At 42.6% G+C, this 72089-nt stretch overlaps 3 protein-coding genes, 1 long non-coding RNA gene and 2 pseudogenes across 4 annotated transcripts in view; all 6 read right to left on the reverse strand.

Moving 5' to 3' along the window:
- Window positions 1-442: 442 nt before the first annotated feature.
- On the reverse strand, window positions 443-29831 carry LOC134453287 (zinc finger protein 135-like). Its single transcript, XM_063204163.1, has 3 exons — window positions 29808-29831; window positions 28241-28866; window positions 443-1016 (listed from the first exon to the last, which is right to left on the reverse strand). Exons 1-3 carry the CDS (start codon window positions 29829-29831, stop codon window positions 443-445), a joined length of 1224 nt encoding a protein of 407 aa, XP_063060233.1.
- Window positions 5269-8608, reverse strand: LOC134452342 (uncharacterized). Its single transcript, XR_010035442.1, has 3 exons — window positions 6178-8608; window positions 6033-6098; window positions 5269-5922 (listed from the first exon to the last, which is right to left on the reverse strand). It is a non-coding gene; the product is annotated as an uncharacterized LOC134452342 (long non-coding RNA).
- Window positions 29832-34631: 4800 nt separating the features above from the next.
- On the reverse strand, window positions 34632-37948 carry LOC134453288 (uncharacterized protein K02A2.6-like; annotated as a pseudogene).
- Window positions 37949-43058: 5110 nt separating this feature from the next.
- Window positions 43059-44730, reverse strand: LOC134452335 (zinc finger protein 239-like). The gene is made up of 2 exons (XM_063202687.1): window positions 44575-44730; window positions 43059-44092 (listed from the first exon to the last, which is right to left on the reverse strand). Exons 1-2 carry the CDS (start codon window positions 44651-44653, stop codon window positions 43059-43061), a joined length of 1113 nt encoding a protein of 370 aa, XP_063058757.1. The 5' UTR covers window positions 44654-44730.
- A 2530-nt stretch (window positions 44731-47260) lies between these two features.
- LOC134452340 (zinc finger protein 239-like) lies at window positions 47261-48865 on the reverse strand (annotated as a pseudogene).
- A 22943-nt stretch (window positions 48866-71808) lies between these two features.
- Window positions 71809-72089, reverse strand: part of LOC134452333 (zinc finger protein 239-like) — a 12294-nt gene continuing 12013 nt past the window's right edge. The window contains exon 2 of the mRNA XM_063202685.1: window positions 71809-72089. This exon is cut by the window's right edge and continues 872 nt beyond it. The gene's annotated coding sequence lies outside the window, so the exon portion shown is untranslated.

Here is a 72089-nt window from a genome sequence, read left to right on the forward strand (position 1 = left end):
CGGATGGACCAACGGGACAGACAAAGCCTCTTATAGAGATGCGTGGGACGCATCTAAGAATGTACATATTCTGTATGTGTGTGGAGATGCTCAGTTATCTAGCTTATTATGGGAGTCAAGTGTGTTAGACATTTGTATTTTTGTAGCTTCAATACTTCATTGTCCATGTCTGCAGCCATCAGCAGTATTCTCCACTTGATGCCTGGCAGGGGAGTCTATTAACTACACTACCCATGATGCCCTGCAGGGGAGTCTATTAACTACATTACCCATGGTGCACCTCTCCATGTCTGCAGTCATCACCAGTATTCTCCACATGGTATCCAGTCTCAACATGCAGATGTTACATAGTGCACCTTTAATACAGGTCTTGTTCCCCAGGCTCAACATGCAGATGTTCTGCTACTGTTATGAAGAGTAATGCAGGTCTTGCGCACTGGTGTTAGTTGGAGTCAATGTGGATTTTCTGATGCTGGTTGAGGTTAGCTTTCTTTGTGAAGCATTTACCACATGTAGTACATAGGTAAGGCCTTTCTCCCGTGTGGGTTCTCTGATGTCTGATGAGGCTGCCATTGTCTGTAAAGCATTTCCCACATGTAGTACACTGGTAAGGCCTTTCTCCAGTATGGATTCTCTGATGCCTGATGAGATCACCTTTCTGTGTAAAGCCTTTTCCACATGTAGCACACTGATAAGGTCTTTCTCCAGTATGGATTCTCTGATGGGTGATGAGTTTACATTTGTGTATAAAGCCTTTTCCACATGTTGTGCACTGATGAGACATTTCCCCAGTGTGAATTCTCTGGTGATCAGCTAAATTGGTAAGTTGTGAAAAGGCTGCTCCACATGTAGTACACTGGTAAGGTCTTTCTCCAGTATGCATTCTCTGATGCCTGATGAGTCTGCTATTGTGTATGAAGCATTTCCCACATGTAGTACATTGGTAAGGCCTTTCTCCAGTATGGATTCTCTGATGCCTGATGAGATCACTCTTTTGTGTAAATCCTTTCCCACATGTGGTACATTTGAAAGGTAACCCTTGTGCATAGTTTCTCTGGTGCTTTGATAACTGGCATTTTGTTTCAAAGCTCTTTTCACATGTGGTACACTGGTGTTGGTCTGTGCTAGTATGAGCTGTCTGGTGTTCATCTGAGGACACAAAAAAGAAAAAACATACAAATGAATGAGATGAATCACAGACTATACAATAATAATAATAATAATAATAATAACTAGATTGCATTCTCACAGAAAATGCTGGAAGCGGGCTTGCCTTTTGGGGCAGAGAAACAAAGTACTATTGAGAAAACAAAGTGTGAAAGTGTTGATGATTTTATGAACGAGAAAACCTCCTACACTCTAATCTCTAGAGTGGCGGAACCTTGGTTCATGAAGGTTCTACCATTTTTTTCAATGGGGACCCAAACTTGCACAAAATCACCAAAAACGGGAAAACGACAAGAGACACGGACGCGCTATATTAGTACAAATGATCTCTAAGCCGAGCCGGTCATTTTAGTGTTTGAACTGTGTCTCTATCTCGAAAGGCCTAGGAGGAGATCCATTTTCTATTTTTACTGACCGGCACAAGATAAGCAATAATAATTAGATTGCATTCTCACAGAAAATGCTGGAAGCGGGCTTTCCTTTTGGGGCAGGGATGAAACAAAGTACTATTGAGAAAACAAAGCTAAAAGAAATGTTGGAAAAAATCCATCCACCCAGTCAGAAGTTATGGGCCAAACAATTCAGCCATCTTGAAAGTGTTGTAGCTCCGCGTTGTGGGGATATACTAAATGACATACATGGTATTTTAAGTTGGCTAAGGAACACTGCATATGATATAATTTTGAAAATCAACATGGGTCCGAGTGGGATTCGAACTCACAACCTCCATATCTGTAATCCAGGACCTTTGCCATTGATACTAAATGACATACATGGTATTTTAAGTTGGCTAAGGAACACTGCATATGATATAATTTTGAAAATCGACATGGGTCTGAGTGGGATTCGAACTCCCAACCTCCATATCTGTAATCCAACCCCTTTGCCATTGATACTAAATGACATACAATACATGGTATTTGAAGTTGGCTAAGGAACACTGCATATGATATAATTTTGAAAATCAACATGGGTCCGAGTGGGATTCGAACTCCCAACCTCCATATCTGTAATCCAGCCCCTTTGCCATTGATACTAAATGACATACAATACATGGTATTTGAAGTTGGCTAAGGAACACTGCATATGATATAATTTTGAAAATCAACATGGGTTCGAGTGGGATTCGAACTCCCAACCTCCATATCTGTAATCCAGCACCTTTGTCATTGATACTAAATGACATACATGGTATTTTAAGTTGGCTAAGGAACACTGCATATGGTATAATTTTGAAAATCAACATGGGTCCGAGTGGGATTCGAACTCCCAACCTCCATATCTGTAATCCAACCCCTTTGCCATTGATACTAAATGACATACAATACATGGTATTTGAAGTTGGCTAAGGAACACTGCATATGATATAATTTTGAAAATCAACATGGGTTCGAGTGGGATTCGAACTCCCAACCTCCATATCTGTAATCCAGCACCATTGTCATTGATACTAAATGACATACATGGTATTTTTTTTAAGTTGGATAAGGAACACTGCATATGATATAATTTTGAAAATCAACATGAGTCCGAGTGGGATTCGAACCTCCTTATTGCTGGACTAATGGACTATTACCATTGGGCCAAGCAGCTGCCTATGAAAAGCATTACAGCAAGACAATATTACATTGCATTGAAGAGCTGAACAATAGACTTCTAGAACTACAGAGCAGCTGCTCGTTAATAATAGAATGTTGAGAGAAAGTGACAGTTGAGATGGAACCCTATATTGGCTTCACCTGTTCTGATTGACTGTATGGCAGTTAGTATGGTGCTCTAAGGCAGAGCGCAGAATCAGAAACAGATTTTTTTCTTTAGATTGATGTTGCTAAAAAACTAAAAGGAATTGGCACGTGTCCTGCTCATCGGAGTCCTGCTTATCTCTCTAACAGTCTTTGAATGAAGTTTATAGGTTAAACGGTTCAGTCACAAATGGACCTCTTGTGGGACATGCACTGACCTCTTGAAAAAGGCATTTCAAGCCTCAATGGGAAAACCAATGTAAAAGCCCTGCCGTTTTTACACACCTGTCATTTAAAAGGTAATGGGGGTTGGGAGATGAAACTTTGACAATTTGGAGACATCCCATAGAGATCGCTAAAAAACGCGTCAACTAAACTTCTAGGTGAAAGTGTTAAAGTGTGAAAGTGTTAAAGTGTGAAAGCTCGCTAACACCGCTTCAACTAAACATCTAGGTGAAAGTGTTAAAGTGTGAAAGTGTTAAAGTGTGAAAGTTCGCTAACAACTCGTCAACTAAACATCTAGGTGAAAGTGTTAAAGTGTGAAAGTGTTGATGTTTTATGAACGAAAAAAGCCTCCTACACTCTAGACCAGTGGTTCTTAACCTTTTTTTCTTCACGCACCCCCATACCTGTGCCCAAGACAAGCCGCGCACCCCCAATCTAAGCGTCTACGCATGTATACGCACTAAAAAATGATTTGAGTGATTAATTACAATAATTCTAGCTTTAGACATTAATCAATACTTTAATGACTTTATATGGGGACCAAAACACGTTTTAATTTGGTCTAGATTTGGACTAATTATAATGTTTGGAAGCAGAATTTAGGTCACAACCTCAACACAAACAAAATTCCGCGCACCCCCTAAAATCTCTGGCGCACCCCCAGGGGGTGCCCGCACCCCAGGTTAAGAACCACTGCTCTAATCTGTATAGCGGCAGAACCTTGGTTCACGAAGGTTCTACCATTGTTTTCAATGGGGACCCAAATTTGCCCAAAAACGAAAAAATGACAAGAGACACGGACACGCTATAGCAGAACAAATGATCTCCAAGTCGAACCAGTTGTTTTAGTGTTTGAACGGTGTCTCTATCTCGAAAGGCCTAGGAGGAGATCCATTTTCTATTTTTACTGCCCTGCACAAGAGAAGCAAGCAAGCATAAACTTTACTTAGAGATTACTAGAATCGGGCCTTGCTCTGCAAGCCCGCTTAATAATAACTGGAAGCACTCAGAGAGCGCAGCCCTCCGCCAAGGAAGCTGCTTGGTGGAACATTTGACTATGTTACACCCTAAGTATTTCTGCCTTCTTTTAGTTGAGTCCTTGCAATTCAATTTCTGGTCACTAGGGGTGTCTAGCTATATAAGCCAGCAGTGGTGAAGAATCTTTCCTGGTTCCGGTTCATGATCCGGATCACCACCAGAATTTAATTACTTGTTCCTTGGGTCATTACTAACAACTCCACAAAATTTTGGCCAAATCAATTGATTAGTTATCGAGTTATCCTGATGACAGAATATTTTAAAAAGTCCTGATTCCGGTTCGTGATCCGGATCACCACCAGAATTTAATGACTCCTTGGGTCCTTGGGTCATTATCAACAACTCCACAAAGTTTCGTCCCATTTACAGTTGGTTGATAGGCTATCAAATTCATGTAATAAACAATAGAATACTAGCTGTGCTCAGACCAAAACAATCCGTAACCCTAACCGATCAGTAAGAAATGTTTTTAGAGGATAATTAGTTCATAATGAGCCATAATGTTTACCAACTAATTGCAGCCTACTGTATGCACTGACATTTTCTGTTTAATACACTAGAACTACCAGGATTTTTCTGCCTACCTAGAAGTACCAGAGAGGGGTCATTTGACCCGGTGTCCTGTCTATATGAGCGACCCGTTGAGATGTGATCCTTTTCGCTACTGAGCATGCACACGCATGCGCACACCCTCGCGGCTTTTTTTCGCGGGTGATTGCCCATCGAACTGTGAGATCGCAGGTTACGATAGGATCCCCTGAGACTGTCAACTTTAGTGACTCAAACTGTAGCTTCTTTCTGAGGTTACCACCAGTCATCCATAGTCTAGTTAGCCTATATCCTGTCCACCGACTGTCATCGACTGAAAGTTACGATATATCCCCTGTGGGGGAAAACGAGAAATTGCGTGGATCATCCAGGAGATCATTGGAAAATCTGCGAAATAGCGTGGCCTCGAACATTTGCTACTTTGTTGCCTAACCGTAGGCTAATCGCTCACACACTCAGCCTCGAACATTGTGTAGTAAGGTGGACCTTTAGATGTTACTTTTCCTAAAATAATGATCATCGAACTGATACTTGTAATTGCACGACTACGCCACTGGGGGACTGCCACCCCAGAATATATTTTGATTTCAACCAATAAGGCACAACAGGTTCGGATAGAATGCACAAGAGACGTACCTTTGTTTAAAGGAATAACAATCTTTTCTTTATTAATACAATTTAAGTCAACAGTTAAAACCCTGCGCCGCTGGGATAAAAACAGTAATGCTCAAGAACGGGGTTGGCTGCCACAGGATAAAGGGTGTCACCGAGCCAGGCTAGCCGGGCAGGTTTACTAGTCGAGAATAAATTAGTTCACCACTCGTGCACGAAACCAAGGGCCTATGGTAAACACCAGTCACACACACACGCTCATAGGCTCACTACGCTATGTAAGTGATTAAATGCACAATCAGTGTGGATATCCACTACACACAGAATAAATCCGTATAATAATACACACTCAAACTACTAGTCTACTGTATGGCCCTGCCCCGACTAGAGCAGCATACAGGCCTAGAACTGTGACAGCCAAACCCCGTAAAATAACAATGTGACAAGCTGAAGCGGCGGACAGGTAAAAGAAAATCAAACAAACAAACAAAAACAGAAAGGCTAAAATATTTTGGCTATGGGCAAAACAGCGGTGAGCAGCTGCCGCAAGCAGTCTGCCCACAGAGACCCTCGACGTACTCTGAGGTGTCTGGAATCAGGCGAACATACACACACACGGATCAGTACATGTTACATACAATTAGTGGACAAATGTTTAACATGAGCTACGCCTATAACAAATGATATTTACAAGCTCACCTCCACAACACGGAGAGGGGGGGAAAGCCACAAGACTGGGATTAGACGCCACGGGGACTCTGGCTCCTGAGAATGAACAATATATGTTTAAATACACATCTCTAGATGGTTGCAGTCATCTAGACAAAACTGTGATCACACATACCTTGCTGCACCAGTAGCAAAGGCACCGGGCATCATCAGCGAATACCGGCACACCGGGAAGGCTCCAAAGAGCCGGTCTAATTCATTTGATTTTATAAAAACAATGGCATAGCCACCAATTACGGATTAGCCACTGAGCGGCTACCTGAGTCCCGTGACGTCATGGGGGTATGGGAACTGCTGAGGGACACACCTTACTTAACAGGCAGTGCGCCCTGTTACATTTTCCCCCAGCGTTCTTGTCGTCGTCCCGACGACACAAAAACACACACTAATAACTAACCCACCCCAATGCTAGTCAACCATCCCAGGGTATCGGGTCACAGGATCACCATTCCTTTCGCACGCACAGGCAGCTTTCACACGCAGACAGACACTTTCACACGGCGCACACATGCAGGCAGGCCAGCCAGAGAACGGTCTCACTCTGGACAAATCACACGGGTGGTTCCACAGCACATACACAGGGCAGACGCACCCATTCACACTGGTACGCACAAGCATGTGGGAAGGCAGGTGCATACACGCAGGCAGCATTCAGACAGGCAAACGCACGCACATGCATACACTCCCTGGCGTGCGCATATCCGTACGCACACCATCCTGGGTCACCACTCACACTGACACTCCATCTATGGAGTAGAAAACAGTTGGATCATCACCATCAAGGCAACGCACACACACATGCACACACATTGCAGGAGGACACAGTATGAACTTGAGGGAGTTGACATGGGCGGCCAGCTCCTCACGCCCGGCCACACCCCACCCGAACAGCGAGTCCTCTGCTCTGGAGACGGCCGTCCTCCCGTGGGTTGACGTGGAGAAGGCCGTCCATTGCCCCCCCGCTGTGCTGCCGGTGATGGCTGTGCTCGGGGTGGCGCTCGTACCCCATCACAGTCCCGTGCAAAATGTCCTGGTTCCTGGCACCGCCAGCATATGATGGGACTTGCCTGCGACCTTGGTGGAGACCGATGCAGAGCGTCCACCCACTGTGATATCTGTTGCAACTGCTCCTGTTGCCGCCTCATGGTGCTCTTTATCTCCAGCCACTCCTGGGAGTCATCTTCCATGTTGGTCAGGAAGGCCACGACAGTGCACAGGGAGATGGAGGAGATGGTCACAAAGCTCTGCTGCTCGGCACCCCACACTGGCCCACCGCTGTTTTGCCCCTAATTACAACCAGCCTTTCAAAAAAATAAAAATAAACTCAAAGCTAAAAAAAGGACACGTCTCTTTGATACATCTATCTCTGCCGACTATAGGCCAAAATGTAGTAAGGTGGACCTTTAGATGTTAGTTTTCCTAAAATAATGATCATCAAACTGATACTTGTAATTGCACGACTACGCCACTGGGGGACTGCCACCCCAGAATATATTTTGATTTCAACCAATAAGGCACAACAGGTTCGGATAGAATGCACAAGAGACGTACCTTTGTTTAAAGGAATAACAATCTTTTCTTTATTAATACAATTTAAGTCAACAGTTAAAACCCTGCGCCGCTGGGATAAAAACAGTAATGCTCAAGAACGGGGTTGGCTGCCACAGGATAAAGGGTGTCACCGAGCCAGGCTAGCCGGGCAGGTTTACTAGTCGAGAATAAATTAGTTCACCACTCGTGCACGAAACCAAGGGCCTATGGTAAACACCAGTCACACACACACGCTCATAGGCTCACTACGCTATGTAAGTGATTAAATGCACAATCAGTGTGGATATCCACTACACACAGAATAAATCCGTATAATAATACACACTCAAACTACTAGTCTACTGTATGGCCCTGCCCCGACTAGAGCAGCATACAGGCCTAGAACTGTGACAGCCAAACCCCGTAAAATAACAATGTGACAAGCTGAAGCGGCGGACAGGTAAAAGAAAATCAAACAAACAAACAAAAACAGAAAGGCTAAAATATTTTGGCTATGGGCAAAACAGCGGTGAGCAGCTGCCGCAAGCAGTCTGCCCACAGAGACCCTCGACGTACTCTGAGGTGTCTGGAATCAGGCGAACATACACACACACGGATCAGTACATGTTACATACAATTAGTGGACAAATGTTTAACATGAGCTACGCCTATAACAAATGATATTTACAAGCTCACCTCCACAACACGGAGAGGGGGGGGGGAAAGCCACAAGACTGGGATTAGACGCCACGGGGACTCTGGCTCCTGAGAATGAACAATATATGTTTAAATACACATCTCTAGATGGTTGCAGTCATCTAGACAAAACTGTGATCACACATACCTTGCTGCACCAGTAGCAAAGGCACCGGGCATCATCAGCGAATACCGGCACACCGGGAAGGCTCCAAAGAGCCGGTCTAATTCATCCGATTTTATAAAAACAATGGCATAGCCACCAATTACGGATTAGCCACTGAGCGGCTACCTGAGTCCCGTGACGTCATGGGGGTATGGGAACTGCTGAGGGACACACCTTACTTAACAGGCAGTGCGCCCTGTTACAATTGTAACATCAGAAAAGACTATGTATGTATATGTAGAGGAGGCGTTCTCATTACAAAATAGGAAAAATTGCCACCTCTGATTGAGCTGTCAAAATGCTCCCTCCACCCTTTTCACTCAAGAATTTGAATCGACTGCATTGTAAAATGCCTGAACATGTAAATAAAAAATGCACTGGTGGGGATGTTTTGAAAATATGATTCCGGTCATTAAAAGACAGACATCTGCCAAAACAAAGCCACAATACGCTATCTGCTATCTGGGAATCTCTAAACCGCGCTTGTTTATCTCCGTACTTCATCCATCATTTCATATGGCAATTTGCCTTGCGAGCCCACGTCGCATTGAAACCAAACCAACAGCAAATGACTGCATTAAACAACCCGTAGCCAGGCCCTGATCCCAAACACTTTCTCCAGTCCTGTATTTGCGCAAACTCAGCTCAGTCTCTTTCATATGGCACGTTCCTTAACTTGCTCAAACGAGAGGCTCATGTTTTTTTTTTACTGATCAGCAGCCGCACGTTCTTATTAAACTCCGCACGAACGATTGCACACCCCTGTCCGTGAAATAAATAAAGTAATGGTTAGGCCTATTAAAATAGTCCTACGTGGACCATGGCCGATTGAAACGTCTTCCACGGAAAATAAAGGTCGCTCATTTAGATGAGGCAGCGCAAATCGATAGAACACCACTATCGAGTAGGGCGACCGGTCGCTCATCTCGACGAGGCAACATATCTCGACAGAACACCGGCGGCTTTTACCGAATACACTAATCACTCATTTTGTTATGGTAATGAGGCTGTTAGGGGCCGTGTGTGGGGTGAGGGGTGAGGGGGACAGAGGACAGACAGCTTCTTCCCAAGGGCTGTCAGCCTCCAAAATCACCACAGGTAAATAGCAACTTGCATGAAGATATCAGCAGCAAAGACAGATAGCACAGTTTGGCGGACAGTGTGGCACAGTTTGGCGGACAGTGTGTTACAGTTTTTCTTCATTGGTTTGGCTCATTTCTTGAAACTGAGATGTCATTCTCAAAACATGGACAAATCCCAAAACTAATTTTCAGTTCCTCACAACAGAATGGCATTTATCATTGCTTTCATCAAATTTCAAATGCTTTTGTACATGTCTCAATCATTTAGTACATCCTTGCAAATGGCTATGTACAAGTATCCTACAGTTAACACAATCAGCTTACATTTAGTACAATTTTCAAATGAATGTACCTTGCTGATCTATCCCAATTGGTTGATTCTCAGTGTAATGGTTGTCCTGAAAACATGTCAGCACATTTTCTTCATATAAGTCATCATATGCAGAATAGTCTGCTCAATTTTCAAGATAGTGTTAGGGAATTGGGATAAAATATTTTGGAACGTTTTGGAAGATGTCATATCAAAATTATGATAATCAGGTTAGTATATAACAAGTAACATCATTTTTGCATAACACATGAGGAGAGTTCCACATTGCAGGTGACTAATCTATTTGACCAATCCAATCCAGAAACGAATCGCTATGAAACAAATATACAGAGTATCAGTTGATAGGAATACTGGCAGAGTAAGAGCTGTAGCACCAGTATGTGCAGGTAAGTCAATTATTCATTGTTTATCATTTTGTAACGTACAGTATAAGTTACCAACACTGTGCAGACTGGGTTTCCAATTCTGAGGGTCTCAGTATCCTCCTCTTTACATTTGTAATTCAGCTTTACAATACACTGTATGACCAAAGCATTTTGCTGAACAGGAACAGAACATAATCAACATTATGTGCCTGTTCTCTTTGTATCAAAAACTACCCCAACTACCCCTCTGTGACTCAAGTGACAGCTGTGAGCTGCTAACAGCCACATTTCCACAACAAAAGGAGTGTCCGCAGGGGGTCCAAAGGGTCAAATGACCCTCTTGTGGGTCTTTTAGGTAAAAAGGTCAATTGACCCCTCCGTGGTAGTTCTAGTGTTAAAAGAATGGGAGGCACACATGGCTTGTATACAGTTTTTCTCAATTTGTTTGGCTAATTTCTTGAAACCGAGATGACATTTCTATAAATTTTGGGTCATTTGGCTAAACATTCTTACACTTCTGCACAACAGTTCAGATAACTAGCAAAATGTCATATACCTCCCAAAACAGCTCATTCTTGCATCAGCACTAAACCTTCTCCCACATAAATAGTCAGTACCATAAAAATGGCATATATCCTTCTCAATTGGTTTGGCGCATTTGCATTCATTTAGTCATTCTGTCAAAATAAACTGGATGGTTCAGCATAACGCCATGGATCCTCATCACTTGCTCATATCACTCCAAAAACAGTTTACCCATGTGTCGAAACTAAATTCCTTCCACAGAATGCCGTTTGAAAAAATGTCAAGAAATTAGCCAAATAACAGAGGAAACTGTAGTATACACGGTTGTAAAATTATTTTCTACAAACTAGTAAAGTTACAATACCATCTGACCTGTTGAACACTGTCATGAATTTACTGTTTACAGTAAAGAAATTCTTAAAATATTATGTCCTTGACTGTTTTGACAATTGCGTAGACCACTTTGCATATGATGACTCACACAATGAAATCATGATGACATGTTTTGGAGAGGGCAACCATTAGACTGAGAATTGTCTAATTCGTTTAGATAAGACAGGTCAATTTATTTGGAAAATGTGCTAAATGTATGCTCAATGTGTCATCTGTAGGGTACTTGTATATAGCCATCTGCCGAGATGTACTAAACATTTGAGACATGTACAAAGCATTTGATATTTGACGATAGCAATGAAAAATGACATTCTGTTGTGGGAAATTGCAAGTTGGATTGGGGATTTGTCCGTGTTGTTTTGAGAATGTCATCTCAGTTTTGAGAAATTAGCCAAACCAATCGAGAAAAACTGTAATATAATGTATATTAAAGCTCGAAAATGTGACAAACATTCTGAGAACATAAACTGAAGCAACGGATGTTTTAGGCCTGGTTCATTTTTCAATAATATATATACGTATATATTGTATGACTGAAGACTTGTGCATGCCTTATTCTTTTATGTTTTAGTGGGCAGTATGTATTTATTTCTATTGATGCATACACAAATTAAGTAATTTGGGTCACTTCCTCACAGTGGTGTTTTATCCATACCCCTCAAGAATCTGATTGGTAGAGAGAATTCACTCGCAGAGAAGAAGCAGGCTTTGTGCTAACGTTGACATCGCGTAGAGAAAATTGACTATAAAACTTGAAAATAACAATAAACATTAATCAGTGTACTTGCATCACCTGTGCGTTCTAATTTCTCTTCTGAATTAGAGTGAGACCAAGATCTAAAGCAGGGAACTGCCTGGGGTAGCTGATCAGGTTCCTTCTGGTCACAAATACAAAGACAACGAAAAGGTGGTGGCCATTTAGTTCTCCAGTTACACAGCTTAATATTTGAAGAATGTTTAAAAACGTGTCTCCATGTTATTGAACTTACCTATTGGGGCCATGTCTCCATTGTATTCCATTTCAGAAGACTCTGTTTCCCTTTTCATGTCCATGGCTTGTTCTTTCATGTACGATGTGCCAGTTTCATTCTCTTCCTCCTTTGTTCTGTACAAATACTCTGGTAGGAAATCATACATGTCTTCTTCTTTAATCCGCTTCAGCGATGATGCCTGTTGTGATGGAGTTGATGGCTGGATTGTAGAAGTGATCTCATCACCATTAAACAGCACGACATGAGACTTCCCCCCTTCCTCAGTGTCATGTGACACACACGGTTCTTCTTTGCAAATTGGTGTCCAGGCAACATTATCTTTCGTGTCCATAGACAAATGCTTTGGTAGAAAGTCATAAATGTCCTCTTCCTTAATGTCATTCAAGTTCATCTTGAGTTGTGAAGATTGTCTCTGAAGATTCTCATTCGTCCAGGTTATTGTAGTCACAGGATCAGAGTTGTAAGTAGCAGAACTATAGTTCAGGACGATTCCTATTTTCAGCCAACTCTTCAGCAGTTCTGACCTGACGGTAGGAAGCCATGAGATTTATCCCTGGGCCTCTAGCAGAGGTGGAGCTGTAGACCACTCCCCTCATTAGTTGACAAAAGGGTTTCAGCCATCAAGGTGTAAATGGTAGAGCTTTAGACCACTCCCCTCGTTAGTTGACAAAACGGTCTCAGCCATCAAGGTGTAAATGGGGGTCGTTGTAGTTTCAGGATCCAGAGAGTGGTAACAACTCTCATTTACATTCCATGAACCCATATGAGAGTCTATGCAATTACCAAACAAGTAGGCCTAGTCTACTGCCAATTTCAATATGCTGCTTGATGAGTTTTGATCAGCAGAGTGCAGAGTGCCTTTCAGGATATTTATTCGACTGAACACAGAAATATGGCCATCTACCAGTTGGGTTGAGCCCGGACAAACTGAATGGAATACGACAATCATATAAATGCCAGATGCATGATCCTTCCAGCCATCTCGAGTTTGTAAACTGCTGTAGCACAATTCGATGGGCAATTACCCGCGAAAACCGCCGCAAGGGTGGTTCAGTAGGGTGGTTCATGTTCAGTAGCGAAAAGGATCCCATCTCGACGGGTAGCTCATATAGACAGGACACCGGTGTCGGTGCCCGTTACGTTCGGCACCAAAGTGCTTGTCTGCGAACCGCCCATGTTCATACCGTGCTCTGAACTTTTTCCGCACGTTGTCGTCACGGTTCGCAGAGAAAAACCTAGTATTTTGCGGTTCGCATTGCGAACCAACATTCCGGTTCGCGAACGGCAATATCTGTGCCGTGAACACGACGGCCGGTTCACAATTAGGTGCGGGAACAGGCTCCAGCACGGTTCTCAGTCGGCCTGAACACGCTACAAGAGCACCCTCATCCATTGGACCTCTGCAAAGGGTAGTTCTCTACTGCTAAAGTGCCTTCTACTGTGAGTGCTTTTGGACCTCTGCAAAGGGTAGTTCTATACTGCTAAAGTGTCTTCTGCTGTGAGTGCTTCTGTGTAGTAGAGTACAGACACTGAGGTCAGGCCTTTCTACAGCTTATATGGATTCCCTTTGGCATGTGGCTATATTTTATGACTTACTCTCATAAATGCCTTTCACATATCTAATTGTTTTCGTCGTAGGCTTTTTTCAAGACTTGATCACTCATTAAGGCCGGATCAAGAAGTTGTCCTGGGTGGGCTAAGCTCACCCAATACTTTCTGTAGCCCTCCCAAAGTCCATACTTATGTATTGTCTGCTTCTATAACCCACCATCACATATACTTATGTATGCCAGGGTTAGGTTGTCTTTCTTGTCTTTTCCTCTCTCTACGTAGCCTACAAGGCGATTTGAGTAATTGCAGTTATAGCACTTTTTAAGCTTCATCAAAAGAGTGTTACTAGGAGTGAAAAACAACCTGTATCAGAGCTTGGTTAGAAATATTTCCAAAGTCACATACCAGTAGGGTGACCAGCTGTCCGGACTTCGGCCGGACAACCCCGCCCCTTAACTTTCTAACCTTGCGTCCTCGCGCCGTACCCATTGCTTTGAGTTGCCGCCTCACCGCCTCCGTGGAGAAAACAGTGAAGTCGGCATTCTAAACTGTAGGCAGAAATCAGGGAGCAGCACTGCCATCTTACCTCAGACAAACGCAGCTGCCAACAACAGTTTTACTTGTAAAACTTGGGAAGGATTTCGCATGTCATTATCTCACTCCAATAAAGGAGTAACCAGTAGGCTACCACTGACTTAATGTTGTATCGGAGACGGCAGGTTACGACAGACAAATCCTTCCTATCTATTAGGCTATTTCATAAATAGGCCTATTTTTTCATGTATTTTGAGTAGTCATGCATGCGTAGGCCTATAATAGCCAACAATTTATTTGATTTACTTTATTCAAAGTTTGCCAGGAGTGTGTTTATCAGCTGTGTTTTAAAACGAGAGGCGACAGCTTCTGTCAACCTTTTTTTTCATGCAGACGCTTGCTTGGAAAACTATAGCAACAACAACAGTTCAAAATATAGACAAAGCGCACATGCAGAAATAGGCCTACTCTGTTTTTGCCCTTTTTGCAAAGTTGTGAGAGCCCTCGTTGTAAATGCATTCAGCGGACAAACTTACTTGCACCATGCGTTGCCAGTGCAGGGAAAAAATGGGGGAAACACTTTCATACACTCAGTCAAAGCAAGTTATTTCACGTAGACTATGGACCGCAAATAACACAAATCGCGTGCAGATTTCCCCGACATTAGGCTAAAGCAATATAGTCAATTTTTTGTTCAACGTCTGGAGTAACTGGAGTAACATGGCGGCCGCAGATATCGGAAACACGAGCGACTGTCAGTCTAGTTTGTGTCAATGACGTTGCCTCGCATCTCGAGGCCAGTAAGCATAAAGGGGGATTCATACTTGGCGTGACTGGTGTAAGTCTCCTTCATACTTCACTCGCGACCTCACTCGCGACCTCACTCGCGCCATCACGTGACCCAAAATGACGTCACACGCCGTGGCGCGAGCTGCCATGTCGCGACGTCGTGCACCCCACATTTTTTGTAACATGTCGTGCGCCACCAGCGACCACGCAGGTAGGCAGACAAAGCAGGAGTTGCGAAGAGAGGCTACAACTACTGTAGGCTAACAGAATGGATCCTGCATCATTTTGAGGATAATAAAATGTCATAGAGAGTTATTTTATCTTCTCTCTTAAATGTTGTTCAGTGAAACAATTGTAGTGGCAAAACTTCGTTCATTAGTGTTCATTTAATTAAACCACTTCGTGTGGGCAGCCTAAGGATTTCTGACTCGTCTCCATATCCAATGCACCGTCATTCATTTCAGTTTCAGTGTACTCACGGACCAGTTGAGTTTCCTTTTAGTTTTCTTTAATTCTTGAAGTCTTGGTAACACAAAAGTATCTTGGTACAAAACATAAAAAGCAAAATAAAACAGGAATATCACTCGTTCACAATATTAATCTTTCTTTCTTCTTTCATGATGCACGGAACGGAACACAGACATGGGAGCACGGTCAAAAAGCTATGTGCCTTCGTTGCTGCACACGCGTCGACTGACCAGCCCGTCTCCCATTCAAATTACACATATCCCATGGAATTCGGTAGACCAATCAAAATGCAGCATTAATCATTAGTTCTAAATAAGCATATTTAAATTAAAACTTAACTATAACATTGTAAATATTAATCTGGCATATCCAAATTCAAAAATATTAATTATTCATTCAAAAAATATTCATGAAAATTACTTTCAACAATTTGGCTCTAACATTTCCAGCCCCTAATTGTAAGACATGAAGGCTGACAATTACTCATCATAATAACACTATAGAGCCAAGCAAATTACCCATCAATGTAAACTCACAACATTTACAGAGATAATATTCAGAAAATTACAATATTCACATTAACATTCTTTTCTTGTTTACTCACGTGTCCTTTTCACAAATAAGGCAAAGTTTGTCAACAGGTCTTTCTAAGGTGCTGGTCTTTGTCTTGATGACCACGCGCCGCACAAGTCCCTTGGCGTCTGGAATAATCCATTGAACCCTCCCCAGTACCCACGAGCTTCGTGGTGCGGTATCATCGACGATCATGACGATGTCCCCGGCACTCAGGTTGTTCTTGACGCTGGTCCATTTCTGCCGCTCCTGCAGCATGGGTAGATACTCACGCACCCACCGCTTCCAAAACATGTCAGCAAGATATTGCACTTGCCTCCATCGGCGGCGGGAATATGAGTCCTCCCTCTGGAACAGTCCAGGAGGAAGAGCTGGCTGGTTCTTCATCAGTAGCAAGTGGTTAGGGGTTAACGGCTCAGGATCTGTTGGATCGTCTGTTGTTGTGGTCAGTGGCCTATTGTTCAGCACTGACTCTACTTCACACATCAGTGTCAGCAAGCATTCATCATTGATTGTCTGTTGTTTGAGCACAGACCTGAGAACTTTTCTCACAGATCTGATCTGCCTTTCCCAAATTCCCCCGAAGTGAGAACCAGAGGGTGGATTGAAAATCCACTGAATTCCTCTTTGCATCAGGGAATCTGCGATCTTGGACTGGTTCCACTCTTGAATTGCTGTACGCAGCTCACGCTCAGCTGCCACTAGGTTCGTGCCATTATCTGAGCGCATAATGGCTACCTGTCCTCTCCTGCACACAAAACGTCTGATGGCATTTAGACAAGAATCAGTGTCCAACGTATGTGCAATCTCTATGTGCACTGCTCTCGTCGTGAGACAGGTAAACAGCACACCGTATCGTTTCACTGTACTGCGGCCTTGCTTGACATCAAATGGCCCAAAGTAGTCGACCCCCACGTTTGTGAAAGGAGGGTTGTCAGGCAGAAGTCTGTCCTCTGGCAAGTCTGCCATCTTCTGCTCTAGAGGTTTACCTTTAACTTTTCTGCAGATCACACACTTTGAGAGAAACTTTCTCACTACTGAGTTGGCAGAGGGTATCCAATATTTCTGTCGTAACTGGGAGAGCATGTAAAGTCTTCCGCAGTGTCCAATCTTTTCGTGAGTGTCTCTCAAGATCAATGTGGTGACATGTAGGTCCTTCGGAAGGATTGCTGGATGCTTCGTGTGCTCCGGCATAGCAGCAGCAGAGAGACGACCTCCGACTCTCAGCACACCTTCATGAAGTTCTGGATCGAGTTTCCGCAGGTGACTGGTTTTCTTCACACTCGCGCCTTTCTTTAGCATGGTGATCTCTTCCTGGAAACGTTCGCTCTGACAGAACTTAATGATCTCTGTTTCAGTTTGTGTTAGGTCCTCCAAGGTAAGTATTGTGGTTGTCATTGGTTTCTTGTCTTGTCTGTTTGTATTGTCTGTGTTTGTTTGTTCTTTCTTTTTCCTACAGCGTTGCAGAAGCAGGTCTTTGAACTTGAGAACCCAAGCTACAGCTCTCTTCAAACGGTACCAGCTGGAGTAGTGGTTGAACAGTTTGTTCACAGGATGAACATCTTCTGCTGTGTTTGTGAGATTAACTGTGGCTGTGTGTTTCACTTCGTTGTCAACTTCGTCAGTGTCTGTTTTGTCAGGTCTTTTCGGCCAGTGATGTTCTGGTTCTTTCAGAAAAGCTGGACCCTGGAACCAGCTTATGGTTTTCATGAACTTGGTTGGTGCAAGCCCTCGGGATGCACAATCTGCAGGATTAGTTGATGTGTCAACATATCTCCACTGCTGAGGCGTTGTCAGCTCTCTGATTACTGAGATGCGGTTAGCAACGAATGTCTTAAAGCGAAGCTTCTCGTTCTCAATGTACTTTAGCACAGTTGTGCTGTCAGTCCAGAACAAAGAATCAAGTAGCTCCATCTGGAGCTCACTTCTCAGCATCTTGTCTGTCTTTACAGCAACCATCGCTGCTGTCAGCTCAATGCGTGGGATAGTGGTTTGCTTGATTGGAGTTACGCGGGATGTTCCCTTCATAAAGGTACAATGAGCATGTCCATCTTCATCAGTCAGGCGTAGGTAAGAGACAGTTCCATACCCACTTTCACTTCCATCAGAAAAATGGTGGAGCTGTGCTGTTGCGACAGGCCCAAATTCCACTGGTCTCACGCATCTCTGTATGGTCATAGCTGACAGCTGGCTTAGTTCTGTCAGCCAATTGTTCCATTTCCTACTGAGCTGTTCTGGAATCTTCTCGTCCCAAGCAAGTTCCTCCTTGCACAGCTGCTGTAGAATCAACTTTGCAGGAAGAATTGCTGGAGCGAGGAATCCGAGCGGGTCGTAGATGGAACTTGTGATCGAGAGAATTCCTCGTCTTGTGACAGGTTTGTCTTTGACGTTGATCCTGAACTTGAAGGCATCAGACTCAGTGCTCCATAGAACGCCCAGAGCTCTTTCCATGGGTAGTGCGTCGTGAGTCAAGTCCAGATCTCGGATGTCTTTTGCTCTTTCATGGTCAGGGATAGAGGAGAGCAAAGCTCGGCTGTTGCTTGTCCACTTCGTTAAACGAAATCCTCCACTGGCGCATAGTGCTGTGAGGTCTTTGTACAGCTTGACTGCTTGTTCTTCATTGGCAACTGATGTCAATGCGTCATCGACATAGAAGTTCTTCAGGATTGCGTTCACAGCCTCTGGTGACGACTTGCTGCGGTTCTCCTCAGCTGTTCTTCGAAGTGCGTAGTTCGCGCAACTAGGAGAAGAAGTCGCACCGAAAATGTGGACTGTCATCCTGTACTCAGTGATGTCTTGACTTAGGTCTCCTGCTGGCCACCACAGGAAGCGCTGCAGGTCGGTGTCTTCTTCAGGAATGCGAACTTGATGGTACATGGCCTCGATGTCTGCAATCATGGCAATCGGTTCTTGCCTGAAACGGAGAAGAACTCCGATCAGCGAGTTCGTTAAGTCCGGTCCTTGAAGTAGCTCACTGTTCAGTGAGACTCCCTGGTAGCTGGCCGCACAGTCGAAGACGACGCGGAGCTTCTTCTTTTGTGGGTGATATACCCCGTGGTGGGGAATATACCACAGCTTTCCATCCTGGCGGTTCAGTTGTGCCTTAGGAACCTCAACAGCGTACCCCTTGCTAAGCATGTCATTCATAAAGACTGTATATTCTTCATGGAACTCGGGATTCCGTTTCAACTTGTTCTTGAGATTCAACGCACGCTGTAGCACTGAACTGCGGTTGTTCGGCATTTGGACGCACAGCTTCTTGGTTGGCAGACTGATGTAGTAATGTCCATCCATAAGGTGGGCAGAACCTGACACAGACTCCATGAATTTGTGGTCCTCTTGAGACATCTCAGATCTTTCATCACAGTGGCGTTCAGGAAAATCATGGTCATACTGTTGTATAAGCAGATGCTCCACACTGTCGATGGCTATTCTGTTCACAACTGCATGTGACTGTGCATGGTCATCAGCTGCGGTGTCTGTTTCTCTAAGCGGCCCGTTCAGGATCCATCCAAGTGCAATTTTCACAGCATATGGTCCGTTGTCCTTACTTGGGATCACTTTCCATGGCTCCAAGATGGTGTATTCTTTGGTTCCGATGAGAAGTTCCACTCCAGCATCGATGTGAGGCAGCCTCACCTCACTGAGGTACGGCCACTTGGCAATCTCTCTCTGAAGCGGAATGTTCTCTCGAGACACAGGTATGCTCTTCTGTGTGTAAACCTTGGACAATGCGATGAAGTTGTTGTCTTCAAGGCTGCTGACCTCCAAGTCTGTGAGAACGTAGCTTTCCACCTTGCCCTTGGAATTGATGGTACTCAACATGAGATCAGTGCGCCTGCCTTGCACATTCAGCTGCCTTGCCAAAGCCTCCGTACAAAATGACGCAGAGCTGCCGGGGTCCATGAATGCGTAGACCTCAACAGTCTTGTCACCTTTGCTGGCTTTCACTCGCACAGGAACGATGGCAAGCACGCACCTGTCTCCAGCCCCAGTACAGGCACTAGTCTCCTTCTCTTCTGACACCTCAGGTGGTGCACTGGCAGCACTGACTTTGTTGACCTCAGTTCCAACCGGTTTCTCCTTCTCCTTAGAGAAATGCAACAGGCTTGGATGCTTCAGTGCACAAACATCGCATGACATTTTCTTCTTGCATTCCTTGCTCAGATGACCCTTCACTAGGCAACTGAAGCAAAGTCCGTTCTTCTTCAAGAAGTCCACTCTGTCACTATGAGCCTTTTCTTTGATCTTGCGACACTCTTGCAATGTGTGATTCTTTTCACAAAACAGGCAGGGCTTTGTAAAGGCACTGCTGAGTGACACATCTGACTTGGACTTTGTGTCACTTGACTCGCTTCCACTTACTTGGTCAACTTTGGTAGCAAAGCTACTTCCTTGCTTTCCTTCTTTCTTTAGTTTGTTTCCCTGTTGGGGTTTCTTTGTGACCTTTTCTGTGGTTGTGGCGTCAATATCCCCGAAGAGCGGGTCAGACACAATCTTTGCTTGACGTTCCACAAAGCTCACCAGCTCTGTGAATCTTGCTCTTTTCTTAGTCTTCTCCTGGATGTCATATGCATGAACTCTCCACCTTTCTCGTACCTTGAACGGCAACTTCGAAATGATGGCCCGCATGGTAGTGGGATTATCCATCTCCTCCATATAATCTAGATCTTCCATGGCATTACGACAGCTCACTAGGAACACAGAGAATGCATTCAATGCTTTACTGTCCTCTGACTTGACCTGAGTCCACTTGGACACCTTCTCGATTAGCGCCGTAGCCACCTTCAGCTCATTTCCGTACTTCTCTTGAAGCAGCTTCAAAGCCTTAGCATAGCCGCGTTGCTCAGGCATATGCTGACAGCTCCTCACTAGGTCGCGAGGTTCACCTCTGGTGTACTGGTCCAAGAAATATAGCTTGTCAGCATCACTGTCTGCTCTGGAGTCAATGGCATGAAGGAAGGCTCTCATAAACGACCTGTACTCCAGCGGGTCTCCCTGGAACACTGGCACGTCTCTTTGGGGTAAGCGGAACAGCTGTTGATTTTTTGCAAGCAACTCTGTGATGTCTGTCTGTTTTTGCATCATGCGATACATCTCACTGGTAGCAGTGTCTTGGTGTGAATTACCTCTGGGTTGCGTAGGCTGTTGCATCATAGCGCTGGGTGACTGCAGCGTAGCACTAGGCAATCGCAGGGTAGCTCTAGCCAGTGGCACCGGCGTAGCTCTGGGTTGTGGTTGTGGAGCTCTGGGTTGCTTTGGTGTGGCGCCAGCTGACGCTCCTAGGTAAACCACAGGCTTTTGGTCTATAGGTTTTTCAGTGAATAGCCTTGCACTGTCAGTGTATTTTGGTGTGGCTGAAATGTTTTGCATATCGCCATATTCATCTTTAGTATTAAAATCAATAAGCGGCATTGGTGCTCCTTTGGCCCCACTCACTTGAGATAAGCGCCCTTCAGATTCTTCATACACTTTTACTTTGGCATTAGATACTGCTAGAGCAGTTTCAATTTCCAATCTTTCCTTTGCAGCTTTAATTTCAGCTTCTTTCATTTCCAACTCTTGTTTTTCCTTTAAAGCGGATGCTTGTGCCATGAGCGCTGCTCTATTGGCTTCTTCTTTAACTCGTAATTGACTTGATGTCATTGACACTCTTGATGATCTCCTCGAAATTTTAGAAGCACTGTCCAATGGAGTTATCTCTTGATCAGCTACTTGTGCTTCAATCCAATTATTTGCTTTAGTCATAAACTGTAAGCACTGTTCTGACTTTGGCTGAAACCACATTTGTTGGTCAGTCTCCTTTTCCTCTTCATTAACAATATACAGCAACACTGCCTGATTGCATTCAATAAACTCCTCATACAGCTTGTTGTAAACTTTCATCTCTTTTTTAACATCTTCAAGAGCTGGCACAGTTTCAGCTTGCAAGAGCTTCTCTATTTCGTTTGATTTTGTTGTCATTTGTGCTAATTTACCTCTTCTGGCTGTTGTCAAACGGTGTAGATTTTCCTCCATTCCTTTAGCTGTCATTGTCCTCTGTCGGTCACCGTGGCGCACGTCACTCGGAACGTTGCTTTCGTCCGCCATTATCCACGAGGTTTCACTCAGCTACTACACCAAACAGCTTTCTTTCAGTTGAGCCCAACTGTCTTCGGTTTTGGCTTAGCACAAAATGACTGCAAACTTGTTCAAAACGAACTTCTCCACATTCAAAACGATCAGAAAGTAACTGCACAAGCACATTCATTCATCATTCAACAGCTGGCAAACGTAGCCTCAGTTAGCTTAGCTCCATACACTTCAATGCAATTAGCTTCCTTGTTAGCTCCACTTCTGCTTAGTCATCCAAGTTAGCTTCATTAAACTTCGGTTTCCAAACGTTTTTGTGGCTAGATATCCTCTTATTTATCTTCCACAGCAAGCTTAGACAGCTTTTTGACTTAATGTAGTGGCAAAACTTCGTTCATTAGTGTTCATTTAATTAAACCACTTCGTGTGGGCAGCCTAAGGATTTCTGACTCGTCTCCATATCCAATGCACCGTCATTCATTTCAGTTTCAGTGTACTCACGGACCAGTTGAGTTTCCTTTTAGTTTTCTTAAATTCTTGAAGTCTTGGTAACACAAAAATATCTTAGTACAAACATAAAAAGCAAAATAAAACAGGAATATCACTCGTTCACAATATTAATCTTTCTTTCTTCTTTCATGATGCACGGAACACAGACATGGGAGCACGGTCAAAAAGCTATGTGCCTTCGTTGCTGCACACGCGTCGACTGACCAACACGTCTCTCATTCTAAATTACACATATCCCATGGAATTCGGTAGACCAATCAAAATGCAGCATTAATCATTAGTTCTAAATAAGCATATTTAAATTAAAACTTAACTATAACATTGTAAATATTAATCTGGCATATCCAAATTCAAAAATATTAATTATTCATTCAAAAAATATTCATGAAAATTACTTCCAACAATTTGGCTCTAACAACAATTGTTTACTTTGTTCAGAAGCACGTTGTGTTCGGCGATCTATTTATAAATTCTGCCGCCAGAACAATGCTCTCACATGGTCTTGGAATGATCTGGCAATGTAGGCTACAACAAAAAAATATATGTTTCAATGTGGTAAGTCACAAGTCAGACGTTTGTAGCCCTACAGCAGCCGTGTTTGGCTTTCTATTTTATACATCCATAGAACTCACGCTTGCGAGTTCCGAAAGATACTGCCGTTTCTCTCACGAACAGCAGAGGGCACTTCCGACAATGCGAGCGAAAGCCTTCTGAAGTATGAATAGTCTGTCGCAAGTGATGACGTCATTAATGGTTCTCGCGCCACACGCGACAAAATGCGCACATCATGAAGTATGCAGAGCCAAGTAGGCAAGTAGGAGAGGAAAGTCAAAGAGAGGGACACACGGACGTCGCAAACAGGTCGTAAAAACAGACCGATGGCCACCCTACATACCAGTAAGGTTTGTGACGGTGGGTCACAGCATGTTAAGCATGTGATAGCAACATCGTATGTATGTTGCCGTTGTACACAAAAATGATCAATCATGTCCTCCCTACAGCCTATTCTTAATATAGTGCAGGTTCAATTGTCTCAAAAATAAGGTTTAGGAACATTTCATATAGATTTTTCCAAATTGCGTTTTTTTATCAACTACAGACCCCATAGTCTTCAGATCCACCTGTTTCCAATTTTTTTCTGAAGTGGAAACGCCCAAAATCCAAGATGGCGGATATATGGTCATATTCTAACACAATTGAATGTAATTGAAAGAAACATGTCATATACATTTTTGGAATTGGTGTTTTTTTATATTTCCTACACCCCCTGAACAAAAAACACCCACCCCCGTCCCTCAAGTTTTAGTACCAAAATCCAAGATGGCTGACATGACATGTAGCATAAATTATGTATTTGGTGTTTTAAGGTATCTAAAGTCATTGTTTTTTCTTGTATTTGTAATATTCACAATGGATAAAGGACTGTTCAGTCAGCCATTACATGAACTTCATTCAAAAATTATTCAATCTGTTGTAAAAATTCAACATGACATCAGAAAAGGCATTGAACGGCTCTTTTTATGACCAGGTAATGTGTCTTATCCTATTTATTTGTAGGACCCTCTCTGAATACAAAACAACTTGTTTTTATTTTCCCTTTAACTTTCAGAAGCAAAATCCAAGATTGCTGACATTATAGCAAAATAAGGACATTTTAGTGTTTTAACCCATTAAGACATGGCGTTATAAATTTGCTGTTACCAGAATGGCAATGACCAAGTCGTAGTGCATTACTAATACAAAACTTCATAGTATTGTAGTGCTATGGCAGTTAACTTTCAATGACTATTACAGCGTGCCACAGGAGGTAAGGCGTGCATTAAGGGGCTACGGTCTATAAAGCCATTCTGCAGTATTGTACGCCTATTGGTAATATTTTGATAGGCACATTATCAACATTTATCTCATATTTTGCCAAAATTCAACATGGTGTCCAAAAACCCTTGAACAAGCAAATAACCTAGATCTCATCTATATCTGAACTGACTGACCCCTGATCTCAATAGCATAGCAGCAGGTGGAGCCGGTGTGATTTATGACAGGAGTGGAGCCCTCTGTCCATCCTCACGATGCCTCAGTCTCAGAGGTAGAACATCTGAAGTTTGGGGTGACACACCTTAAATGTTGTGCGCAAAGATTGGCTTGCAATTTGCCAGTTGCAAAAAAAGGCCTGTTGCCTCCAACTAAACTCTATAGACTGATCAGGAAGTACAAAACAATCCTATTAATTCATTTCATAGAACTATCCAGAAGAGTGGGCAATAGGACTACCTCATTCCACACATTAATATAGAGAGAATACTCTGTAGCATCATTGAGGCAGACATGGGCGCCGCTAGGGGGGGAAAGATGTTACAGATTCTAAGGGCCCAAGCACTGACAGCACTGACAGGGGCCCTTATGGGGGCCCAAAAATCAAATCTTTTGTGGGCCCCAACATTTTTGGAGGCAGACACAATTTACATTCACATGTGTGCCAGCAATACTTCATGATGCCAAAGGTCTTACAAAGGTATGATAGTGTGGCCATTACTAGGGTCATGGGTGTACACTGACTGTCATGCCAAAGAGCCTAGTTCTGTGAGCAGAGAGCATGGCAAGATTGTTGGAATTGGAGGAATGCAGCATCCCAGGCAGAACATTTGGTTTCATAGCCTTCAGATAAGCTGAAGCCGACCCTGAAGCAACTTTGTAGACCTTGGCCTTGACATAGGCAGCCAAACCAGTGCATATGCAATACTACTGTACAGGTAGCACTGCATAACAGGTACTGTACATTAATTGATTCATAGTAATTTTTGTTTGAACAATAATTTGGACCTGCACACAATCTTATGTGCTTAAATATTCACAAGCTTTATAGACCTGAGATCATTATGTTAATATTGATTTTGCTATATGAAATGTTGCCCATCTTGGATTTTGTAATGGATTTAGTTTATGTGATGGCTGACTTCAGTCATGTAACAAATATTACCAATAAAAGTCAATAATGGCTGAAATATGCCAATTTTGCCAAATATGATGTCAGCCATCTTGATTTTCCCACTAAAAAACAAGCAAAACATTGGAAACAAGTGGTTTTCTATTAAATGTTGTCCTGGAACTAAAAAAAAAAAGATTAACTGAAGAAATTCAATCCTTAAAACAGCATTAATGGCGAATGTTCTGTACACAATGGCAGCCATCTTGGATTTGCCATTAAATATTAAGGAAAAAATTGGAAACAGGTGGATTTGTATTCGGGGGGGTCCTAGAAGTAAAAAAAATGCTGAATGGAAAAATCTATATGAAATGTTCCTAAACTTACAACTGAACCTGCACTAATACCCTCGCCAGTTTGCGGGGGTTCGCTAATTGCATGTTTGGACATACACCTTATTTGAGACGGGTCCCCATTCATTTTCGCTCGCCGGTGGGAAGTCCTTAAATGATAACAAGAAATACTACTGTCTACTACATGCTTCCAGGTGACTTGTGAGCTCTAGAAGACAGACATATCATCTTCAAAGGAGAAAAAGACACTGGAGCAACACAGATGTAATTCTTTTCATCTTTTAATTAATTAAGTGCACAAATAGGACTAATGTTTCTATGGATGTATCTTCATCAGAGTCCCTATATGTGCTGCCGGTGTCTTTTCTCCATTTAATGTTTATATGGAGAATAAAATCACATAAAATCACATTGATGATTTTATTCTCAATGTGATTTTATAAATAAAAAATAAATAAATAAAAATATTGTTTATTGGGTCAGAGGGCCCCGAACATTTCAAGAGAGCCCCAAGTTGGATAAGCATGGGAAGCCATGCACTACAGATTTCATATTGAAAAAGGCCCCTTGGAAAAGTTTGGCAGCGAGCAGATATTTTCTTGTCCGATCCGTCTCTTTAAAGGTACACTGTGCAGGAAATGGTCTATGGCCTATCACCAAATTTCACCTTTTCATGAAAGATTACTAAGTAATAAACTAATATTTACTAGAATGGCCGAAGTACAGTCATTTATGCAGCTAAAAATGGTTATTTCTGAAAATTCAAAATGGCGGACCATGGAGACGATCCCCTTTTTCATGTATGAAAAGTGTAATTTTTACAGTCATAATGAATACTTAGAACTTGATTGTGGTGGTACATATTCATGAAAAGGTAACATTAGTGAATGGGTAGCATGAATTCTGGAAATAAACTACTAAAAATCTCACACAGTGTACCATTAACAGCAAATGTGACACGGCTGACACAGCAACTCCTTAATCACTTCATCCATTGACAGAATACTCCACAGAAACATTCCTCTTGCCATGAAAAAAAACATTTTATTTAAAAGGTGGTCACAATACAACGCAGGTGATACAACTTGAAAATCCATCAGAATTGTAAAAGCCTAAAGTAATCCAATGGTAAAATGCTTTAAGATGCACTGTGTAATGTTATAGTTGCTTCTTTTCAGAATTCATGCTGCCCCTTCACAAATGTTATCTTTTTGACAAATACCTACAGACACCATCAAATGCTAAGTATCCATTATGAGATTGCACTTTTCACACATGAAAAGAAGGATCTTCTCAATATCCGCAAATGTGAATTTCCAGAAATAGGCATTTTAGTGGCAAAACTTACTGCACTTTGGTCACAATAGTGATAAATGTGTTATTTAGTTAATAGTCATGAAAATGTCAAATGGGCAGCACAGTTTCAATGAGCAGTCTGGTCACAATCCTTCACAGTGAACCTTTCAGAGATAAAAATTGTAACAATATAAATGAGAAAATTAAAAATAGAAATGTGGTTTAAACAAGTCAGACAGACGGACAACACAAGCAACTTTTTTTGCCCAAATGCCCCCTACGTGCATGAATCTAAACATTGACAAAAAATGAATAAATAAAGCCGTTGGGGTGAATCATGCGCTTTATGGTTCAAAGGCAGATTTTAACGTCAAGGCACAAAGCCGTCAGCTTCCTTCTAAGAGGCAGAATGTTTGAAGACTTGCTGGGAATATTCACACATTCGAGAGACTCATGCATACAGACTTCTGTGTTTCTGTGCCCGAGTGCGCTTGCACTGCACTTGTGTCAGAATGCAATCAGCTGCGTAGCGTAGCCTAGCCAGTTAGTCTAGCCGGATTGCTAACTCTAGACATTTTCACTGGCACGCATTAGCTCAAGTAAACTCAACTCTGCCGCCTTGTTGACACAACAGGGAATCACAATTCAGAAATGCGTCACGGACGGGTGGGCCAACGGATGGACCAACGGGACAGACAAAGCCTCTTATAGAGATGCGTGGGACGCATCTAAGAATGTACATATTCTGTATGTGTGTGGAGATGCTCAGTTATCTAGCTTATTATGGGAGTCAAGTGTGTTAGACATTTGTATTTTTGTAGCTTCAATACATCATTGTCCATGTCTGCAGCCATCAGCAGTATTCTCCACTTGATGCCTGGCAGGGGAGTCCATTAACTACATTACCCATGATGCCCTGTAGTGGAGTCTATTAACTACATTACCCGTGGTGCCCTGCGGTTTTTTTCTCCCGTGTGGGTTCTCTGATGTTTGATGAGGTTGCCATTGACGGTAAAGCATTTCCCACATGTAGTACACTGGTAAGGCCTTTCTCCAGTATGGATTCTCTGATGGGTGATGAGGGCACCTTTCGTTGTAAAGCCTTTTCCACATGTAGCACACTGGTAAGGCCTTTCTCCAGTATGGATCCTCTGATGGGAAATGAGATCACAGTTCTGTATGAAGCCTTTTCCACATGTAGCACACTGGTAAGGTCTTTCTCCAGTATGGGTTCTCTGATGGGTGATGAGGACGCTTTTCTGTTTAAAGCCTTTTCCACATGTTGTACACTGGTAAGGCTTTTCTCCAGTGTGGGCTTTCTGGTGATAAGTCAAAGAGGTGAGTTGTGAAAAAGCTGCTCCGCATGTTGAACATTGATATGGTTTATCTCCAGTATGGGTTCTCTGATGGATGGTGAGAGCACTTATAGTTTTAAAGCCTTTCCCACATGTAGCACATGGAAATGGCCTTTCTCCAGTATGGATTCTCTGGTGATTCATGAGGTGACCTTTCTCTTTAAAGTCTTTTCCACATGTAGCACACTGGTATGGCCGTTCTCCGATATGTATCCTCTGATGCCTGATGAGGGTGCCTCTCTCTGTGAATCCTTTTCCACATGTAGCACACTGGTAAGGCCTTTCTTTAGTATGGGTTCTCTGCAGTGTTAATTTCGTGACGAAATATTTTCGTCATAAATATTCGTAACGATTGTTTTTCCCCTGACGACAATACAACGATGACGAAAAAAACAGCATGCGTTTGTACGAAAAATATAACGATATTGATTAATATTTTCGTCAAAAAAATAAAAATGTGACTACAATACCACCCGAGACGAAAACCAATAGGAAGCATTTTTGTTAATATGTCACTGAAACATTGGAAAAGAATTGCCTGCTATTTCGCAAGGCGCGAGCCTCATCTGCTTCGCGTCTCCTCTCTCCTCCCCTCCCTCACACACACACACGCAGCAGGCACAGTGACAGGCAGTGACCGTGACCCTTTTTTAACAGCAGTAGCCTACTTTTCAGTGCAATCCTGGCTGGAGAAAATATTGTTGCCCATTTATCCATGAGGAAGAAGTTTAAGCAGTCATGAAATAGGTGGTGGTGCTGTCGCACAGTAGCAAACATCTTTCTCTGCATTTTTGTGGAACTTCTCCACTCCCTGCGCTTTCATGAACCTGCTACCCGACGGTCGTTGTTTGATCTTTTTTCAATGTTCGCTAATGTTTGTAGGCTAATTTAAGGGTCTATGCGTAGGCAAAAGCCTTCTGATAAGAATCACTTTAGTGCCGATCGCAAAGGATTCGGAAGTGTGGAGTTTTGCGACTTGTTTCAGTCAAGGACACTGAAATAGGAAGTGAACGACCCTTCCACGCTTTCAAATGAGTTATTGCAATAACGTCCTGCGAATGCATGCAACCATGGATGTCAACGAGAGCGCGTGTCACGTGCCATCACAACTTTGCATCAAGCAAACAATATGCAACAGCTTGCAATACGCGCACGAGAGAGAGAGAGAGAGAGAGAGAGAGAGAGAGAGAGAGAGAGAGAGAGAGAGAGAGAGAGAGAGAGAGAGAGAGAGAGAGAGAGACGTCTTCCAACAGGTGCCGTGCCATTGTAATGCACTGAATGCTAGTCCAGGCTGATAACAAATGCGCAATAGAGACAGAGCACAAGAGAACCACTGACGCACTCGCACACAAATCGCAGAATGCTGTTCATGTCAGCAAACAGGAAAACGTGCGCAATAAGCATTAGAAAACACCCAAACTGCATGTCATCAAAACATGCAGAATTGCTTTAGAACGCTTTCCTGAACATAATGTATTTGCGTAGCACACATAACCAGCTAAACCAGCTGTCAGTGCTGCCGTCCGAAGCTAGTATGCTACAAAGCAAAGTTCCGTACCTCTCATAAAACCGTCTCTGTAGAAAGCCACAATACACAGAACTAAACCAAAATACTTTAGGAAATATGACACCAGAAGCAAAGTACCCTATAATATTTGCCGCGGCGGGCTCAGTGATGAATGAAACAACTTAGCCTACCTGTACTGCTACCATCCGATGCCTTCTTCCTAGCCCACATGACAACTGGATTTTGGCTACGATTGAAACTTGTCACTTTCAAGACATTAACTTCGGTTATTTGACTGTTCTGCCATCAGCGACGCCACGACATAGGCTATGTGTTATTCCAAGTGGGAAATGTAGAGCTGTCTTTGCTAACTAGAACTACTAGACTTAAATTTGCGGGCTATGTCTGACTGGAGGTAGCCGCTCAACAAGTTAGAATTCCGCTGATGGAACTAGAACTTGTTACTGTATCTTTTTTTCAGGAGCGCGCGAGTTTTACGCACAGAAGCAAAAAGCAGGCTATCTGCCTTTGTAAATTAATGGTGCCCAATGGAGTCTCTGCTCTTTAATTTGCTTCATGCTGCTTCTTCTCATATAATATGTTGCATTGTCACAACATTCATAGAAGACACAATAGGCGTAATATTTATTTAAAAAAAAAAAAAAACTTCCTCCACTGGTGAAGGTACCCACCACTGACGGTTATACTATACACGTCAGTGGTACCCACAGTGCGTACGGCCGTACGGCTCCAGGCGTCCTTGCCTGCATGCACCTACTGTACCCCGCGACGCTCTTGATTACTGGTATACCCACAAGTAGGCCATTTTTTCATAACGTGCAGTCCCATATTCCCCCGAAGTCGTTCTAAAATATCGACAGCAATTTATGAGTGTCGCGGCCATGATTTTTTTTACACATTGGACGCACTGGCTTATAAGACGCTCTGGCAGTTTTTTTTTTTTTACAATATTTTCTTATTAGCCTACAATATGTTATTTTAATCATTGATTTCCCCAAATGGTAGGCCCTATTTTAGTTTGACAATTTTATAGAGAAGTGTAGACAAGAGGAAATAATGTAATAGCCTATTTTAGTCGACTAAAATGAATTTAGATTTCGTCGACTAAAATTGTATGAATTTTAGTCGACTAAAACTAGACTAAAACAAAAATGATTTAGATGACTAAATTGTGACTAAAACTAAAATTACATTTTCGTCAAGAGACTAAAACTAAAACTAAATTAAAAATTCCTGTCAAAATTAACACTGGTTCTCTGATGCGTGTTGAAATGGCCCTTATGTGTAAATCCTTTCCCACATGTGTCACATTTGAATGGGGTTCCTGGTGCATGGGTTCTCTGGTGCTGTTCTGCTTCGAACCTCTTTTCAGATGTGGCACACTGTTGATGGTCTGTGCTAGTAGAAGCTGTCTGGTGTTCATCTGATTATATAAGAGGAAGACATACAAACAAAAGAATTTTAAATTCCATAAACGAATTACAGACAATATCATACATTTCATATAGTATACTGAACATATTCCTCAGGGGTCATAGCCTATGTACTGTTACGTTAATCTTCGTAAAAGTAAATTAATGAGGCACACACAATGCTTTTGTAGTGTGATATGTATTAAAGGCAAAAGGTGATTATTTATTTTTGGGGGGGGATTTATTTGTAATAGGAACTCACCTATTAGGGCCATGTCTCCATTGCATTCCATTAGAGAATACTCTGTTTCTCTTTTCACGGCCATGGCTTCTTCTTTCATGTACGATATTCCAGTTTCATTCTCTTCCTCCTTTGTTATGTACAAATACTCGGGGAGGAAAGCATAAATATCTTGTTCTTCTTTAATCACCTTCACAGGTATTGCCTGTTGTGATGGAGTTGATGGCTGAGTTGTAGAAGTTCTCTCATCGCCACAATATTTCGTGACATGAGACTTCTCCCCTCCTTCAAGTTCATGGGATAAACATGGTTCTTCTTTGCAGATTGGTGTAGTACCTCTACAAGTACCACTATATTTGGTGTCTGTAGACAAATGCTCTGGTAAAAAGTCATAGATGTCCTCTTCCTTCATGGCATCCATGTTCAGTGCGAGTTGCGATGAGGCGCCTCTGAAGAATCTCATTCATCCAGGTTCTGATAGTAAAAGGATCAACTGTAGTTGTAGCCAGGAGAACTACTGTTTGCAGCTTCAGGACGATTCCTCTTTTTACCCAATTCCTCTGCAGTTCTGACCTGATGGTAATGATTCTTCTTTTCAGCCAAGTCTTCAGCAGTTGTAACCTGATGTTAGGGAGCCAGGAGCTTTATCCCCGGGCCACTAGTAGAGGTGGAACTGTAGACCACGCCCCTCATTAGATGACAAAAGGTATGCCCATCAAAGTTTAAATGGAAGAGCTGTAGACCACTCCCGTCGTTAGGTGACTAACGGGTCTCACCCATTAAGGTGCAAATGGGAGTCGTTGAGGTTTCAGGATCCAGAGAGTGATAACAGTTCTCATTTACACTCCACCAAGGGGTACATTCATCCATTTGACTTCAGGGGCTTTTGGCCCTGATTAATTGGCCAGAGATTTAAAATGCTGGGACTACATTGGGGAAGACACATAGTATGTTACAATATGCGACCTTGCCTCTTCCACTTGTGCTTGTCTCCTCGTACCAGGAAGTAATATGTCATGATGACATCACTGACAACAGCATTATGTAAGGGTTAACGTTTGGCGAGAAGGTCGCTACCGTGGAATAGCAGCGCGACAGAGAGAATCTTTAGACCCCGACGCGGAGCGTCTCCTTGTCCCGCCTCCTGGCCCCTCCTCCGTGGAGAAAACAATAAAGTTTCCCAGCTGTCAGCCTCGCCACAACAACTTTTGAGGGACTGTTTTTCATTCACCATCCCAATTGCAAACGAGAAAAAGACTTTACAATTGAGCTTTTGCAAGATATTGAAATATAATGCTGTTGTCAGTGATGTCATCATGACGAGAAGCAAGTGGAGGAGGCAAGTGGAAGAGGCAAGGTCGCATATTAAAACGCACTCATAGAGGCAGTCGGCTGGTATGCTAAACCTCTGCAAATGAGCAGGCGGGGCACTCGGAGGGTCACTCTCAATCTCAAAATGAATGGCAGTGAATGAGAAGCCAGTGCACTGGAGGGTAAACTCTGCTTTTTTTAGATTTGTTATCGTCGGGAGGACTTTCATTCAAAATCCACTGCCTGCGTGGTGAATCCAGGGAAACGACTATTAAGTGGCAGAACCATATATGTCCGAACGAACACGAGCAGTTATATAGTCCCCCCACCAAAACTCAGTCGAATAGCTTAGTGTTGGTGGGGGGACTGTGGATTCTACATCTGGTTGTGGTCGTTCAGACATAGCTATGCGTTCTACCACTGGCATTGCTGTGTTGTTGACGTCACGATATGCTTCGATTTGGCCACAGTTCACGACTTGGAACATTCCGCTTCAACATAGCTATGGTTCTGCCACTGCCATTGCCGTTGTCACAGACTGAGCTGTGACGCTCATGCAGCCAATAGCGTCCAGGCAGCAATTAAGCCGGCAGTTTCCAACATGCTGCACTGACGCCGACTGTGTCTCCCTTTTCATTAATCTGTATACTGTTTTCACTCCCAGGTTCATTGTTCAGTCATTAACCACCTTCATTTGCCATAACTTTTACCTAGCATTGTAACATGGAGTGCAGGGAAAGGCCTACCGGTATTTCTTATGTTTCAATGACCCACTTTTAGCACGTTTCAAAATGCGCATTTCATAGCGTTACACATTTCTCATGTTTCATCTGTTTACTAGTGTAAGGTTAAAGAATCACCACTTGAGCAGGCTATTTCAAATCAAGTTTATTTAGTTAAAAGATTCTAATGCAAACATTTCTGATTCAGTTAATCACCAACTTACCAGCAGCAGTCACTTCCTTGTTTAGAGAACCAGAGGGAATGTTCCACTGTGTATCTATAGTGGTGGCCGAGGTTCAGCGGGGCAAACCATTTTTAGCAGGGGTGGTTTTACTGGGAATATTTAGAATGCATTTTATTGTGCATAGAAAAGGTTTCGGCTAAAGAAAATGATTTTGGTTGTTTATGTATTTTGATTGCATTTCTTTGGTTTGTTATTTTGGGCTTCAAGTATTGTTATTGAGTTGATTGATTTTATTTTGCTGAATGGTCTTACCTGGGGGAGGGGCTGATAGGTTGATAATGGCTCAGAGCCTCAGTGTTGGGGGGAGCAGCATAGGAGACAGTTGTGTCTCAGAACTGAATGCAAGTAGTGGCTCAGAAGCCGTAGTAGCTATAGTCTGGCACTCTTGGCATTGTTTTTGGTTCTGTTGTATCTCCAAAGGAAAGAATCGAATGTCCACACAAAGCATTTCCCGTTTTGTTGTCTTTATATTTCGTTCAAGCACCAAGAGCAAACATTACAGACACGGCAGGTCAAGCACGCGACCAGTGCAGGAGTGAAGCAAGTGAAGTTAGTTGGCGTCTACCTTATATGGTAACTGCAGGTGTTAACTAATCAGAGGCAGGATTACACATGGTCATAGTAGAATGCCACCTAGTGGGCAATAATAGGAACCCCACATTCTAAGATATCACATCTCCCCCACCTTTAAGCAGATAGTATATAATTTCACTTGACTGGAAGTTACTATTGTAAAGACATCATACATTATTGCAGTAACACGATATTCTTCATCACGATACAATTAAATACAAGGACGGGAACATTTTCTTTGTCAGTTTTCTTTTTTCAATGTCTGTGTATGCATTTTTGTTGTCAGTTTTCTTTTTTCAATGTCTGTGTGTGCATCTTCTTCTTGAAACTAAAGCTTAGAGGGTACGTCCCTCTGGTGAGCCCAGAGCGTATTGTTGCTCTCTGTTCCAACTCGCTCTTGAGATCCTGACTGGGAACAGTGTCAAACAGTCTTGCTCTCACTTGATCCACATGTCTCTTCATGATCTGTCCACCTCCGACGACTACGGTATAGGACAGAGGACCAGTGCTATCCTGAATGACTGCTGGGATCCATTTAGGACCGTAGGAGTAGTTTCTGATGTAAACTTTGTCTCCGGGTATGAAATGTCTCAATCGTGTGTTTGTGTCGTGAGCTAGTTTCTGTTTCAGTTGTTTGTTCTGCACTTTTGTTTTCACATTTGGCAACATCACATCAAACACAGATCTGAGTCTCCTTGACATCATCAACTCTGCAGGGGACAGGCCTGTGGTTGCATGGGGTGTGATGCGATAACTGAATAGGAATCTTGACAGTCTTGTTTGTGTAGTCTCACCTTTGATCTTCTTCATCCCCTCCTTGAAGGTCTGGACCGCCCTCTCTGCTAGCCCGTTGGATGAAGGATGGAAGGGTGCGGACCTCACATGTTGAATGCCATTCTGTCGCATAAAACACTCAAATTCCGCACTTGTGAAACATGTAGCATTGTCAGACACTAGCATTTTGGGAAGTCCAAAAACACTGAAACTTTGTCTCAGTCTCTCAATGGTAACTTGGGACGTGGCCGTTTTCACTGGATAGATGTCTAGCCATTTACTGTGAGCATCAACAATCAACAAGAACATCTCACCTTGGAATGGTCCAGCGAAATCCACGTGAAGTCTCGACCATGGTGACTCAGGCCATTCCCAGGGGTGTAATGGCGCAGTGGGTGGTGCCTTTTGTTTTTCCAGACATTCTTCACACGACTGTGCTTCCCTCTCCACCTCTTGGTCCATGCCCGGCCACCATACGTAGGACCTTGCCAAGCCCTTCATCCGAGTCATGCCAGAGTGCGTTTGATGAAGCAACTTCAGCACTTGCTTTTGGCCTTTGGAGGGTATAATCAGTCGTGCCCCCCACATTACACAACCGTCTCTCACACTTAGCTCAGTGCGTCTCTTGTGGTATGGTTTTAGATCACAGTCCACTTTGCCAGGCCAACCCCTCAGGACATGCTCATGAACTTGAGACAGCACTACATCTCTCGCTGTCCAGCGCTTTATCTGTCCAGGGTCTAGCAGTGAGTCATCCAACAGATCCATCATCAACACATGTTCATTTTCCTCTTCTCTCACCTTTCCAGCTACTGGTAGCCTGCTAAGTGCATCGGCATTGGCATGATGTTTGCCTGGTTTGTAAACAAGGGTGTACTCGTATGCACTCAGGTGTACTGCCCAGCGCTGAACTCGTGGAGACCCCATCTGTGGTATGGGCTTTTTCTCATTGAACAGGGAAATCAATGGTTTGTGATCTGTGTAGATGGTGAATTTACGACCATACAGGTATTTGTGAAATTTCTTAATGCCGAAGATGATGGCTAACCCTTCCTTATCTAACTGTGAGTATCTTTTCTCAGCAGGAGACAGTGTTCGGGACATGAACCCCAATGGACGTTCACTGCCATCTTGCATTCGGTGTGACAAAACTGCGCCCACGCCGTATGGCGAAGCGTCACACGAGAGCATTAAGTCTAAATCAGCTGAGTAGTGCACTAGCACTTGTGCTGAGCTTAAGAGATCTTTTGACTTTTGGAAAACCTCAGCTTGGCTCTGCTGCCATCTCCAGGGTACATATTGCCTTAACAGTTCATGCAGTGGCGCTAGCAGTGTTGCTAAATTTGGCAGGAATTTGTTGTAATAATTCAATAATCCTAAATAGGACTTTAGCTCTGTGACATTGGTAGGAGTGGGTGCATCCATGATTGCTTTTACCTTTTTCTTGACAGGATGAAGTCCCTGGGCGTCCACCCTGTGTCCTAGGTACTCCACTTCCTCTTGTAAGAACGTGCACTTGCTGCGCTTCAGCCGTAGGCCAGCTTCCTCCAGCCTCGAGAGCACAGTGTGAAGATTTTTCAAGTGGTCAGTCTCGTCCATCCCGCTGACCAAAATATAATCTAAGTAGCATGCTACATGAGGTATTCCTCTCAACAGACCTTCAATTGTTCTCTGGAACAAAGCTGGGGCTGACGCCACCCCAAAAGGAAGTCTGTTATAGGTGAACAGCCCCCTATGGGTATTGACAGCCAGATACTTCTTGGATGCATCGTCCATGAGAATTTGTAAGTATGCGTGGCTCATGTCTAACTTAGAGAATTGCTTTCCTCCTGTCAGTGCTGTGAAGAGATCCTCTACTCGAGGGATTGGATACTGTTCCAGGGAAGAGGCAGTGTTTACTGTTAATTTGTAGTCGCCACATAATCTGATGTGACCATCCGGTTTCAGAATTGCGACAACTGGAGCAGCCCATTCGGACCACTTCACTGGCTCTATGATTCCTTCCTTTAACAGCCTGTCTATCTCTTCATCAACTTTAGTGCGCATGGCGTATGGCACTGATCTGGGACGGAAGAAGCGAGGCATTGCATTTTCCTTCACATGGAGAGTGGCTTGGGTGCCTTTAAGCGTGCCCAGTTCATCTTTAAAGACATTTTCATGTTTGTCTAACACTTTCTCCAGTGTCATTTTTTCGGTCTTGACATTTAGTACATTGCATGCTTTGGGATGTGCTTTAATTTCTTTCCAGCGAGCTGAATTTTCTCCATCCAGCCTCGGCCTAGGAGACTGGGACCATTTCCTCCGACCACCACTAGAGGCAATTTGCAACTCTGCTGCTTGTATTTAACTTTCACTGATGCGCTACCCAGGACTTTAACTGGGTCGCCTGTGTATGTCTCCAAGCGCATTTTGGCTGGCTTTAAATCTGGCATCTTAGTGTCTTTCCATGTCTTTAACATTTTTTCATTCATTACAGTAAGACTGCAGCCAGTGTCAATTTCAAATTGGATATCTTTTTTGTTCACAGTTAACTCCAGTACATAGGGGTCAACTTTTCTCACATGCACATCATTCATTTGCCCCAATTTGTATTTCATGAAATGGAAAGGTAATGCATCATCAGATGAGCTCTCATCTTGTCTTACCTCCACTTGGTGGGAGCGGTGGTAGGCAGATGGTTCCTTTTCTTTCTTTCCATCTCTGTATCCTCTGCTGCCGGACTCCTGTGTGTCCTTGTTACGGCAGGCTTTTGCGATATGTCCAATTTTGCCAGACACATGACACTTTACTTGCTTGAATTTGCACTCCGCGGCCGTATGCTTGGTTCCCTTGCACCGATAACACTCTGTTGTCGCTCCTCGAAATCCATTAGCCCCCTGCGAGCCCTTCTTCTTCATGAAGTTCACAGAGGCGCTTGGAAGTTTCAAATCTTGCGCATTTTTGTTTGCAGTCTCTACGGCTAGAGCGATGGACAGTGCTTTGTCGAAGGTTAATTCTGTCTCGGACAGAAGGCGTCTCTGAATACGCTCATCATTAATCCCGCATACAAGCCTATCTCTCAACATTTGCTTTAGTTTATCTCCGTAGTTGCAATCTTGCGCCAAGCGGCGTAGCTCTGCTACGTAGTCAGATACAGACTCGCCATGTTTTCTGGTGCGTGAATCAAATTTGTACCGCTGCACTATTTCACTGGGCTTCGGATGGAAGTGGTCTTTTAACAGTTTGACTAGGTCTCTGTAACTTTTGTCTTTCGGTTTCATGGGGCTAAGAAGGCTTCTCATCAAACTGTATGTAGTTGGCCCGACTACACTAATGAGCACAGCGCGTTGCCTCGCTGCATCAGTTATCTCATTGGCCGCAAAAAACTGTTCCAGTATTTCACAGTATTCCTCCCATGTTTGGGCCTCAGCATCAAATGCCACTAGCGTGCCAATTGTCGCCATTTTCAACTTACTTCAGTTCGTATTATTTCCTTCTTTTTCTTTTCTCCCCTCACCGAAAAGTCCAGCGTCCAAACTTCATTAAGAGTTTCCACTTCGAGCATCCACTTTAGCTCCAATCCGAAAGTCCATTAGTTGCGTTCATCCTCGTCGCCAGAAAGATGTTGTATCTCCAAAGGAAAGAATCGAATGTCCACACAAAGCATTTCCCGTTTTGTTGTCTTTATATTTCGTTCAAGCACCAACAGCAAACATTACAGACACGGCAGGTCAAGCACGCGACCAGTGCAGGAGAGAAGCAAGTGCAGTTAGTTGGCGTCAACCTTATATGGTAACTGCAGGTGTTAACTAATCAGAGGCAGGATTACACATGGTCATAGTAGAATGCCACCTAGTGGGCAATGATAGGAACCCCACATTCTAAGATACCACAGGTTCATAATTTTCTTATCTTTGTTTTGCTCATTTTGGAAGCCCTGTAAAAATGCACTTTTAAGAAAATTTGAAAAATAAGAAAAATAAAAGAAAAGCTTTTCCTTTGGGAAGAAAACTGTCTCTTGTCCACTCCGTCGCCGGTCATCCTGCTACAGCCGTATTGACCTCAAGATATGCTTCGATTTGGTCACAGTTCACGACTTGAACATTCCGCTTCAACAGGCGTTCCAATGCATTTCAGCAAGTAGGAGGTCAGAAACATCCCATCTCCCACCCTTGAGGAATGCACCAATATTCTTAAGATGGTTAACCTGCAATCCCACTGTGGCTCAACTCCTGGAATGCAGACTGCTTCCGTTCTTTCTAGCGCCCTCTCTCCCACTCTCCTTCTCTCTCTACCCCACCCAGTACAGTTGTGGTTACCATTCCTCCTGATTAGACGCCAGTTGTGACTACCATTCCTCCTGATTAGACGCCAGTTGTGACTTCCATTGGCCTCGAATCAGGAGGAATGGTAGCCACTGCTGCCCTCTAACCAGTGATCCCTCCGTAAACACGATATTATGAGGAGAGGCAAGACACTAGCAGCCAACCACGTGCACTATTTTTCTGACCGTCAGCAGTTTGCAACAATTAGAGGTTGAGTTGTGCGCAGATAGTTTCGCGCAGTCAGGTTATAAACAAAGTTTAGAACCCATGCATTTCCACTTTAACGGGATTCATTTCTCAAAGCCTATTGTGCGCACTTCCAAGTGTATAACCCTAATTAGTCACGCCCAGTGATTGGATACTCTTTGGTGAACTCTACGGAGTATCTGGGTGTGACTAATAAAGAGTATCCAATCACTGTTGTATTGGATATAATGCTGTTGTCACCCTAGGAAGGGGGTGTTCTGGGGTGGATTTCTCGAATCCGACCAAAATTAGCCTTCGGACCAAGTAAGTCCGAACGAAGTGCGACACAACAACTAACCAACAACGACGATTTCTCGAAACCCTCAGACCAACGTGGTCCGATGTAGGTACGAAGTAAGTGCGATGAAATTCCAACCAAGTAAGTTCAGACGCACGATGAAGTTTTCGGAAATGCTCGGAGTGTCTCGCCTCAGCTCGGGTGCATTTGTCGCAAAGCAGTGACGCTGTACCACACACAGTGCCTGTCAAATTCAGGCTATACATCTATCAAAGTCCACAAATCTTTGTCAACACAATCTTGTCCCCGACTTCACCCCTCTTCAACTGCAGTTACCAAATGCGACATTACAATCCACCATTTATTATTTTTACTTAGGCCTAGGTTTTGCATATAGGCTAATGTTTAATATTGTACGCTATAGCCTACCACTAATATGGAAGCACGGTTGGTGGGTGAGTGGTTAGAATGTCGGAATTCCATACACGTTTGCCGTTTCCTTATCGGAGGCGTGAGTTCAAGCCCCGGTGAATATAGCCCTAGGCTATATAATAACCACCCATCACATCTTTTTTCCAGAACGGCAAGCGAAGTCATTCTCACGCTCATGGGCAACGCAACACTTTCAACAGGTCATGGCCAGGCAGCTTGCAGTTAAATGCTGCTTGAAATGATAACTGAAATTACGCTTGAGAATTAATAAAACATATCAGAATGTTTATTTAATTTTCCAGTCTGCACGCAGTCTTTACGCGCAACGTAAGCGGGTGGAACTGCCATTATTGCCGTTGTACATAAAGACGCGCAGGAAGGGACCTATGGAAGGGCCCGTTAATGTCTGTAAACATGGCACATTCAAAGTCCTTCAACGTCGGAAAAGACCTGTTAACACAATCATATCCCCAAAATCCACCCCATTAAATGCAGTAACCAAATGTCGGTCTACACATCACCATCAATGAAGAGCAATGGGCGGTGAATGGTAAGCGCGAAGGCATTTCCAGTGTGACAAGATTTCGATTCCCTCAGTAAGATAGGCCTACATTAAGCGCAGGTGCCTATTCCTCTGCGCAACTGTTTATCCAACCTCTGTGTGTGTGCGTAAAGTGGCCGATCCACGCGTGCTGTTGGGCGCGCTTGTGGAGCTCTGGCATCGGAGAGTCTTTGCCTCGCAGCCACGCACGCAGTCACATTAAGGCCATGTCAAATTGCTTTTCACCTGTATTTTACAAAAACACAAAACGATGGCCCAATTCACACAGATAGAGAAAGAATGACACGATGCGCTGTGTTGTTTTCTGATCCCCCTGACTGCACTGCACTTCGTGCGCCATGGGCCATGGCGCTATTTGGAGTGTGCTCACTGCTGAAACAACATTTACTTTAACAGTAGCCTCTTGGCCGGCTGCTTGTGACAGACTTGTATTACAATAGTAGAATTGAAATGAAAAGAAGAATATGAATGCTATGACATAAGACCTAGTAACGCGAAGAAGTGTCCTATTCTTGTCATCACGCTCGCCTTTCCGAGTGCCTTTCCATTACGCACTATTTCAACATACTAGGGCAGTTGCATAATGTCCATTTTTGAACTTGTTGTAGCCTACGATGTAGTTTGGAGTTCTTGTGGACTAAGGCATAGCCTACAATGCAAGGAATAGGCCTACAAGAAGGATCACCGCACACTGGTGCCTTTTAAAAATAATAGTGAACAGCGCATTTCGCAATGGCAACTTATAGGCTACATGTATTTCCATGTAGCCTATGCTTGTTGGAGTTTAATCAAAATGTGCTATTGGCTTTGTTATGTGTGGAGATATGTGAGCAATTAAATAATCTGCATTCATGTGAGATGCTGCTTTTGGTGTGGGTTCAAAATCCCGATGGTAATCAAACGGTTCTTTTTTTGGCGCAGCTTTGATTGATCGGAGCTCGTGAAGTACGATAGTGGAACATATAATTTCCTACTATATTTGGACAATATTTTTATCCCCTATTTGAATATTGTGTTGGTGGGTTTTTTTTCAGCCCTGTTCGTAACATGACTAGACATTTGGTGTAGTATGTGTCGGAGGCTTGTGCACTTGGTGGCAGTAATCGATCGATGTTGCTTGAACTCCCACGAGCAAGAGTGACGTGCTTCCCAAAACAAAGGTGAACTAGCTAACCATGCTATTCGTTCCAATTCCGACAGTAGTACTAACGAACAGCCCCTACTTCGTTTTGCAGGAACACCTGAGTCGTTCGCACCAACATCGGACGAACGACTAACTACATTACTTGTAAACATTGGTACTTTGTAAGTCCGAACGAAGTGTTCCAGAAACAGTTTTGTCGCACCTGGGTCGTTAGTTGCTACCTTAGTTAGCAACAAAGGTTTCGAGAATGTTAGCCCTGATTCATTGGCAGGTTCTGCACCCTTCTCATTGGAATTATTTGAGGCAGGTGGGGAACTGCCCGCTCAACACTTCCTTGGTAAAGTTGTAATTTTCACAATCAACTTCCCTATCAATGGAGAAAGATACTGTAGGTACCCTAATCAACACAGGCACCCATGTGACATCACCACCTTCACATAAACAACGGAAGCCATTATACTCTAATGTGGCATGATCATGTAAAGGTGTGTTATCCCAAGCCATTTCAACATAAACATTACCCACTTCACATTAACAATAGTGGCTCTTCTACACTCACCCTTAATGTGTGTGCCGTTGTTGCATTAGAGGAAATGCTAAGGATCTCTATATGTCTAAAGGTATGTAGTCATTTTCCAATTACTTAATACATGGAGAAAATACTTCACAGAAACATTAAAAGAAACTTTATTTAAAAAGTAGTCACAAACACAAGTAATACATTTCTGAAGGCAAAGCCTGGTCCACACATAGCACACTACTATGGACCTTCTCCAGCATGGATTCTCTGGTGCCTGTTTAGATTATTTTTATGTCCAAATCCTTTTCCACATGTAGCACACTGGTATGGTCGTTCTCCAGTATGGATCCTCTGATGGGAAATGAGACTACTGTTCTGTATGAAGCCTTTTCCACATGTAGCACACTGGAAAGGCCTTTCTCCAGTATGGGTTCTCTGATGCTTGTTGAGACTACATTTTCTCATGAATCCTTTTCCACACATAGCACACTGGTAAGGCCTTTCTCCAGTATGGATCCTCTGATGAGAAATAAGATCACAGTTCTGTGTGAAGCCTTTTCCACATGTAGAACACTGGTAAGGCCTTTCTCCAGTATGGATTCTCTGATGGGTAATAAGGTCACATTTCTGTTTAAAGCCTTTTCCACATGTAGTACACTGGTAAGGCCTTTCTCCAGTGTGGGTTTTCTGGTGATAAGCCAAAGAGGTGAGTTGTGAAAAGGCTGCTCCGCATGTTGAACATTGATATGGTTTATCTCCAGTATGGGTTCTCTGATGGATGGTGAGAGCACTTATAGTTGTAAAGCCTTTCCCACATGTAGCACATGGATATGGCCTTTCTCCAGTATGGATTCTCTGGTGTTCCATGAGGTGACCTTTCTCTTTAAAGTCTTTTCCACACGTAGCACACTGGTATGGCCGTTCTCCAGTATGGATCCTCTGATGGGAAATGAGGCTGCCTTTCTCTGTAAAGCCTTTTCCACACAAAGCACACTGGTAAGGCCTTTCTCCAGTATGGGTTCTCTGATGTCTCATGAGTTTGCCTCTCTCTCTGAATCCTTTTCCACACATATCACACTGGTAAGGCCTTTCTCCAGTATGGGTTCTCTGATGCGTGTTGAGATGACCCTTATGTGTAAATCCTTTCCCACATGTGGCACATTTGAATGGGGTTCCTGGTGCATGGGTTCTCTGGTGCTGTTCTGCTTCGAACCTCTTTTCAGATGTGGCACACTGTTGATGGTCTGTGCTAGTAGAAGCTGTCTGGTGTTCATCTGATTATATAAGAGGAAGACATACAAACAAAAGAGTTTTAATTCCATAAACGAATTACAGACAATATCATACATTTCATATAGTATACTGAACATATTCCTCACGGGTCATAGCCTATGTACTTTTATGTTAATCTTCGTGAAAGTAAATGGAGGAGGCGCACACAATGCTTTTGTAATATGATATGTATGAAATGCAAAAGGTGATATTTAAAATACTATATGACACAAGCCTTGTCTTGTGCATGCCTTATTCTTTTAGTGGTTAGTTGTGTTGAACTTTTGTTAGTGAGAATATACACAGCAAGCAATACACTGTTCACACCAGAGCAGGGACACACACACACACACACACACACACACACACACAAACACACACACACACCAACCTTTTTGCTTTCCAATTATACAGCGTGCCGTTTAAAGAATGTTAAAAAATGTTATTTATTTTTGGGGGGGATTTATTCATAATAGGAACTTACCTATTAGGGCCATGTCTCCATTGCATTCCATTAAAGAATACTCTGTTTCTCTTTTCACGCCCATGGCTTCTTCTTTCATGTACGATGTGCCAGTTTCATTCTCTTCCTCCTTTGTTCTGTACAAATACTCCGGGAGGAAATCATAAATATCTTCTTCTTCTTTAATCACCTTCACAGGTATTGCCTGTTGTGATGGAGTTGATGGTTGAGTTGTAGAAGTTCTCTCATCACCACAACATTTCGTGACATGAGACTTCTCCCCTCCTTCAAGTTCATGGGATAAACATGGTTCTTCTTTGCAGATTGGTGTAGAACCTCCAATATTCTTAAGATGGTTAACCTGCAACCAATGTTCCCTCTAAGCTGCGCGACTGCGCAATCGCGCACTGCTCTCACGTTCTCAGCGCAGGTAAAACAAGGCGGCAAATTTGTGTGGAGAGGCAGTTGATTGTTGTCCGAATTTTCCACTCATTGTAGCTTTATAACATCCAATCGAAATAAAACATTTTCTTTATATGAAACATCCATCTTACAGCAGTTTAAGCGATCACACTAGACGCGGACTTCTGCTTACAATCAGCATTGCGCCTCCAGCTGCTTTTTCAATAGCGATCAGACAGAGCGCGGATACGCCGCGCTTCGAATGCTGATCTTCAAAACAGTGACCAGACAACGTTGTAACAGCTGTCACTCGCAGCCTAATCTACGGCGTTTGGTTGTGTTAAGTAGCCTACACAAAAAGCCTAAATCTGTATGATGAATAGAAGACAAGTTCTAGCTCTCCCAGAGCTCGATCGTGAATCTGATATGAATGCTGATAACGGTGTCGAGCATCTAGACCGATTTTAATAGATGCCTGTCATAGCTTTGCGAGTGGCAACATCTCTCACGCTATTGGCATCATTGGAAGTGCAGGCTGCTTTCTGCCAAAGAGTTAGTTTAAATTCGTCAAAATGGTGTTGATGAAAGCATTTGTCCACGCAGTGGAAATGTCTTGAAAACATATTAACTAATATGCCTAAACGAACTACTAGCCTACTGATAAGAAGGTCCATAAAACCCAGTTAGCCAGAAGGTCAGTCAGACTGTCCGGTAAGAAAAATGTCTGCTTCCCAAGATCTGATATTTCCACGAGCTCTTAAAGTGACAGTGCATATTTTTACCTCATGTAGGCCTAATTTAAGCTCCATATTTTAGTCTTTTAAATTTGTTACATAGACCTGACCTATATTAAAACATTTAAATCCAAATTAAATGATTCATCCTTTTAAACATAAATTCAACATTCTGGGCGATTGGGCAGCTGTAAAGATACTTTCTTTCCAACATCTTACAAATGTAGGCCTAGCCTACAATATATTGATGTTGGTGGTTTGATGATTAAGTAATAATCAAGATTTGGAAACATTACTTAACTGATTTTGTAATATTCACTATAGTGAATGACAATATAATCAACATATTATGAAGCATCAATGTTACCCCTAAAATGGAGGGGGGGGGGGTCCGACCCGCTCACCGAGGTTATTGGCTCTGCTCAGTGATATAGTGCATTTGCTCAGGCACCGAAAAAATTAGAGGGAACATTGCCTGCAATCCCACCTTAAAGTACCCTCTGTCACCCACGATCTCTGTGGCTCAACTCCTGGAATGTAGACTGCTTCCCTTCTTTCTCACGCCCTCTCTCCCACTCTCCTTCTCTCTCTTCCCCACCCAGTTGTGGCTTCCATTCCTCCTGATTAGACGCCAGTTGTGGCTTCCATTCCTCCAGATTAGACGCCAGTTGTGACTACCATTCCTCCAGATTAGACACCAGTTGTGACTACCATTGGCCTCGAATCAGGAGGAATGGTAGACACTGCTGCCCTCTAACCAGTGACTTCTCCGTAAACACGATATTATGAGGAGGGGCAAGACACTGGAAGCCAACCACGTCCACTATTTTTCTGAGCGTCAGCAATTTGCAACAATCAGAGGTTGAGTTGTGCGCAGATAGTTTCACGCAGTCAGGTTATAAACAAAGTTGAGAACCCATGCATTTCCACTTTAACGGGATTCATTTCTCAAAGCCTATTGTGCGCACTTCCAAGTGTATCAGCTTAATTAGTCACGCCCAGTGACTGCAAACTCTTAGGGGAACTCTACTGCGTATCTGGGTGTGACTAATAAAGAGTATCCAATCACTGTTGTATTAGAAAAAATGTTGTTGTCACCCTAGGCAGGGGGTGTTCTGATCCATCAGCAGGTTCTGCACCCTTCTCATTGGAATTATTTTAGGCAGGTGGGGGCCTGCCCGCTCAAGACTTCCTTGGTATATAATTGGTTCCTTGGTTATAAATTCCACAATCAACTTCCCTAACAATGAAGAAAGATACTGTAGGTGTCCTAAACAACACAGGCCTCAGTGACATCACCACCTTCATATAAACAACGGAATCTATTATACTCTAATGTGGCATGATCATGTAAAGATGTGTTACCCCAAGCCATTTCAACATGCATAAACATTACCCACTTCACATTAGCAATAGTGGCTCTTCTACGCTCACCCTTGATGTGTGTGCTGCTGTTGCATTAGAGGACATGCTAAGGGTCTCTGTATGTCTAAAGGTATCCAGTAATTTTCTACATACTTAATACATGGAGAAAATGCGTAACAGAAACATTCATTGTACCATGAAAAGAAACTTTATTTTAAAAGTAGTCACAAACACAAGTAATACATTTCTGAAGGATGTTCTGATGGGAGATGAGGACACCTTTCAGGGCAAAGCCTGGTCCACACATAGCACACTACTGAGGACCTTCTCCAGCATGGATTCTCTGGTGCCTGTTGAGATTATGTTTCCGTCCAAATCCTTTTCCACATGTAGCACACTGGTAAGGCCTTTCTCCAGTATGGGTCCTCTGATGGGAAATGAGATCACTGTTCTGTTTGAAGCCTTTTCCACATGTAGTACACTGGTAATGCCTTTCTCCAGTATGGATTCTCTGATGGGTGGTAAGGGCACATTTCTGTTTAAAGCCTTTTCCACATGTAGTACACAGTTAAGGCCTTTCTCCAGTGTGGGTTTCCTGGTGAAAAGCCAAAGAGGTGAGTTGTGAAAAGGCTGCTCCGCATGCTGAACATTGATATGGTTTATCTCCAGTGTGAGTTCTCTGATGGGTGGTGAGAGAACTTATAGTTGTAAAGCCTTTCCCACATGTAGCACACTCGTGAGGCCTTTCTCCAGTATGGGTTCTCTGATGCTTGTTGAGATGACCCTTATGTGTAAATCCTTTCCCACATGTAGCACACTGGTATGGCCGTTCTCCAGTATGGATCCTCTGATGGGAAATGAGATCACAGTTCTGTATGAATCCTTTTCCACATGTAGCACACTGGTAAGGCCTTTCTCCAGTATGGGTTCTCTGATGCCTGTTGAGATGACCCTTATGTCTAAATCCTTTTCCACATGTGGCACATTTGAATGGGGTTCCTGGTGCATGGGTTCTCTGGTGCTGTTCTGCTTCAAACCTCTTTTCAGATGTGGCACACTGTTGATGGTCTGTGCTAGTAGAAGCTGTCTGGTGTTCATCTGATTATATAAGAGGAAGACATACAAACAAAAGAGTTTTAATTTCCATAAACGAATTACAGACAATATCATACATTTCATATAGTATACTGAACATATTCCTCAGGGGTCATAGTGTATGTACTGTTACGTTAATCTTCGTAAAAGTAAATGGATGAGGCGCACAGAATGCTTTTGTAGTATGATATGTATTAAAGGCAAAAGGTGATATTTGCAATGCTATATGACTCAAGCCTTGTGCATATTCTTTTAGTGGATCTAACTTTTGTTAGTGAGAATATACACAGCAAGCAATACACTGTTCAAAAGTTACACTCACACACACACACACACACACACACACACACAAACACACACACACACACACACACACACACACACACACACACACAAACACACCAGAGCAGAGGCACACACATACCAACCTTATTGCTTTCCAATTATACAGCGTGCCGTTTAAAGAATGTTAAAAAATGTTATTGGTTTTTGGGGGGCATTTATTTGTAATAGGACCTTACCTATTAGGGCCATGTCTCCATTGCACTCCATTAGAGAAGACTCTGTTTCTCTTTTCACGGCCATGGCTTCTTCTTTCATGTACGATATGCCAGTTTCATTCTCTTCCTCCTTTGTTCTGTACAAATACTCGGGGAGGAAAGCATAAATATCTTGTTCTTCTTCTTTAATCACCTTCACAGGTATTGCCTGTTGTGATGGAGTTGATGGTTGAGTTGTAGAAGTTCTCTCATCACCACAACATTTCGTGACATGCGACTTCTCCCCTCCTTCAAGTTCATGGGATAAAATGGTTCTTCATTGCAGATTGGTGTAGAACCTCTACATTTTGTGTCTGTAGACAAATGCTCTGGTAAAAAGGCATAGATGTCCTCTTCCTTCATGGCATCCATGTTCAGTGGGAGTTGCGAAGAGGCGCCTCTGAAGAATCTCATTCATCCAGGTTCTGATAGTAAAAGGATCAACTGTAGTTGTAGCCAGGAGAACTACTGTTTGCAGCTTCAGGACGATTCCTCTTTTTACCCGAGTCCTCTGCAGTTCTGACCTGATGGTAATGATTCCTCTTTTCAGCCAAGTCTCCTGCAGTTGCAACCTAATGGTAATGATTCCTCTTTTCAGCCAAGTCTTCAGCAGTTCTGACCTGATGGTTCTGTCCTGATGGTAATGATTCCTCTTTTCAGCCAAGTCTCCTGCAGTTGTAACCTGATGTTAGGGAGCCAGGAGCTTTATCCCCGGGCCACTAGTAGAGGTGGAACTGTAGACCACGCCCCTCATTAGGTGACAAAAGGTATGCCCATCAAAGTTTAAATGGAAGAGCTGTAGACCACTCCCGTCGTTAGGTGACTAACGGGTCTCACCCATTAAGGTGCAAATGGGAGTCGTTGAGGTTTCAGGATCCAGAGAGTGATAACAGTTCTCATTTACACTCCACCAAGGGGTACATTCATCCATTTGACTGCAGGGGCTTTTGGCCCTGATTAATTGGCCAGAGATTTAAAATGCTGGGACTACATTGGGGGAAGACACATAGCACGTTACAATATGCGACCTTGCCTCCTCCACTTGTGCTTGTCTCCTCGTACCAGGAAGTAATATGTCATGATGACATCACTGACAACAGCATTATATTTCAATATCTTGCAAAAGCTCAATTGTAAAGTCTTTTTCTCATTTGGCAATTGGTATGGTGAATGAAAAACCGTCCCTCATTTTTTTGTGGCTAGGCTGACAGCTGGGAAACTTTATCGTTTTCTCCACAGAGGAGGGGCCTGAAGGTGGGACGAGGAAACAAGCACAAGTGGAGGAGGCAATGTCGCATATTGTAACGCACACACGTTGAGAGAAGGAGCCAAGATGATGAAAAGGAGCATGCCTGAGAGCAGCTCCAGTAGCCGGGCAGAACCGGGCCGAGACAGACGTAAGGATCGATGCAAGGAGCCAGGTGGCTCGTCTGATGTGGTGAGACGGCATTGTGCCCGCTTCACATTAACAATAGGGTGACCACCTGTCCGGACTTGGGCCGGACAACCCCGCCCCTTAACTATCTAACCTAGCGTCCTTGCGCAGTACCCGTGGCTTCAACTGGCTGACTCCCCGCCTTCGTGTCACTCCCCGACTTTGTGTCATTCTAAACAGCAGGCTGAAATCAAGAAGCTGCGCTGCCATCTTACCTCGACTAACTTAGCCGCCAAAAACAGTTTTAGTTGTAAAACAAGATGTTTTGGGAAGGATTTTCGCATTTCATTACACCTACCTCTCCACTCCGATAAAGGAGTCATCAGAACCACTAATTTAACGTTGTATCAGAGACGGTAGAGTATACGATAGGCAATCCCTCCGTTGTAGTCTGTATTTATTTCATCTTTTTTCATGCATGCATGATGTGTATAGTAGCCTATTTGATGTACTTTGCTGAAAGTAAAGGTCAGGAGTGTGTTTATCAGCGGTGTTTTAAGACGAGATGCGGACGCTTCTGTCAGCATTTCCCCCCTGCAGACGCTTGGATAACCATAGCAACAGCACGAGCTCAAAATACAGAGAGCGCCCGAGCAGAAAGACGCTTTCTTTGCCCTGGTTGAAAAGTTACGAGAGAGCCCTCGTTGTAAATGTATTTAGCGGACAAACTTGCTTGCAGTATGCATTGCAAGTACAGCAATACAGTTAATTTGTTGTGCGCAGTCTGAAGTAATATCTGGAGTAACATGGCGGCCCCAGATATCGGAAACACGACCGTCTGTCAATCTAGTTTGTGTCAATGACGTTGCCTCGTATATCGAGGCCATAAGCACAAGGCGAGGAGGAGAGGAAAGACAAAGAGAGGGACACACGAACGTCGTAAACAGGTCGTAAAAACGGACCGATGGCCACCCTACATTAACAATAGTGGCTCTTCTACGCTCACCCTTGATGTGTGTGCTGTTGTTGCATTAGAGGACATGCTAAGGGTCTCTGTATGTAAGTGTCTAGGTACTCCCAGTCAAGACTGTTCTCTGTTGTGGTACCCAAGTGGTGGAACGGTCTCCCAGAGGCAGCAAGACTAAGCACGTCTCTTGCAGCCTTCAAGAAACAACTAAAGACCTTCCTCTTTCGAGAGTATCTACTAGACTAATGTTTGAGCTGGCTCTGCCCTAGGGCAGACTCCTGACATGATGTTTAGTTTAGTTTAGTTTGTGTGTGTGTGTTTGTGTGTGTGTGTGTATTCCTTATTTACTCTTTATAAAAAAAATAATGATAATAAAACTAACCCCTCTTTGCAACTGCACTTGTTGTTCTGTGTATCTCCTGTGCACTTTGTATTTGCTTGTGATGTTGGCTTGATTATGTCCTCTTTTGAAAGTCTCTTTGGTTATGAAGCGTCTGCCAAATGCAATGTAATGTATGTCTAAAGGTATACAGTAATTTTCTAATTACTTAATACATGGAGAAAATGCTTAACAGAAACATTCATTGTGCCATGAAAAATAAACTTTATTTAAAAAGTAGTCAAAAACACAAGTAATACATTTCTGAAGGATGTTCTGATGGGAGATGAGGACACCTTTCAGTGCAAAGCCTGGTCCACACATAGCACACTACTGAGGACCTTCTCCAGCATGGATTCTCTGGTGCCTGTTGAGATTATGTTTCCGTCCAAATCCTTTTCCACATGTAGCACACTGGTATGGCCGTTCTCCAGTATGGATCCTCTGATGGGAAATGAGACCACAGTTCTGTGTGAAGCCTTTCCCACATGTAGCACACTGATATGGCCGTTCTCCAGTATGGGTTATCTGATGCTTGTTGAGACCATTTTTCCTCATAAATCCTGTCCCACATGTAGCACACTGGTAAGGCCTTTCTCCAGTATGGATCCTCTGATGGTTGATGAGGTTACCTTTTTGTATAAAGTCTTTTCCACATGTAGTACACTGGTATGGTCGTTCTCCAGTATGGATCCTCTGATGGGAAATGAGGCTGCCTTTCTCTGTGAAGCCTTTTCCACACAAAGCACACTGGTAAGGCCTTCCTCCAGTAGGGTCATTCCACGCCAAATCTCCCAATCATCCCGCACGACCATCTCAGATTTGGCAGAAAAAAATCAAGGAGGTTCACAAACGTCCCAATAGGAAAAGTGCAAAATTATAGCTCTCAACTCCTCATAGTTTTGTCATTTAAAATGTTTTTGTCAGGTACCCCCCTGACTCGTTTGGAACAGAGTTCTCAGAGAGCCCACTTTCAGATTGCCGTATCCAAAAAACTGCTTTAAAGTGTTTATGAAACAAAAACAAACGGTCATTCCCATTAAAGCCTTGTTTTTTCTGATAGCATCGATGAGACTTTGAACCCAATCATCCTGGAGGAACTTGTTAAAATGGCAACTCAAAGTGTGAATTCTGTGAAATTTGGTGTGACTAATGAGCTGGGCTGTGACATCAAAGAGGGGAGTCCCTGGTTTGCTAGTATGGCGATGTGAGAAAACAACACACATTTGATGGACCCACATCTTATAAAGGAACCAAAATTCTGATACAAACATCAGCGTGTCGAAAAACCACACATTCAACCTCATGAGAAAAAAAAACAGCAGCACAAATCTATTTCAGAGGCACTGATACATCTGCAGAAAGTGACATGTCTGACAGGTGAAGTGACGATTGTTGACATAGCCTGACAGTTCTTATGTTTATGGTTACGGTTGCTAAGGGCGCTTTGCCATGACCCAAAGATGACATGGCGTGTGTATTTGTTGACAAATGGGGGGCATTTTGATTCAATTGCGCGATATAGTGTGATTGAAATGCATGTAGGCATTTCACGGAGGTATTGGGCTGTTGGAAAAACACCCTATATAGCCCAGAGTCCTCAGCATATTTTTAGCGTTTATCATTATTATTATTTTTTGTGCTCAAAGTCACAGGCGTTGCGTGTCCCTCAGCCTGACGAGGTGTGTCCAAACGTCAGCCACACATGCACCACAATACTAAAAACAAACAATCAACGCTTCAAAGTAGGCCTACGCTATGTGCATCTCCGTTTATTCGCTAAGCAGTAGCAGGAGTTTTTCTAGGATTTTTTTGGCATCAGGGAGCATCATGGCAGGTTACAGGGGGTGAAGGGGGGTGTTCCCCCCCATGAATGAGAAATTAATTAGGGGCGCTCAAATATATATATATATAAATAAAAGTATGAGGGTGCACCCACGGAGGTATGAGGGTGGAGCGCCCCTATTTCCCCGTTCAGAAAAAGCCCTACTGTAGCCCAGTCTGTGAGTTGGCTGTCCTCGACCGAGAGCACCACGCTGATGCGCGGATATCCTCCCAAAACCAATATATTGACCAGTTGAATGGCAATCAACAAAAAGTGCATATTCCGAGAGCATTCGCAACGGTTTGGCATGTAATGTGCATTACCCTTTTGTTGATTGATGCTCGTTGAGGGCCTAGAGACTGAGTGCTCTCAATTAACAACTGTGATTGAGGCCAGGTCATGTGACCACTACTTAAGCCTCACCTGACAATAATAAAGAATCTCTGCTCATTTCACCCCAAACCTGTGTTGGTGCCTGCTCCTTTTGTCTTGTCTCCAGTTGAGTTCAGTTCAGTTCTTAACAGGTTATGGGCCCAGAATGCGCTGCCCTGCGCTTAAGTTTATGATAGTTTGAATTTGTCCTAGCATTGGCAAAATGAGTGAAAGAACAAATTCACGTTGGTCTCGGTTGGTGTTTGACGGAGATGAGAAGAACTATGAACTGTGGGAGACAAAGTTTTTGGGCCATCTTCATATACAGAAGTTGAAGAACACAATTCTGCAAGGGCCTGCTGCTGGTGCGGAAGCAGCTGCACTGGCTGAAGATGCTGCAAAGAATGCAGAGGCATATGCTGAGCTGATCCAGTTTCTCGATGACAAAAGTTTGTCCCTGGTCATGCGAGAGGCAGCAGATGATGGACGTGGAGCACTTAAAATCCTGAGAGACTATTATGCTGGCACGGGTAAGCCCCGTATCGTGAGTCTGTACACAGAACTTACCTCCCTGCAAAAGTTAAGCACTGAGAGTGTGACTGATTATGTCATACGTGCAGAGACCTCAATCACTGCACTGAGGAGTTCTGGAGAGGCGTTAAGTGATGGACTATTAGTTGCCATGGTTCTGAAGGGGCTGCCTGAATCTTTCAAGCCCTTCTCCATTTTTGTGACCCAAAGTGATGAGACTCTCAGTTTTGCTGATTTCAAGACAAAGTTGCGCAGCTATGAGAACACAGAGGGGATGCGCACAGCTGCACCTGACGACAACGTGATGGGGGCCCGGTCACATCCAAAGAAGTCCAGTGGTCCAGTGGGCGCAAGGGTGCAGAGCACGGAGAGCGGTGACATCGAATGCTACCGTTGCGGCCAGAGAGGGCACATAGCAAGACGGTGTCGTGTTCCACAGCGGTACAGCCCGGGGAAGAGTACCACATGGCGAGGAGGACGGCGACAGCAGCGGCAGGACAATGCGCGAGGGGTGAGCGAGGAGACAGACAACACCTTCGCCTTCATGACCGGATTTGAGTTTTGTTGTGAGCAAACTTTCACAATATTTCAGTGCGCCAACAGAAGAGCAGTGGACAACTGTGAAACACGTACTGAAATATCTGAAAGGCACAAGTGATAAGATGCTGTGTTACAGGAAACATGATGATGGGTTACAGTTGGTGGCTTACAGTGATGCAGATTGGGCAGGAGATGCAATTGACCGACGCAGTACATCTGGTTATTGTGTTAGCCTATGTAAGAATGGTCCTTTGATTTCTTGGAAGACCAAAAAGCAACCAACTGTTGCGCTATCAACATGTGAGGCTGAGTACATGGCATTAGCTGCCACTACACAGGAATGTCTGTACCTGTCTCAAATGCTTAAACACCTTGACTGTAATTATGATGTACCGGTGATCTATGAAGATAATCAGGGGACAATTGCGTTGGCAAAGAATCCAGTTAGTCGGCAGAGATGTAAGCACATTGATATTAAATACCATTTTGTGAGGTCTACTGTAAATAATGGAGATGTGTTTTTGGAATATTGCCCAACAGATCTAATGGTTGCTGACCTACTCACAAAGCCAGCTACAAAAGGGAAGCTTCTTGCCTTTTACAGGTTTCTGTTTGGGTGATTGCCGAACTGAAATGTAATTTTGTTCTTTGCAATGTTTTTGTTTTTCCTTGAAATGTCTTTGTTTTTGTTTTTCTTGTTGTAAATGTGAGAAGTGGGGGTGTTGATTGATGCTCGTTGAGGGCCTAGAGACTGACTGAGTGCTCTCAATTAACAACTGTGATTGAGGCCAGGTCATGTGACCTCTACTTAAGCCTCACCTGACAATAATAAAGAATCTCTGCTCATTTCACCCCAAAACCTGTGTTGGTGCCTGCTCCTTGTGTCTTAGTCTCCAGTTGAGTTCAGTTCAGTTCTTAACACCTTTCCTGAAAACAACATACAAAGCAGATGGACAAGGTAAAACAGGGGCAGTTTCAGTCTGCACGCCGGCGATGTCAATTGTTGGAACTGCTTGAGGCAATAGCATTCTCTTCAGTCCAACCATGCCCGCGACCTCCACATTTGTGGTGAAGCACAAGGGGTGGAAATGTGCCGAGCACAACAGTGACCACAAGCTTGCTTCAAAACCACGCATTGGATCCACAGAGCCCTAGCTTGATTTAGCCTTCTCCTTGTTGGCCACAGTTCCATCATTCTTCACAGAAGGGAACTTGTGCAAAGAGATTCCTTCTGTCAAGTAGCCATTTTTGCAGCTGGCACCGTTCATCTCTCCAGCAACACACTGCTTGACACTGCGCTTTGTTTTGGTACTAGCCGCCATTGATCTGAACAAGGTGGAATGAGGTGAACTCACCCCTTCTATGTCACGCATATCATTTGCATAAAATTTGCATGTCACCAAAAAAATACTTTTTGGGAACGTTTTAACATGACTTTTAGGACAAAATATCACCCAGACAATATCCCATTTAATTCACAAGGCTTAGAACTTTCAGAATCTGTCCTGGAAATGGTCAAATTCCTTTACTTTGTTTTCGTTTCATAAACTCTTTAATGAGCATTTAGTCAGTATTGCAGTGGTCTAGCACCATGCTCAGGGTAGCTCAGTCATGGTGATTGGAGGGGCAGGACAGCTGTTTAGTCAGGTTACCTCCTTACGAACAGTCTCCTCCTTTTGTATCATCACTGTTTTTTCTCTTCTCCATGATAATAAAAGTGTCCCACCCCCCCAAAAAAAACCATGACAAAGGTGACCTGTTCATAGAACTTGGCCCCGCCCCAGTCCTAACCATGACCGAGGAACCTAGCGCATTGTATTGGTTCATGGCAAAGGTCTGTATGTTGAATTATTTGATATGCACCTCTATTAACTGCGTGAAGTTACAGAAGTGATGGAAAATTTGAAATGTATCAAAATAAAATCTCTTTACAGCTAAAAAAATGTTTAAAAATTCATATGCTGAAATAAAGTTTGGCAAACATCCTGTATCAAGACTATGTGGTAACAATGTTACTTTACTAATCAGAATGATTATATTAATTTATCACTACTGCAATTCAAGACTTACTTTACGGTATAATAGCAAAATGTTAACTCCTACAGTGTTGAGGTTTAAACACATGGCCATAACCTTTAATTCACGAACATTTAGTTACCAAATGTAATTACCTAAAAGCTAAAAGAAAAAGAAAAATAATAATGGTATATAAATCACTCAACTGTTTCTTATTGTGTGCTTCAAAAATACTCAAGTCACATTTCTTGTATCAAAAATGCCCAAGTCAAACTGCCTGTCATTCACAGTGTCAGCCCAAATAGATTGGCACCCAAAAGTCTGCAAAGGTCATGATTATGGCCCCTACCACAAATTCAGGAGGGCCCTGGACAAATGCCCTGCTTGTCCCCCAATAGCTCCGCCCCTGGTAATTCATGTGACTTTTCACAGGAGCAGGGCATTTTCACAGGAGCTGCGGATGTAACAGCAAAGGGGTTTTCAAGAGTCATTACAAGACATTGATGCAGAACACCATCCCAGTTTTTGGATGTTACAAACAGACATCCTATCTTTCCAAAACTGTTCAGTTCATTGTGGTGATTGCTGTCATTGTTTTGGTATAGCATGGCAAAGTTGCCCCCCAATATCAAGTTTTCATAGGAGCAGTGGAAGTCACACAACAGTGGGTTTTTAAAAAATCATTGTGACCAAATGAGGCAGAATACCATCACAGTTTTTGGATATGTTAAGAACAGACATCTTATCTTTCCAAAACTGTTGATAATATGGTGTTGAGTCGTGACATTTTTTCTTAACCCTTTAATGCATAAGCCATTGGACTCACACTAACGTATAACATGGGTCTAAATAGACCCGCATTCATTTCCAATGTATTTCTGAGCATTAATCATGTATTCTCTCACACAACTTCTAAAACCAATACATTTTATCCCATAATTCTTCTAAAAGTAATTACATAGGTGGTCCTTAATTCAAAAAAGTATTTTTTTAAAATGTTCTTATATTTTTATTTTACAAATAAACATGAATTTGGAATTAAATCACTAATTTCTAGACGTGGACCGAAAATGGCCCGCATTCATTTCTAATGGAAGTCTAAATCTTTCACTATAATAACTTCCACAATTAATGTATTTTAATAGCTAATAGATTAAAAGTTGTGATTTAGGCTGTTTTTAATGCACAAAATGGGTGTTATTTGTTGTATCTTATATAAATAAACACACAAATAATTTCCCCCATTATTGCAGACATAGCCTAAGTCTGAAGTGTTTCACGTTAGGAACTAAAATATATTTAAAAGGATTCCAGTCAGGAACAAATAAACTGTTTTGACCACTGTTGACCACTGCTGACCTATTGGATTTAACCATTCCAAGTCATGCATATTTGTGTAATAAGAGACGGTGTGATCGGAGGAGCCCAAGAGCCTCTATCAGGGCATAATTAATGTGCATAATTATTAGGCAACTTTGCTTTCCTATGGGAAAATATGCCACAAAAGACATCTAAAAAACTCCAAAAATACTATAAACAATTTTGATGTCTTCCAGAGGGGTGTGGCTGTCTTGAAATATTGGTCACATCCGTCTAAAGCACTGTTACAAAGCCATCAGTGTCACATGACATGAGCTCACAAAGTCACTACCAGATTTAGAAGAATTGAAGATGAAACTACCACAAAAGTATTACCTGCAGTGCTGTTATATTCCAGAACTGAAACCTACATTGAGTGTCCACAAGAACATTGTATTCAGCACTCAGAGACATGGCCAAGGTAAAACAGGCTGAAACCTGAAGACCACTCAACAAGAAACCCAAGTCAAGACTGGGTCAAGAAATGTCTTTAGACAGTTTTTTTCAATGGTTTTATGAACTAGTGAAGGTGACTGTTAATGGACCAGGTAGATGAGTCTATGGCTAGATCAGCAATGTGCACACTTACATGAGTTCCTGAGTTCCACTCAAATGCCAGCAAAGTACAGCATAAATACCATGGTCTTCAAAAGATGCAAATGCCTTCCTCTCAATGATCCAGCCGTGTGCTCATCCACCCTGTCTATCAAGTGTCACTTTCCCAAGTCCACATAGGCCTAACTTTGAAAACTCTGTCCCCAGGTATTTTTGACCCAGTCTTGACTTAATTAGCTTGTCTAGTGTCATCCCTTCTTACCTTGGCCATATATCTGAGTGCTCAATGCCCTGTTCTTCTGGACACTTGGTGTAGGTTTCTGTTGTGTAATATTATAGGACTGCAGGGTAATACTTTTTTGTAGCTCCACCTTAAATTCTTCTCAATTTTTGGCTGTGACATTTCTTACGAGACTAATGACTTTGTAATGATGCATTTCATAATTCTGTGGTAAAGTGACCAACGTCTTGCCAATTTCACGACAGCCACATCCCTCTAGAAGACTTCAAAATTGTTAATCGACTTTTCAGAGTTTGTTAGATCTATTTTGTGGCCCATTTTCCAAGAAGACAACAAAGTTGCCTAATAATTATGCACACCTGATATAAGGTGTTGGGCACCTTCGACCACAGCCCCATATTTTCATACAAATATGCATGGCCTGGAATGCTTAAATCCGATAGGTTTTCAAGTTCATATAGATTCCTGTTGGAAAATAAGCATAAAAAGACAGTATGGTCAAAAAACATGTTTGCCTAATAATTATGTATATAAAAAAGGAATGCGGATCATTTTTGACCCATGTGTGTATATATCATATAATTGTATAAAAAGATGTCTATTTCAAAGAATAACCATGAAGTATTTGAATTAAGTATTAATGTTGGGAGTTAATACTCCATAAAAGAAAAAAGTTGAATTTTTAGTAAAAGAATCAAAATCCTTTCTCAATATGGCTAAGAGACATTAAGCTTGTGATGAAATTACATAGGAAATGAATGCGGGTCTATTTAGACCCATGTGTCTACATTTCATATAGTTATATAAAATGAATTCTATATCAAAGAATAACCATCAAGAATTTAAAATAAGTATTGATGTTTGGAGTTAATACTCCATAAATGATAAAAAGTTGGACTTTTAGTAAAAGAATCAAAATCCTTTTTCAATATGGCTAAGAGACATTAAGCTTGTGATGAAATTACATAGGAAATGAATGCGGGTCTATTTAGACCCATGTGTCTAAATATCATATAGTTATATAAAATGACTTCTATATCAAAGAATAACCATCAAGTATTTAAAATAAGTATTGATGTTGGGAGTTAATACTCCATAAATGATAAAAAGTTGGACTTTTAGTAAAAGAATCAAAATCCTTTTTCAATATGGCTAAGAGACATTGAGCTTGTGATGAAATTACATAGGAAATGAATGCGGGTCTATTTAGACCCATGTTATGCGTTAAAGGGGTAGTAACCAAAAAAGTGTTTTCACGCAAAAAGTTATGATGCATAAAAATAAATTAAGTCATCTAAGGGACAAAAACAAGTCAATTGAGGAATTCATGGAGTGCTGAGTAAGAAAATTCTTATGTATTCTTACAAAAATATAGAAATTTTAAACTCAGCCGGGTCTATTTAGACCCATGTTATGCATTAAAGGGTTAATAACATGGCAAAGATGGTACCAAGTTTCAGTTTTTCCATTTTAAAGACTTCATATCTTCTAAACTGTTCATCGCAGAAGATCAGTCTTTCAACACAACATGCACAGAATAGTTGGGAACATACATTGTCCATATCAAACCTCTGTCTTTAAAACTGCACTTACCACAGTCCTTCAAAGATGCCCACAAATTCAAAGGTGAGAATTTTTCAAGCAACTTTAAGCCCCCAGAAAACTGTGGTAAATGACAAGAGGATGTGTGAAAATCCACATTTCACAAGTACATGTTCCAAATGTTACCCCTTGAAATTCATAAGGACCTACTTAAAGTAGTTTTTAGATACAACACTCTGAAAGTGGGCTCTCTGAGAAGTCTGTTCCAAACGAGTCAGGGGGGGTACCTGACAAAAACATTTTTAATGACAAAACTATGAGGAGTTGAGAGCTATAATTTTGCACTTTTCCTATTGGGACGTTTGTGAACCTCCTTGATTTTTTTCTGCCAAATCTGAGATGGTCGTGTGGGATGATTCGGAGATTTGGCGTGGAATGACCCATATGGGTTCTCTGATGCGTGTTGAGATTACCCTTATGTGTAAATCCTTTTCCACATGTGGCACATTTGAATGGGGTTCCTGGTGCATGGGTTCTCTGGTGCTGTTCTGCTTCGAACCTCTTTTCAGATGTGGCACACTGTTGATGGTCTGTGCTAGTAGAAGCTGTCTGGTGTTCATCTGATTATATAAGAGGAAGACATACAAACAAAAGAGTTTTAATTCCATAAACGAATTACAGACAATATCATACATTTCATATAGTATACTGAACATATTCCTCAGGGGTCATAGTGTATGTACTGTTACGTTAATATTCGTAAAAGAAAGTGAATGAGGCGCACACAATGCTTTTGTAATATGATATGTATTAAAGGCAAAAGGTGATATTTACAATGCTATATGACTCAAGCCTTGTGCATATTCTTTTAGTGGATCTAACTTTTGTTAGTGAGAATATACACAGCAGGCAATACACTGTTCAAAAGTGACACACACACACACACACACACACACACACACACACACACACACACACACACACACACACACACACACACACACACACACACACACACACACACACACACACACACACACACACACAAACAAACACACTAGAGCAGAGGCACACACATACCAACCTTATTGCTTTCCAATTATACAGCGTGCCGTCTAAAGCAGGGCTTTGAACCGTTATTTTTTTCCAAACGTTCCGTTCCGAACAGAAACGGAATTATAACGTTTCCGGTTTTGAGTTCCACCAATAAATTGACGTTCCCGAACCGGTTAGAACCAAAAAATATTGTTCCCGGAACGGTTAATTTCGTTCCTGTCAGCTGATTACTCCCAATAGGCCTAACTGACGTTAAAGTGGTAGTTCGCTATTTTAGACATTAAGCCTTGTTTGTGTGACTTCTGGGGTGAAGTAGAGATGTTCTCATCACAATTTTGACATTTGGTGCTGAACGGAGCATTTGGGTATTCAAGACTGCAGCCCCCCCACCTTTACATTGACTCCAATGAAGCACTCAAGCAATCGATCATAAAATGGCATTAAACTTTCGTTTGCAGAGACATGAAACTCACCGAGTGGTCAGAGGTGGGCAGCGATACGTTGGCTCGAAAATCACCGCGAAATACGCTTCCAGAGAAGATATATTCATTATTGTCCGTCTTCATTGATTGTATTGGTTTGACTAGTATTACTCCGCGCGACCAGAAATGGGGGTGCGTTTGTTTACGTTACTATCTATGGTTTGTATGCAAGCTGTAGTTTTTGTAGCCAGCCCTGCTCAAAGATAGCCGTTCTACCTCGCTCCTTGATGTCTACATTAACAACACACTATCGCTACCTACTGGCTGGATGTCTACTGCTATTCAACGGCGTCTGGGGAAAAATAGGTCCGCCAAATGCTAAACAACAGTTAGAAGGCATATTTCGCTCGAAAATCACCGCGAAATACGCTTCCAGAGAAGATATATTCATTATTGTCCGTCTTCATTGATTGTATTGGTTTGACTAGTATTACTCCGCGTGACCGGAAATGGGGGTGCGTTTGTTTACGTTACTATCTATGGTTTGTATGCAAGCTGTAGTTTTTGTAGCCAGCCCCGCTCAAAGATAGCCGTTCTACCTCGCTCCTTGATGTCTACATTAACAACACACTATCGCTACCTACTGGCTGGATGTCTACTGCTATTCAACGGCGTCTGGGGAAAAATAGGTCCGCCAAATGCTAAACAACAGTTAGAAGGCATATTTCGCTGCAATTTTCGGGTCAATTTATCGCTGTCTACCACTGACCACACGGTGAGTTCCATGTCTTCTCAAACAAAAGTTTAATGCCATTTTATAATCGATTGCTTGAGTGCTCTATTGGAGTCAATGAAAAGGTGGGGGGGCTGCAGTCTTGGATACCCAAATGCTCCGTTCAGCACCAAATGTCAAAATTGTGATGAGAACATCTCTACTTCACCCCAGAAGTCACACAAACAGGGATTAATGTCTAAAATAGCGAACTACCACTTTAACCAAGAAAGACGGAAGTGCAAATGAGTCAGCCTACATTCAAAACTGCTTATTCAAGCGGATGAAAAGAATATCCTCCAGAATTTTATCATTCAGGGACGACCTAAGCGGAGAAGCAGAGAATAAACCTCAATTATGAAAATGTGCGCTCTACGCTGACTTGGGTCACGGGGAGCACTATGATGGACATTGTGAGTTTGTGCATATTTGAAGCGGACATGGATGCCCAATAACGCTGAAACATTGTCGGTGCGCTTTACACACGCTTCCCTGCAATGTCTTACAATAATGCAATGCAAACTCTGTCCTTTTGTATGACAGTGGTTTCTCTTAATTAAGATGTGGAGTGAAGACTTTGTAATCTACAGCTCTCTCACCATTCAGTCAGAGAATGTACCTCAACCGTCATGGTAACGTGCGCAGGCAAATAATTACCTTTTTTTGTAGTTTAAGGAACGGTATTAACCGGTATTAACCGGTTACCATTATTTTTAAATACGTGTTCCCGTTCCAGAACATAAAAAATAATAACGTTTCCAGTTTCGTTTCTGTTCCCTGTAAAATACAAAAAGTTCCTGGTTTTCGTTTTCGTTCCTTGAACCGGTTCGAAGCCCTGGTTTAAAGAATGTTAAAACAATTTATAGATTTTTTTTTGGGGGGGGGGTTATTTGTAATAGGAACTTACCTATTAGGGCCATGTCTCCATTGTATTCCATTAGAGAAGACTCTGTTTCTCTTTTCACGCCCAGGGCTTCTTCTTTAACACTAGAACTACCAGGATTTTTCTGCCTACCTAGAAGTACCAGAGAGGGGTCATTTGACCCGGTGGCTTTTAGCTAATACACTAATCACTCATTTTGTTATGGTAATGAGGCTGTTAGGGGCCGTGTGTGGGGTGAGGGGTGAGGGGGTCACACCTTACAGTGCTAACAGCCAAGACAAAAAGGGACAGAAAGCTTCTTCCCAAGGGCGGTCAGCCTCCAAAATCACCACAGGTAAATAGCAACTTGCATGAAGATATCAGCAGCAAAGACAGATAGCACAGTTTGGCGGAGAGTGTGTTACAGTTTTTCTCCATTGGTTTGGCTCATTTCTAGAAACTGAGATGTCATTCTCAAAACATGGACAAATCCCAAAACTAATTTTCCTCACAACAGAATGGCATTTATCATTGCTTTCATCAAATTTCAAATGCTTTTGTACATGTCTCAATCATTTAGTACATCCTTGCAAATGGCTATGTACAAGTATCCTACAGTTAACACAATCAGCTTACATTTAGTAGAATTTTCAAATGAATGTACCTTGCTGATCTATCCCAATTGGTTGATTCTCAGTGTAATGGTTGTCCTGAAAACATGTCAGCACATTTTCTTCATATAAGTCATTAATGAACGTGTGAATGTCCCATGTGATCATGACGAATCATATGACTGCAACCAGATAATGGTTGAATTACAGTTTTTCTCGATTGGTTTGGCTCATTTCTTGAAACTGAGATGACATTCCTATAACCATTGGGTCATTTGGCCAAACATTCTTACACTTCTGCAAAACAGTTCAGATAACTAGCAAAATGTCATATACCTCATAACACCTCATTCTTGCATCAGCACTAAACCGTCTCACATATAAATAGTCAGTACCATCAAAATGGCATAGATCCTTCTCAATTGCATTTGCATTCATTTAGTCCTTCTGTCAAAATAAACTGGATGGTTCAGCATAACTACATGGATCCTCATCACTCGCTCATATCACCCCAAAAACAGTTTACCCATGTGTCAAAACTAAATTTCTTCCCCACATATATCATCAGTACCCCCAAAATACATTGTCCCTTTGCCATTGTGTAAGCACTGCCAGTCAAAATGGTTAGGTGTTTTATCTACGTTCAGCTAACAGATTTTGACTATGTATAAAAATGAAAAAGTGAGTGAAACCATTGAAGTTTGACAACACGGATAATTTACCAAGGACATTTATCAGTAACTTTCTTTACTGTAAATTCATATACAGAAAGTAATGCCCATATATCACAGGTTTCTCATGGGTTTGGCTCATTTCTCAAAACAGAGATAACATTCTCAAAATAACATGGACAAATGCCAAAGCAACTAGCAATTGTTCAAAAAAGAATGTAGTTTGAAAAAGTGTCATGAAATTAGCCAAATAACAGAGGAAACTGTAGTATACACGGTTGTAAAATTATTTTCTACTAACTAGTAAAGTTACAATACCATCTGACCTGTTGAACACTGTCATGAATTTACTATGTAATGAAATTCTTAAAATATGATGTCCTTGACTGTTTTGGGAATTGCGTAGACCACTTTGCATATGATGACTTACACAATGAAATAATGCTGACGTGTTTTGGAGAGGGCAACCATTAGACTGAGAATTGTCTAATTCGTTTAGATAAGCAAGGTCAATTTATTTGGAAAATGTGCTAAATGTATGCTGAATGTGTCAACTGAAGGGTATTTGTACACATGATATCTGATGAAAGCAATGAAAAATGCCATTCTGTTTTGGGAAATTGCAAGTTGGTTTGGGGATTTGTCCGTGTTGTTTTGAGAATGTCATCTCAGTTTCGAGAAATTAGCCAAACCAATCGAGAAAAACTGTAACGTGTGAATCTCCCATGCCATGTGACCATAACGACTCATGTGAATGTAACCTGGCAATTGTTAGATGGATAAATACCAGTGCATGTGGACTACTGCTTCACTTCCCTCAAGAATTTTGTGGTGAAAGAAGCTCCTCTCCATGGAACGGAGATGCAGAGATACAGCACTCAACAGGCATTGGAAATGATCCACACACGCACACACACACACACACACTCTGTGTCTCAAGTGACAGCTGTGAGCTGCTAACAGCCACATTTCCACAACAAAAGGAGTGTCCGCAGGGGGTCCAAAGGGTCAAATGACCCTCTTGTGGGGCTTTTAGGTAAAAAGGTCAATTGACCCCTCCGTGGTAGTTCTAGTGTTAATGTATGATGTGCCAGTTTCATTCTCTTCCTCCTTTGTTCTGTACAAATACTCGGGGAGGAAATCATAAATATCTTCTTCTTTAATCACCTTCACAGGTATTGCCTGTTGTGATGGAGTTGATGGCTGAGTTGTAGAAGTTCTCTCATCACCATAACATTTCGTGACATGAGACTTCTCCCCTCCTTCAAGTTCACGGGATAAACATGGTTCTTCTTTGCAGATTGGTGTAGTACCTCTACAAGTGCCACTATATTTGGTGTCTGTAGACAAATGCTCTGGTAAAAAGGCATAGATGTCCTCTTCCTTCATGGCATCCATGTTCAGTGCGAGTTGCGATGAGGCGCCTCTGAAGATTCTCATTCATCCAGGTTCTGATAGTAAAAGGATCAGTTGTAGTTGTAGCCAGGAGAACTACTGTTTGCAGCTTCAGGACGATTCCTCTTTTTACCCGAGTCCTTAGCAGTTCTGACCTGATGGTAACGATTTCTCTTTTTACCCGAGTCCTCAGCAGTTCTGACCTGATGGTTCTGTCCTGATGGTAATGGTTCCTCTTTGTAGCCAAGTCTCCTGCAGTTGTAACCTGATGGTAGGGAGCCAGGAGCTTTATCCCCGGGCCACTAGTAGAGGTGGAACTGTAGACCACGCCCGTCATTAGGTGACAAAAGGTATGCCCATCAAAGTTTAAATGGAAGAGCTGTAGACCACTCCCGTCGTTAGGTGACTAACGGGTCTCACCCATTAAGGTGCAAATGGGAGTCGTTGAGGTTTCAGGATCCAGAGAGTGATAACAGTTCTCATTTACCCTCCACCAAGGAGTACATTCATCCATTTGACTGCAGGGGCTTTTGGCCCTGATTAATTGGCATACATTGGGGGAAGACATATAGTGCTTTAAAGTATGCGACTTAAATTTTCGACTTGAACATTCCGCTTCAACAGGCGTTCCAATGCATTTCAGCAAGTAGGAGGTCAGAAACATCCCATCTCCCACCCCTGAGGAATGCACCAATATTCTTAAGATGGTTAACTTGCAACTTCACCTTTAAGTACCCTCTGTCACCCACGATCTCTGTTGCACATAGGGTGACCAGCTGTCCGGACTTTGGCGGTTTTTGCAATTGTTTGCTGAGCTGCGCTGTCACTTATCCAATCATCTCGACGCCTCGATGCAAGTGCAAACGTAAACCTTTACGACTGCTTGTACCTAATCGGTTTGTTTGCTGGTGGCCATGTGGTTTGTTTGCCGTCCGTGGAAACTTCAGCCAGCCAACTGCCAACTGAGGAACAGCTGTTTTGAAATTCTTCTCATGGACGAAGAGGATGTGTTTTGGGGAAAATACTGATGTGAGTGCGTGTATTTGGCTACTTTAATCTCCGATTTGTGTTTTGTGCATGTCGTGTTTTGCCAAATGGGATGCGGTATCGCTACTAGCATACGTTAATAACAGAACTAATATGCATCGGTTGTCGGCAGGCATATTCAAACTATCTCAGGCGACATCATTTTAAGCTATCTTCTTCGTGCGCAACGTAAGACAACCCATGTCGCAACATGCTGTGTTTTTTTCCCAATTCCCTGTGTTCTAAGCAGACCAGCCAAAATGGCTAGGAGTTTTAAGTTATAACTGGCCAAACACGCTCATAATAGGCCTAATGGGGCAAGTGGACATGACTAGGTTCTAGACCTCTAGCCAAACTGAAATCTCGCCAGCATTTTGGACAGTTGGCTGGTTCTAGCTTTGAGAACACCGCTATGAAATTGTGATGGTTGGCATTCATGAATCAGTTGATGGCTTGTTGTACATTTGATTTGAGTTATTTGTATAAAACCCTCATGCATTTAGAACTGACAAACTTGTGGACTAGTGGCACACCCCTCCGACCATAGCTCCGGCGTAGAGCTCTATTTCATAGGCCTATGCTGATTGCTGTATAGAATCATGAATCAACAACGAAATGCAATCCAAATAGAAATTTATTTTTCAAGCTGCAACATTTAATGAGGTTATTATTTCCATGTCAACATGGTTGACAGGTTTGTTTTGGCACATCCCAACATCAAATACAGGATGTAGGCCTAATGGACAGAAACAACAGATCACATGCATGACAGACAGCTGTGGACACATACACATATACACAGTGAACAGTGGTCAAGTCACATATGAAATTGCTAAAGTGCTTATTGAAGTGGAATGGTTATGTGCATACAAAATATCACATTATAGGCATGTCATAATTCAGAGCAGGTTCAAATGTCAGACCAGTCAGGCCAGTGCCTATGTGCTGTCTCTAAACCAGGATGTTCAGGTTCTCAAGATTCCATGAGGGGAGTAAAACGTTGATGTGCTGGATGGAAGGGATCAGCTATGATCTATGACACCATCGTGTCAGTAATACGTAGGGTGTAGATAGTTGGCTAAGGAAATTTGGCTGTTAAAAAAAATCCTGCCTATTCCTTGGAATGTACTGAGTCACAGAACCACTTTCCCTCCTTCAGTGTGCACAGCTGTATGGACAGATAGACATCACAGAATCAGGTGTTCATCCATTGATCATCCATTGTCTTGTCTTTTTTGCAGCAGTGGCTCCAGGTTGCTTGATGTGCCTACATGCTCCTCTGGATTCTCCTCGGTGTCCATAGGTATGTTGACAGCTGCATGAATATGGGGGAAACAAATTGGCATACCGTTTAGAATTTCCTAATGTTTCTGGTCTCTGTGTGAATTACAGTCTTTGGAAGTGATCAAGATTCCACGCCACCACCACAGCGATCATTATGTGTTGGAAAACAGTAGATGGCCTGGAACTTATGAAGAATTCATATGCACTGCACTCAAGTACTGTTGTGGTATGTGGACATTTTTACTTTGCATTGCTCTCTGCCTCATAGAGGAAATATCCATAGTGCATTATAAGTTCAAAAGAGTCATCACCAACAGAAGGGTTTTGCTTTGTTATTAATGAGAAAGGCACCAGTGGCTATATATTTAGTGATGCCACAGATAACTTATTGAAAAGTTAATTACTGTACCACAGTACTATACTATCATGACTATACTATACTACACTATCATGACATTACACTGGGCCTTTAATGCAGAACTTGGTCATCACTTGCCATTCTGGTAACTGGAAATATCTAACGTTAATATCTAAGTTGTAGGGAATGTACTTGGTCAAGCCTCGTCTGTCCATCATGGTATTCAACATTGCCAGTTTTGGACTTGCCAGTTACTTGCAGTTCTTTGGCATTTCCTGATTTCAGACATCAACATTTTAACATGCATCACGTCTTTGACAATAAAAATCACAAAAAAAAATGTGACATGATTGTGACAGTCACATGGCTCAGGCCTCAGTCTGTCCTGCATACAGGTGAACCCTTCACACAAAATGTCCCCTATCTACTGCTCGACATAAGATGAATCTTTCCTCATTGTGGATGTGACCGCTGGATTTAATGCAATTTTTCCCATAAAGTAAGAATGGCTACATCTGGCCTCTTCTTTGCCATTGTGGGATTGTTGTGGTCTTCATGAAACAACTTCTGTCTTTTAAAATGTCAATTGCAGTGAGGTTTTATCCACCGTTTCTGTTTTGTTACATTCCCTAATGATTACCGGTTTGACCTTTTTCTTTGGTGTGTTAAAATAAGCCAAATTTTCCTGGGTAATATCAACCAAAACTACACGCTTTTGTTATTAACCCTTTACTCAAAGTATTATAAGACCACTGTTATTGAATGAAATGTTAATGTTGGACATTTGGGGGGTTTCTTATTAACAGAGTATTGGGGTTTTTTTAGGAATGAAATTAAGTGCATTACCTGTTTTCCTCTGAACAGGGGTGACCTGCTGCCGGACAAGGATGAGGACAGCACCTGGAGTCAGACGTGTTCTTTGGCCTTTGAAGAGAAAACGACAACACTAATGTGGACTGTACTTTTATATTGTTACAGTAATAGTAAATTAATCGCAAAGGAAAATAAAAACGTCTACTTGCGTAATGGCCTACAATATAAATATGTATGTGTCTGTTGTGCTTTAGCCTGTTTTTACCACCTCAGCGTTCATACAATAATGTACTTGTGTGATTAGTTAAGTTGGTGCATGTGTGTTTTTAAGGAGTTTCATTCGGTATAGCATTAATGTATACATACTTTGAAATGCAGGTTTTCGGCCTGAAATGATCTTCAGACCATGTAGTCGCCTTGTTTTGCTTCTTCAGCAGTCATATTGGGTGGCAGGTCTTGGGTGTGTCAAAGCCACTTTTCACGTCTGTGTTGATAGCAGTCCCAATACACAAGTTCTCAATTTGTTTGTATATAGGATATGATGAAAAAAGTTGTAAAAAAAAAAAAAAAAAAAACACGCACACAATAGGCCTAACTTATCTGAGTAACCAGTAGAGCTGTGTGTAGGCTACTTGTCTGACCATCAGCATACTCTGCATTTGGATGAAGTTTGTAGTGGGTCCTTGCTTGCAGTGTCTTTCAGTAACAACACAGTCTATCTAGGGCAGGCCCATCTCATGTACAAATTGTACAGTGCAATGCAGTAGCCTAAATAGTGTAATCAGAGATTCTTTAAGTATATAGAGATATGCGAACATAGTAGGTTGCTATGGGCACCTAACATGACCAGGTTCCTGTCTGCCTAAAGGGGCGTGTCATAATACTCCTAGCATTGAATAGAACAGTCCTTAGGTCTGCCTAGGTCTGCCTATAGGGGGATCCCCCTCCCCCTTGCAATAATAGAACCCGGAAACAATGGAACAAACAATGGAACCTCTCTCTCTCTACTCTCTCTGGTGTAAAAGCTATGTAGTAGTTGTGGCTTACTGACATTATTCATTTAGCCTACCAGTAGTTATTTAAATAGGCCTAGGCTACATCACAAAAGCACTTGGTTTTGAAGTAATTGTGAATTGGGCAGAGTGCGCAAATCGACCAATCCCCTTTCTGCGCCCATCCAAAACGCAGGTGCAGGACAAAGGGACAGATAATCACAGAAACAAAAATGGCCGTGCATAGACATGTGCACACCCGTTGTGGTTTTTCTTATGGTTGAAAACAAATAAGTAAGAAAAAGCAAAACGGGAGCAAGTCTGCAAGACATTCAACTTTGATCAGTTTAGATTTTTTTTTCTTATATTTTTCATCGTTTGTCATTTATCAGTTTAGGCAACAATGATATCACAGTTTAAAACACCAGTTTTGAGGCAGGCTACATCATTAATTTATTCAATAGCCTATTTCTTTTATTACTGATGAGCAGAGACGACTGCTTAGGCTACTGCTTTGGCTATCAGAAAATAAATCCAGTGTCTTTTCTGTACGATGACCGGAGAATGGATGCCCGTTTGACAGCCGGCCGGAAGAGGTGAAGTCCACGCCGTGCAACTTGCTCTCACCTGCCGCAAAACAGAACGTTGTCGTGGAATGTGGCGCATGCGCAGATCAAAAATAGCATAAAGAAAAACACGGTTTTAAAGTGTTTCTTTCATGTTTCGGTCATTCTAAGACTGCCATTAAAACCAGTTCTTCATTGTGATTCCAACCATATGAGTTGTGTATCGCTGTGTTGTCTCACTGTCACACAACATTATTTCCCCCATTCATTCTTATATACCCCATCACTGACTAATCTCAAATAGTCAGTTTGAGGCGTAGCCAAGATGGCCGCCGAGTGATGGGACTTATGGGAACAGACTTTGATTATACTCTAATGTGGCATGATCATGTAAAGGTGTGTTGTCCCAAGCCATTTCAACATGCATAAACATTACCCGCTTCACTTTAACAATAGTGGCTCTTCTACGCTCACCCTTGATGTGTGTGCTGTTGTTGCATTAGAGGACATGCTAAGGGTCTCTGTATGTCTAAAGGTATACAGTAATTTTCTAATTACGTAATACATGGAGAAAATACTTAACAGAAACATTCATTGTGCCATGAAAAGAAACTTTATTTTAAAAAAGTCAAAAACACAAGTAATACATTTCTGAAGGATGTTCTGATGGGAGATGAGGACACCTTTCAGTGCAAAGCCTGGTCCACACATAGCACACTACTGAGGACCTTCTCCAGCATGGATTCTCTGGTGCCTGTTGAGATTATATTTCTGTCCAAATCCTTTTCCACATGTAGCACACTGGTATGGTCGTTCTCCAGTATGGATTCTCTGATGGGAAATGAGACAACGGTTTTGTGTGAAGCCTTTT

The sequence above is a fragment of the Engraulis encrasicolus genome, chromosome 7 (assembly GCF_034702125.1).
Source record: "Engraulis encrasicolus isolate BLACKSEA-1 chromosome 7, IST_EnEncr_1.0, whole genome shotgun sequence".
Lineage (NCBI taxonomy): Eukaryota > Metazoa > Chordata > Actinopteri > Clupeiformes > Engraulidae > Engraulis > Engraulis encrasicolus.

What these genes read in the sequence shown, in the direction of transcription:
- LOC134453287 (XM_063204163.1), bottom strand. Translation starts at nt 29,831, where the DNA reads ATGGCACGGCACCTGTTGGAAGAC. An exon ending in CACGGCACCTGTTGGAAGAC is followed by an intron (nt 28,867 to 29,807) that starts GTCTCTCTCTCT and finishes TTAACACTGCAG; the next exon opens with AGAACCCATACTAAAGAAAG. An exon ending in AGGCCTTACCAGTGTACTAC is followed by an intron (nt 1,017 to 28,240) that starts ATGTGGGAAATG and finishes CAAATGTACCAC; the next exon opens with ATGTGGGAAAGGATTTACAC.
- LOC134452335 (XM_063202687.1), bottom strand. Translation starts at nt 44,653, where the DNA reads ATGAAAGAAGAAGCCATGGGCGTGAAAAGAGAAACAGAGTATTCTTTA. An exon ending in TGGAGACATGGCCCTAATAG is followed by an intron (nt 44,093 to 44,574) that starts GTAAGTTCCTAT and finishes TTATATAATCAG; the next exon opens with ATGAACACCAGACAGCTTCT.